Genomic DNA, 69,201 nt, shown 5'->3' with positions numbered 1-69,201 from the left:
TGCTTGGTGAGCTTTTGATTTTTGAAGGTGGGTTTTTCGTAACCAACATTATCGAAGACTATTGATGGTTCAGTTCTGTTGCTTAGCTGCTTTGGTGTATTAACATAACTCCGTTATTTTGTCGTCCTTGTGTATATGCATGCTGATCTATTCAAATGGTATATATTCTTGCACGCCGAACTTGAAAGAGTTGCTATTTCGATTATGTTCTTACCTAATAAAATGCGTCCGGGTTATTGCTTTACATTGCTTCTTATTCCAATGTTTTTAAGTAGAGTGGGATATATGTTGTGTTCGTGTGTATAGGATATGTTTCAGGTATTTAATCGGAGCGGGTCGTGGGTATAGGATATGTTTCAGGTATTTAATCGGAGCGGCATCATGGAGAGGAAGATTTGCCTAATAGCCAAGAAAAATGGTTTAGCCTTTATGATTGTATTCTCTCTACTGTTTTCTCTTTTCTGATTTCACTCTGTATTGCAAAGATTGTACTGTGGATTCTTATAGTGGAATGCCTTTATTATTGTTCCCGTGGATGTAGGTCATTTGGCCGAACCACGTAAATACCCTGGTCTCCTTTTCCTACTATTTCCCTACTACTGGACTAATTATTTTATGCGTTTCGGTGGCCGAGAGCTTTAAGTCAAATAGGAATCAAAATTGAACAGGCGATGATCGTAAATTCGTAATTGATTCCAGAAATGCACAATGCATTACCGAATTAATACTGGTCCAAAGTAAGAGAGAATCTTTATGGCATTAAAAGTGTGGCTAAAATACCGCATAAGGAGTAAGCCAGTCAAACTAATTAATTTCTACGAGTTGCATCATGTTCTTCGCTTCTATGAATATTTGCTTTAATCTTTTTCCCTTCGTGTGGTTCTCTATGGTTTCTGATTTCAAGATATCATTCAGGATGGAGAAGATTCGATATCTTTTTGCTGTGAATTACTATCTGATTCCTTTTATAGAACTGTATTCGGATATGTGGATTGTGGATTTACTTAGCTGCTGATTGAGATGCTTTCTTCTGGATTTCAATAAAACGAGGAGTTTGTTCTTCATGATGATCTTTGAACCTAATATAATTTTGAACCACTTGTGATCCTTTCTTTCAAATCAATAACTTTGAAAATTGTTATTAGGTTGCTCAGGGAAAAGAACGAACATATGAATGGGGTGTTATTCATTATTTGCTGGATTGGAATTATGATTTTCTCTGCTCAAGTATGGCGAGTTTTCTTGGATGGTCTGTTAGCTGGATTGAAGATCCTGGAAGTTTGGTTGAGCTTTTCTAATTTGATGATCTGTTCTGTTACAGTTCTGTGTTGGTTGAGCTTTTCTAATTTGATGATCTGGAACTGCTTTCTTGATTGTTCAGGCGAGATCTTGATTGGGAACGCTAGCTTTTTGTGGATTATTGGAGGATGAATTCTACTTCTTCCTAAATCCGAGAAAACTGAGAACTCTCTTTACACCCTGCTTTTTCTGAAACTTCTATTCTTGAACTATTGTTCTTATACATGGAGATTTAGCTACGCTTTTGGTTGTTGAACATGGCTTTTCTTTCACCGAACTGTTTTCCTGATTATTCAGGCGAGATGTAGAATGTGAACGTTTGGAGGATGGATTCTGCTTTTGCCCGGATCAGAAGAAACCGAGAACTTTTACCCTTGCTTTTTTTTTTTTCCCCCTGGAACTTCTTTTCTTCGACTGTTCTTATCATCATTATGTAGAGGGATTCAGCTTTGGTTTTGCTTGCTTTGCAGTGCATTTGGGAGGTTGAGATTTGTAGACCGGAGGTATTGGAAGAATTTACTGCTATAATCGACAGGGACGACTAGATATCTAATTCCTTAAAACAGAACAGATTCTTTACTTTTATCCGTTTCTTAAGATTCAATTATAAATTATAAATTATAAATCATGCATGTGAATTAAAATGTGTATTATATTCTATGCAGCATTGTCCACCTTGAAGCGTGGTTTTGAGTGCGACACATACGGAGGATAGAGAACAAGAACAGTTTTTTTTGACTTTCTTTTCCCTGCATTTTCTTTCCCAACCTACTGTGCTAGCATTGTGAATTAATTGTGGATGTGTTCCTATGCAGTGTTGTCTGATATTGTTACCCGCGGGTGTTGAGTGCATCCTGGTCGATATGTTTCTTGCACTTGCCTGGTTCATTTGTTTAAGTTTTGTTTTTTTTTTTTGTTTTTTTTAATTTAAATAATTGACTGTTTTGGTTCCTTGTTCTTTTCATAATTCTGTCTTTCCTGGAAATCGGTTTATGTTTCTCTTTTTTGCCTTAGGAGCCAATTGAAGGACATGGGATTGCACTTTGGCGATGTGTCCAAGATTCCGAAATTGATAATTCCCTCATAACATATGCATGAACTTTTTTAGTATTAAATAATAGTTTGATTACGTTGTTCTCTTGTTTATGTCATGCAATGCTTTAAATTGGTTGCAGAAATCTGGAATAATGGATAGAAGATATATGGCAGGAGGGCTCAAAATAATACAAGCATCATAATCTGATTAACTTCTCTTTTTCAACTATGTTGTGTTAATGGTCGTGCAAAATAAAATTAATTTGGTTCTCTTGCAGTGTTATCGTTTTGGTCGGGTAACATTGTGTAGCTGGTGACTTCTGTACCTGGAGTTTGGACGCACTGGATTTCTTGTCTCTCGTCTCTTGTTTTTTTTTAATTTTTTTTCGCTAGTTCATATGCATAAGTATGCAGATATCAATTGAATTTCATCTGTTCATTTGCAGTGTTGTCTTCCAGTCATACTTTTGGCAACGGCATTCATGTATAATGGTGACTTCTAACTGGCTTTAGTGTTCTCTGTGTCCAACGTCTTGCTCCTGTGCATTTCATTTCTTCGATGTTCTTCCATATTGCTTGGGCAGGAGTGTTCTTTGATCTGTTTTTCCTGTGAATTTCTATCTAGTTGTTTATAGAATTGTTCTCGGATTTGTGGATTTCGGATTTGGTTAGCTGCTGATCAAGATCTTTCTGAATTTGATAATTGTGGGAATATTTACAGTTTCACAGGGAAAAGAACTAGGCTATGAACATATGGACAGGGTGCTATTCTTGTTTGTTGGCTTGGAACTATGATTTTTCTCTCTTCAGGTGTAGCGAATTATGTGGATGGTGTTAGCTTCATTTAAGATCTTTTCTGGAAGTTTGGTTGAGCTTTTCTAATTTGATGATCTGGTTCAGTGATGGTTGTGTTGTTTGAACATGGCTTTTCTTTCATGCAGCTGTTCTGTTGATTGTTAATGCGACATTATCTGGATTATGAATGCCCGCTTTTTTGTTGGTGTTTGGAGGATGAATTCTACTTTTGCCCAGATCTGAAGAAACTGAGAACTCTCTGAATCCTTGCTTTTCCTGAAAATTCTCCTATTCTGTACTATTGTTATTCCTGGAGAGATTTAGGTTTGCTTGTTTTTGCTTGGCTTGCAGTGTATTTGGGAGATTGGGGAATTATAGATCAGAAGAATATTATGCAAGACAGGAGGATCATATATCTAATTCCATAAAAGCAATCTGATTCTCTTTACATTTTATTTCCTTGATCATTTAACTAAATATTATAAAGCATGCATTATGAATTAAAACGTAGTTTATATTCTATGCAGCATTGTAGCCGGGTTGTTGAGCACGATGCATACAGTGGATGGAATCTAGTTTCCTAAAACAGTTTTTCCAAACTCCTTTCCTTTTTGTTCATTCCAACCTACTGTGCTAGCAGCATTTGAAAGTCTTTGGTTTCCTGTGCAGTATTGTCCGATCATGGGTGTTGAGTGCATCCTGGTGATATGCTTTTGCATTTGTCTGGTTCATTTGTTTAATTTTTTTTTCTAATTTCAAATTTGCTACTTTGTGTTGTTTTCTTCGTTATTCTCTCCTGCTTGGAAATCGGTTTTTGTTTCTCTTTTCCTTAGGAACCAATTGAAGGGTATGGGATTGCACCAAGACTGTGTTCAATATTCTGAGATTGATATGTCCTTGTATTATTCTTTTTTCTTTCTGCCCCCTAAATATTATATAAATAACTTGATTATATAGTCATTTCACGTTGTTTATGACCTCCAATGCTTTTCATTGGTTGCAGAAATTTAAAGTTTTGGATTAGAAGATATGATTTGGAAAAGAAGCTTTGCAACAATAATAGAGGCTCATAATCTTGGATTAAACCCGTCTTCTCTATTGAATTTTTCTGCCATATTTATTTTCTAGTATTAATGGTTCATTCCAAGTTCAATTTGAACCTGTTTTCTTGCAGTGTTATGTTCGTTGAGTTGGTTGAGTAACATTGTCCGTCTAATCCGAGTTAGATGTGGAGTTGGTGACTTCTACTTGGAGTTTGAATGCCCTAGATCTTTTCTCTTGTCTCTTCTAATTTCTTCCCATGTATTTAGTATGAACATGACAATTCCTATTCCTTTGCAGTGTTTGTCTTCCAGTCAATACTTTTGACTACCATATTCTTATGGTGACTTCTAGCTCCGTATAGTAGTTTGTGTTTTGTTTTTCATGATTTTGACCGTTTGCTTTGAGAAACCTGTTGTTTCCTCATCCTACTTGTGGACAAACTTTCAAGATTGGAGAGTAAGCGTTTAATGAGCTCTTATTGGTCATCGTTTATCATATATGCCCACTTTATATTATATATACTCAATTTTGCTTTTTATCTCAGCAATATATTTGGCCGAGCACATAAAAGATTGGATTCAATAACGTGAATAGTATAGTTGTTTGAGCTTCCAGCAATCTCTGAGCTGAATCACACTGTGCATTGGGTTTGGGCGTTATTAGTTCTCAGTCTCACTAATAAGGATAAGAGGATTTGATTTTAGTTCAACATTTTTGGTGGTGTTTTCTCTTTGGATGAGGTATTGGAATTGAATCGTGAACATGCTTTCTGCAGTTAAATGAGAGTGTATTGGAGATTAATTTGGGGGGTTCAGGAGCAAGATCTTGTCTACTATAGTTTTCCCACCTCAACTTTGCCATTTGTTCTCACGACGTGTTTTGGTTTGGGGTTTGATCTGGTCTTCCATCAGTTTGACAAGCTATTTCTTTTGTTTATCTTCAGCTTTACGTGTTTACCATAATTTGGCACACTACCCATGATTGGAGAATTTTGCTTGAACGCTGCGAGGGGTCTGAATTATGTTGAAACTCTGTTGGATTGTTGTGCTGGCCTTAAAACTCTTCTTCCAGGTGAAGTATTGAAGGATTTTCTGTTATTAGCATTAGGTTTTAACTTGTCTTGATTTTACCTTACTACTAAGGAAAACTTATCTTGATTTCACTTTCTATTAGGGAAATTGCAACTATGATTTTGCTTTGTGTGTGCAAAACTGGAAACTTCTTTTCGGTTCATCTTTGTCACTCCATGTTGAGTACCATGTGTTTGGCAGCATCTGGAATTTGCAAGTCGACTTTGAAATATTGAAGGACCTCTTCTTGGATGGTTTAACTAGGATTTTGTACTTAAATGAGTGACTTCTGAATGGTTTTCAAATTTTTGTTGCATAGTTTTTTAAAGCTTTGTTTGGATTTTCAACTTATTATTGTCTTTTGTTCTATGTTTGGCTCTTCTATATTCCACAGGGATTTGTGTTTGAACTCGAGTATTGAAGGACCCAAGCATAACTGGTGACTGGTTTTTTCTGGATCTTCACCTTAATCTCTTCCCATTTTATATGATTCAGTGTCTTATGTTTGGCAGGAGCTGTGATTTGCAATTGGACTTTCTATGGGTTTTAAACCTTCAACCTAAACATCACTTTGGAGTACTGAAAGATTTAAGTATAATTGGGACTGGTTTTTAAAGCTGCTGCTGCTGCTTTGTTTGGATTCAAGTATAATTGGGACTGGTTTTTAAAAGCTGCTGCTGCTTTGTTTGGATTTTCAAAATTTTTCTCTTTCGTCTGGCAAGATAAGGAATTTGTAATTGGACTTTGGGTGTTAAGGACGCAAGTATAACTGATGAGTTAGAGCTGGTTATTAAATTTTTTTTGTTTGTGGATTTTCACCATGATGATCTCTTCCATTCTTCTACGATTCAGTGTCTTATGTTTGGCAGGATCTGGGGTTCAATCTGGAGTATTTCTTCTACGGTTCAGTGTCTTATGTTTGTGGATTTTCACCATGATGATCTCTTCCATTCTTTTACGGTCCAGTGTCTTATGTTTGGCAGGATCTGGGGTTCAATCTGGAGTATTTCTTCTACGGTTCAGTGTCTTATGTTTGGCAGGATCTGGGGTTCAATCTGGAGTATCGTAGGATTTAAAGTATAACCGGGACTGGTTTTTAAAGCTTCTACTTAATTTTTCTCTTCCGTATTTCTACGTTTGGCTTTCACATTCAGCAGGTTTAGGGATTCATAATTCAATTGGAATTTTCCTCTTCCGTTCTTATGCGTTTGGCTAATAGATTCAGCAGGTTTAGGTATTCAGCAGGTTTAGGTGTTGAAGGATCTAAGTGTAACTGGTTACTTCTAATTGGTTAAAATTCAGCAGGTTTAGGTATTCAGCAGGTTTAGGTGTTGAAGGATCTAAGTGTAACTGGTTACTTCTAATTGGTTAAAAACATTTAAAAGTTTTCACCTCTCTCTTTCGTTCTTCTATGGGTTCAGTGTGTCTTGTGATTATCTGGGATTTGCAGGAGTTGAATATAACTGGGCCGGGTTTTTAAAGCTTCTGTTTGGATCTATTTTAAAAGCTTTTTCTTTCTTTGGATTTTGAATGACTTTTCTCTTTTGCTCTTCTACATTTGGCTCTCATATATTCAGCAGGGTTCGGTAATTGGACTTTGGTCTTGAAGGACCTAAGTATAACTGGTGACTTCTAACTGGTCATTATATTTTTTCTGGTCATTATATTTTTTCTGTATTTTCACCCTAATCTAGTAATCTTCTCCATTCTTCTAGTTATATCTGGCAGGAGCCGGGATTTGCATTTGGATTTTAAATGTTGAACTCGACATCTCTTTCGACTTTCTATGGATAAATAATCAACTTACCATCTCACTTCAATACCACACACAACAAACAAAAGAACACACTACAACCACTCACGTCTATTCTACTGTTCTACATCTGTGGTTCCCTTTTCTGCTTGTTGTGGAGCGCCCCTCTTCGTCTGGATTACTGTTGCGTTTATTTTGAATGCAGGATCTTAAGGTGGTCGGAGTATCTGGTTAGACATGGTTATGTATTATGTGCTAATTATATGCTTGGTTATTTTGAATGCACTATTCAATTCTTTATGTGATTTGTCAAGTTAATTGAATTCTTTGTGAAAACACCTCTCAAATTTCGTAATGTAGGTTAGCACAGTAAGTAACTGAAGCTTGAGATGGAAATGATGCTTTTATCTATATTGATTTTCTTCCTTGGGGGGGCTCTATTGCCTCTTAACTTTGCATGGAATTTTGTTGTAGCCTCCTCTGGTGAATTGTGGTGAGGGAATGTTCTTGTTGCTAAGGATATGTTCTTGTTGCTAAGGATTTGGATATTACCGTGGTAGCAAAGGGTTCAGGAATTTTGTTATTACCGTGGTAGCAAAGGGTTCAGGAATTTTGTTATTTGTTTACTTCATGATGAATTATGAAGTTTTCTTTATCGAGGTTTACTATCATTTTGCGTGCAGTTTGCGAACCCGATTTTTGGCTGATCTCTATCTTGGGGCAGCAGAAGATCAGGCTGGCATTTCAGGAGTTGGTAGCTGTTTCTGAAATCTGAACTTATCTGATGCCTTCTGTATTTTTCTCTTGCTTGGGAGCATTGTGGACTAATTTCTATGCAGTTTGAGTTAGTACTCTGGCATGCGGAGAAAAGAGATGTTGAGGGAATGGTTGGGTTGATTGGTGATTCTACGACAGTTATGGTGGTTTTTTTTTCTCTGGAAGCAGGATAATCGGTTTTAATTCTTTGATTCTAGTCTCTTGTCTCGCATCTATATTATTTGATATCTGTGGTCTGGTGAAGATACTTTCCATGTGCAAATGTAGTGGTTGCTGTAGTAAGCTATGATTCAAGTGCATCCCTCATCTTCTCTAGCAGAAGTAAAAGCCTCGATGTTTTTTATGGTCTGCATTTTCTGTCGCCCGTGCTTTCACTTTTGACTTGGAAAGCCGTTTCATTTTGGATTTGTTTATAAAATGTGTTTTAGTGTCCCTTGTAAGTAGCTTTCCTTTTGGATTTGTTTATAAAATGTGTTTTAGTGTCCCTTGTAAGTAGCCCTTCTCTTTGTTTATTCTTAACTTCTGACACACTACAGAATGGTTGGTGCTATTGGTGGTTGTTACAAGTCAACTTGTATGTCTTTGAAGTAGTATGCTTGTGCAGTTATCTCTCGCAGCTTTGCAGTAAATTTTGTGTGTATCTACTTTTCCAGTGATTTTTTGGGATTTGAAATTTTATTTGGATTCTGGATGGCTGGTAGAGTCGAGATGCAGTTTGTTATGTGATCTTTAGGCCATTTTTATATGTTCTGGATGGTTTCTTTTGCGGGGTGTGTGCTGGTCGATGTGCATTGTTTGGTTTTGAATGGGGGTACTAGGAAGGTATTTCGGAGGCTCTGATCATGTGCTTAAAATAAAAGGCCGCAATGTACGTGTTGTGTTGGTTCCAACAGTATACGAGTGGTAGAATGGTTGTGTTGATGTTTATGCATTGTTGTTCAACTATTGTTTATAGAAGATTATTGATGGTTCAGTTCTGTTGCTTAGCTGCTTTGGTGTGTGTATTAACATAACTCCATTATTTTGTCGTCCTTGTGTATATGCAGGCTGATCTATTCAAATGGTACATATCCTTGCACGCGGAACTTGAAATCTGCTGTTTTGACCCAAGTTGCTATTTGGATTATGTTCTTACCTAATAAAATGCGCCCGGGGGGTTAGCTTTTACATTGCTTCTGATTCCAATGTTTTCGGGTCGGATATATGCCGTGTTCGTGTGTGTGTAGGATATGTTTCAGGTATTTAATTGGAGCGGCATCATGGACGGATATATGCCGTGTTCGTGTGTGTGTAGGATATGTTTCAGGTATTTAATTGGAGCGGCATCATGGAGGAACATTTGCCTATAGCCAAGAAAAATGGTTTAGCCGTTTTTTTCTTTACTGTTTCTTCTTTCCTGATTTCACTGTGTAAAATGGTTTAGCCGTTTTTTTCTTTACTGTTTCTTCTTTCCTGATTTCACTGTGTAAAATGGTTTAGCCGTTTTTTTCTTTACTGTTTCTTCTTTCCTGATTTCACCGTGTATTTCAAGATTGTACTGTGGATTCTTATAGTGGAATGCCTTTTATTATTGTTCCCGTGGATGTAGGTCATTTGACCGAACCACGTAAATGCCTTGGTCTCCTTGACTGGATTAACTATTTTATGAGTTTCGGTGTCTGAGAGCATCAAGTCAAATAGAAATAAAATTAAACAGGCGATGATCGTAAATTCGCACGGAGCACTACCAAAATAAGAATAATAATCCACTCGATTGCGTTCGCCAAATTCTGAAGAACTGGTAACTCAATTTGGCATTGTCATCCTACATAATCACTCCAAAAGCTCTGAACAAAAAAAAAAACGGTGGAAACACAAACGAATGAAGCATCCTACCAATACGTGCCCGTCATCCTACATAATCACTCCAAAAGCTCTGAACAAAAAAGAAGTGTACCAATACGTGCCCCTCTTTGGAGAAAAAAGGGCCAACAAAAGGCCTTCCCTCAACAACACATCGAGTGTCACCAATAAGCGAGAAACGAAGCATCCTAGCAATACTTACCCCTCTTTGGGGAGAAAACAGCCAACATACGGCCTTCCCTCAACGACACGAGTACCATCAATCCAACCAAGTATTATCAAATCAAAACAAATATAAATTTTTTTAAGTTTCCACTTTAAATGATCCACTAATTTATTGCAAATTTTCTGTGTTATATGTTCAACCACTAATTTATTGCAAATTTTCTGTGTTATATGTTCAACACAAAAAGAAAGAAGTTCCACATTTTGGGTTAATTTAGGTACCATCAAAATTTAAAATAAAGCATCAACATAACACTAATTTTTTTTAATTTAGTACATCAAATTTAAAATAAAGCATCAACATAACCACTAATTTGCAATAAATTAGTGGTTATGTTCAACACAAAAAGAAAGAAGTTCCACATTTTGGGTTAATTTAGGTACCATCAAAATTTAAAATAAAGCATCAACATAAAAACTTTAAGTTGCATCATGTTATTTTTATTGGATTTTGTTGTTATTTCTGAAATTTAACTCAAACAATTTAACTCCTAACTCCTTTTCAAAAATAAATTCTCACTGATTCCATGTCAAGAACAGTTGCATCCGCATTACATCTTACACCTATAAATTCACTTAATTACATCTTACACCTATAAAATTCAAAAAAAAAAAAGTGAAAATTAATGTGCAGTTGTTTTCGAAGTTAATTTAATAAATTAACATCTAACAATATTCAACCAAAAAAAAAGGCACATCATTAATATTATTTTCAAAAGATAACCAACCATTGTAGTCACATGTTTATGAATATACTTGTTCATATCCTGGCTCAATAATAAAGGCCCAGGTCCAAATAAAAGGCCTAATCCGAAGGATTAAGCCTAACTAAGCACCGACCTTCATATAAGAAGTCGGTGTCGACTACGACTTACTCTAAAGAAGTCGGACATGAGATTAGCTGGCAGATAAACACTCATTCAAATAAGTAACCGCCCCTAAAATCTCTCTAACCGCTTCATAAAGCCATATCTTAACCACCCTAAGATAATGGGACGGTTAACATCCTAAAGATATGGCACTACTCCAACGGTGGTTATTGGCTCACCATTATAAATACATTGACATCTCTTAGGTATCTCTAAGCCCAATACTCTCTAGACCTGCTCACACTCTTGCTAACTTAGGCATCGGAGTGTCTTTGCAGGTACCACCCCCTCTCCTCATATAAACAAGTCGGACGGAGTCCCTCGAGCTGCATGCTCATTCGGAAACCTCCTCCTTCACACGTTTGGGCCAGCCAACGCCATCTATTCTATTAATCTCCGGTTACCTACCGTAACATTGGCGCGTTGCCGGGGACCCGAGAGATCATCCATCGGTGGCGGACAGATCCCACGAAGAAGGTCATGTGGAAACTGATTCTGAGCAAGAGAATCTGGACACAGGCAATAACGATGTGGACCTCGCCCTCCACCAGGAAGTTGATAATCAGCATAGAGAAGGCACCTCCGGGGTAAAAAAATTCGAAGGTAAACTCCTCAGAAGGGCGCGAGTCAGAAAAAGGAGGATCATCCCACGTAACTGAACTCATGGGATTAGTCCACAGCCGCCTGGAACAGTTAGAACAAGAGCGGGAGCGCCAAAAGGAAACTGAAAAGAGCTTAAAAGAGGAGATGGAATGACGAAAAGAGTTAGAAAGAAAACTCTTAAAGTTGGAATCCTCCCTCAAAAATCGTAACTCCCGTGACGAACAAGAAGAGCCACCCTTAGGGGGGGAGGATCCCTTTAGCGAGGACATAATGAGGGCTAACGTTCCGAGGAACTTCAAAAGCCCTGATATGGACCTCTACGATGGAACTACGGATCCAAAGCATCATCTGAGCAACTTCAAAAGTCGGATGTACCTAGCTGATGCTTCCGACGCTACGCGATGCAAGGCCTTTCCGACCACTTTATCGAAAGCAGCGATGAAGTGGTTCGATAGCCTCCCCCCGAGGTCGGTTACTAGCTTTGAAGACCTCTCAAGAAAGTTTTTGATGAGGTTCTCAATCCAGAAAGACAAGGTGAAACATGCACCGAGCCTCCTGGGAATAAAACAGGAAGTCAGAGAATCTTTACGAGCCTATATGGAAAGGTTCAACAAAGCTTGTTTGGAGATCCAAGGCCTGCCCACAGAGGCAGTCATAATGGGGTTAGTCAATGGACTCAAAGAAGGTCCCTTCTCACAGTCCATATCTAAAAGACACCCCGTTTCTCTAAGTGATGTACAAGAAAGAGCTGAAAAGTACATCAATATGGAGGAAAATGCCAAATTGAGAGACCTGAGTTGGCGACCTGGACCCCCTCCCTCAACTAAAGAGAGGGAAAGGGAAGCCAAGAAAAAGGAAGAACTCGGTCTCGAGAGGCCAAGGAAATATCACTCTTATACTCCCCTGAAAGTTTCTATAGTGGATGTATACAGAGAGATTTGCAACACTGAAAGACTGCCACCCCCTAGACCCATTAAAAATAAAAAAGGGGGGAGCCGCAGCGATTACTGCGAGTACCACAAAATATATGGTCACTCTACAAACGACTGCTACGACCTCAAGAATGTGATAGAAAAGCTGGCTAGAGAAGGTCGGCTTGATAGATATCTCATAGAGAGGACGGACAGTCATGGAAAGAGAAAGCGAGATGATATGGATAGAAGAAACCCACCACCGCAAACTCCAGAGAGACATATCCATATGATCTCAGGAGGATTTGCGGGAGGGGGACTCACCAAATCCTCTCGCAAAAGACATCTCAAAAGAGTCTATCAGGTCGGGGAAGAGTCACCCGACCTTCCTACCATTTCATTCACAAAAGAAGATAGGCAAGGAATAATCCCTGGACACGATGATCCAGTGGTAATAACTATGATCCTAGCAAACGCCCATTTCCACAAAACCCTAGTAGACCAAGGAAGCTCGACGGACATTCTTTTCAAGCCGGCTTTCGACAAGCTAGGGTTAGATGAGAAAGAATTAAGAGCTTACCCCGACACCCTATATGGATTAGGGGACACGCCAATAAAACCACTAGGATTTTTACCCCTTCACACCACTTTTGGAAAAGGGGAAAAATCAAAGACTCTGAGTATAGACTTCATAGTCATTGATGTGGGGTCAGCTTATAATGCCTTAATCGGCAGAACTACCCTTAATCGGCTCGGAGCAGTGGTATCTACTCCCCACCTCTGCATGAAATTCCCGACCTCCGCGGGAATAGCAACGGTAAGGGGAGATCAAAAATTGGCGAGGAAATGCTACAATGAAAGCCTAAATCTGAGAGGAAAGAACAGAGAAGTTCACACAATAGAGCTCGGCGGCGCAAGGGCCAGAGAAGAGTTGCGACCACAACCGGGAGGAAAAACTGAGGAGATACAGGTCGGTAAAGAGGAAGGGAAAAAACACTCATATAGGAGCCGACCTAGAGGAAACTCTAAAACAAGGGTTGGCTAAACTCCTAAGAGACAATTCCGACCTCTTTGCCTGGAAGGCCTCTGACATGCCTGGGATTGACCCCGAGCTCATGTCCCACAAACTCTCGGTTTATCCAGGGTCCCGACCTGTACAACAAAGAAGACGCAAGCTCGGCTCAGAACGAGCCTTAGTAGTAGAAGTGCAAGTACAGGCGCTCCTGGAAGCCGGCTTTATCAGAGAAGTCAAGTACCCAACATGGCTAGCCAATGTAGTGCTAGTCAAAAAACAGAATGGCAAATGGAGAATGTGTGTCGACTATACCGACTTAAATAAGGCCTGTCCCAAGGACCCTTATCCCCTGCCAAGTATTGATACCCTAGTGGATTCTAGCTCGGGGTACCAATACTTATCGTTCATGGACGCCTACTCGGGATATAATCAAATCCCGATGTATGAACCATACCAGGAGAAAACATCATTCATCACACCCAGAGCTAATTTCTGCTATGTGGTCATGCCATTCGGATTGAAGAATGCAGGAGCCACATATCAAAGGTTGATGAATAAAGTGTTTTTCCCTCACCTGGGGAGCCTAATGGAAGTATACGTCGACGACATGCTAGTAAAAACCAAGAAGGAAGTCGACCTCGTGTCCGACCTCTCACAAGTCTTTGACACCATAAGGCTGCATGGGATGAGACTAAATCCCGCAAAGTGCGCCTTCGCGGTGGAGGCAGGGAAGTTTCTAGGATTTATGCTAACACAAAGAGGGATTGAAGCCAATCCCGATAAGTGTAGAGCCATCCTAGAAATGAAAAGTCTGACTTGTTTGAGAGAAGTCCAGCAGCTCAATGGCCGACTCGCAGCCCTCTCCAGATTTTTGGCAGGATCGGCGCTAAAATCCCTTCCACTATTCTCCTTATTAAGAAAGGGATGCCAATTCGAATGGACTCCGGAATGCGAGGAGGCGTTCCAAGAGTTCAAAAAGTTTTTAAGCCAACCTCCTATCCTAATCCGACCAGTACCAGGAAAAGACTTCGTTCTGTACTTATCCGTAGCAAACAGGGCTGTCTCGTCAGCCCTGATAAAAGAAGACGAGGTCGGACAACACCCAGTCTACTTCATCAGTAAGGTCCTACAAGGCCCTGAACTAAGGTACCACAAACTTGAAAAGTTTGCCTACTCCTTAGTAATAGCCTCACGAAGGCTACGACCTTACTTTCAAGCCCACACAATAAGAGTCCGTACGAACCAACCCATGAAGCAAATCCTCCAAAAGACGGATGTTGCAGGGAGAATGGTTCAATGGGCAATAGAGCTCTCCGAGTTCGATCTGAGATATGAAACTCGGACAGAAATTAAAGCCCAATGCCTCGCCGACTTCGTGGTAGAATACGCAGGGGATCAAGAGGAAAAGCCGACTATATGGGAACTCTATGTAGACGGATCCTCCAACAAAACGGGAAGCGGCGCAGGCATAATATTGGTAGATGAAAGAGGAACCCAGATAGAGGTTTTCTTAAAATTTGAATTTCCGGCTTCAAATAATCAGGCAGAATATGAAGCCTTGATCGCCGGACTAAAGTTGGCAGAAGAAGTCGGTGCTACAAAGGTGATGATGTACAGCGACTCACAGGTGGTGACCTCCCAAATAAGCGGAGAATATCAAGCAAAGGACCCTAATATGAAGAGGTACTTGGAAAAAACTTTGGAACACCTTGGGCGTTTTGTAGAAACCGAGGTCAAACACATAACTCGGGATCTAAATAGCAGAGCGGATGCCCTATCCAAGTTAGCAAGTACCAAACCAGGAGGGAACAACAGAAGCCTGATTCAAGAAACCCTCCAAGAGCCCTCGGTAGCAAAAATAGAAGATAAGCAAGAGGTACTTGAGGTAATCGGTCTAGACCTCGGATGGATGAACCCCCTAGTCGAATACATGAAATTCGACATCCTCCCTAAAGAGGAAAAAGAAGCTAAAAAGATCCGAAGGGAAGCACAACACTACACCTTGGTGAGAAATATCCTCTACAGAAGGGGGATATCGACACTATTATTAAAATGCGTACCGACCTCAAGAACCGCCGAGGTATTGGAGGAAGTACATAGTGGGATCTGCGGAAACCATCTCGGAGCAAGGTCACTCGCCAGGAAAGTAATCCGAGCAGGATTCTATTGGCCGACCTTGCAGAGAGATGCCACAGAATTTGTGAAAAAATGTCAACCATGTCAGATGCATGCAAATTTCCACGTAGCTCCACCAGAAGAGCTCATCAGTATCACTTCTCCATGGCCTTTTGCAAAATGGGGAATGGATTTGTTAGGTCCTTTTCCCCAAGCGCCAGGACAAGTCAAATACCTGATCGTGGGGATAGATTACTTCACAAAGTGAATAGAAGCAGAACCATTGGCCACCATCACCGCTCAAAGAAGTCACAGGTTCCTCTACAAAAATATCATCACAAGATATGGGATACCTTATTCCATTACTACAGACAATGGAACCCAATTCACCGACGCCACCTTCAGAAGCTTAGTAGCCAGTATGAAAATCAAACATCAGTTCACCTCGGTGGCACACCCACAAGCCAATGGGCAAGCCGAGGCAGCCAACAAAGTCATACTGGCAGGGCTAAAGAGGAGATTGCAAGAAGCCAAAGGAGCTTGGGCTGAAGAGCTTCCTCAAGTGCTATGGGCCTACAGGACAACCCCCCAATCTGCCACGGGAGAAACACATTTCCGACTAGTTTATGGCGTAGAAGCCATGATACCAATAGAAATCAATGAGCAAAGCCCAAGGGTAACTCTCCATGACGAGGTCGGAAACATACGGGGGCACAAATAGGAGCTCGACTTGCTCCCCGAAGTCCGAGAGGATACCCAGATAAGAGAAGCAGCATTGAAACAAAGGATGACTACAAGGTACAACAAAAAAGTCATCCGAAGAACATTTGCACCGGATGACTTGGTCTTAATCAGAAACGACATCGGAGTCAACAAATCAGGAGAAGGAAAGCCCGCCGCAAATTGGAAGGGACCATACAAAGTCAATGAAGTTTTAGGAAAAGGTTATTACAAAGTAACCGACCTGAACGGCACCGAGTTACCAAGGTCGTGGCATGCTTGTAATATGAAAAGGTACTACAGTTAAAAGCGAACTCTACTCCCTGATGTACTCTTTTCCCAACTTCATGATTTTTTTCCCAAAATTAAAGGGTTTTTTCTGGAGAAGGGTTTTTAACGAGGCATCATAGTAGAGGCTAAGGGAAAATAGGCTATTAAAACCCTTAGTAGCAAGAAGGTACCTACCCAATAAATAAAGATCTTTTTCATCTATAATATCTCTTATAAAATCCTTTTTATTTTTCCTAAGTCTTTCTACGAAACGCGCCGACTTAAGCTCGACAAAACGTAAAAATCCCATGAACCGACCTAGATGGTCGTCAGGATAAAATGACGAGGTACAAGTCGGTGTAAAGAGGTTATGTAAGTTGGTCGTAAAAACTCGGGAACAATCCGACTCATAAGTCGAAATGAGAACCCGAGTAGAAAAGCTCGGAAATACTCCGAGTAGAAGAAAAACGCATCGCAAAAATAACCTAAGTCATAAGAACTCGCTAAAACAAAGTCGAGTATAAGGGATAACAAAAAGAGATTGGAAAACCTAGAAAAAAGTTTAAAGGCTGCCTAAAAGTCCTTAAGCAAAAAGGCTCGGAAAAACAGACGAGCCAATGGAAAAGGTTTTCAGAAAAAGATCAAGGGGATTTTGGAAAAGTCAAAATTAGGAAAGCATACACACATAAGGTAACTTAAACCCTTATCCAAAAAAGGGTATTTATTGTGTTAAATTTAAAAAACCCTTATTTAAAAAGGGCATTTGCGAAAATATTTTGTTTACGGCCTTAAAAGGCCGAAAGAAATTGTTCAAGCATCACCAAACAACATATAAAGAGTTTAAAAAAAAGGGGGGACTCACAGGCCGAGCCCCCATATAGCCATAAAAAATCATTTCTGCAGAGGAGTAGACGGATCACCACTACCAGAATCAGGAGGAGCGCCACCAGGACAGGGAAGAGAAGCACTCACAGGAGATGAAGAGGAAGTCGGAGGAATAACTGAAGAACTCGGAATGTCCTTAGAACGAGGAGGAGACTCAATGATCCTCTGCCCCCGAGTCTTCAATTCGGACTCGGAAACAATCACGGGGACAGGAGGATCCACGATAGCACTATCAATGACAACTTTATCAGGATGTAAAGGAGAAAGATCCAAGTCGGGAGCGATAACTCTGACTTGCTCCAGGAAAATCCTCCAAGACTCCTCGGCACCATCAGCGATAGAGTCCTCCAACTCGGCGTACGCATTCTGAGAATTCAGTAAATCCTTCTTCACAGACACAAGATCTTGAAATAAACTCTGATAACTCTCATGTGCTGTCTTCCTCAAACTCGCCTCCATATTGCATTGGGCCCGCAGCTTGCTCTCCTTCTCCCGAAGGCTATCTCTCTCCGCCCTCAGTTTAGCCACCTCCTCCTTCAACTCCCTCTCATGGTCCTGGTAAGAAAGAAGCCTCCCCTCCAACTCCTCAACTTTCGAGGTTACCCCCAAAGAGCTGAGAGGAGTCTTCTCAAAGATATCCAAAAGCTTGTCACAAACACCCGCCGCCCTAAAACTCTCCTCAGCCAGAATGGTGAGGTGGTTTCGAACAGAAACATCATCCATACTTATATGAGGATAGATGTTCTTTCGGACGAATGCAAGAGCATCCGCCTTAACCCCACCATCAAAAGAAGAGCCAGACTCTGAAGTCTTGCGCTTCTTCTTCTCTGGCTCAGGAAGAAGTCGGGCGGAAGGGAGTGGCCGAGACAAGGTTGAAGAAGAAATCACAATGGGCTGAGAGGGAGTCCCCACGTTCTGAGGAGGAGGAGGAGGAGGAGGAGGAGGAGAGATGATTGCCCTGGCACCACCGGACCTGGCCCGGGACTTTGCCTTAGCCTCCTGAACTCTCTGGTAAGATTCCTGAGCATTCTTCCTTGCCATGTCTGCAAAAGAAACAATTAGCAAAAATTACAAGTCGGTAAACCTCGAGTCGGCAGAAACAAGTCGGAAATAGGAAATGTATTTACTACCTAGTTGCGACCGAACAAAGGTCGGCGTCCCCTGGAGGAATTTCCTAGTGTCCAGGTATGGGGCCCTCCCCCACGCCTCTCGGAAAAACCCCACAATGGCCGCCTCCACCTCATCCAGGTCATCTAGACCATACTTCTCACAAGGGGAGGCCTCCAACCAATAGAGGGGAAAGCGAGGGGAAGAATGCTCATCCAGGAAAAAAGGGTGGTGACCCTCTACGGCTTGCACTTTGAAAAAATAATTTTTGAAGTCATGAAAAGATTCGTCAAAAAGGGTGAAAATTCTCCGACCTTGTATGGCTCGGAAAGACACCCATTGTTGCTTGTTATTCAGCCCACTAAAGGGCTTAGTCATGTGAAAAAGAAAGAAGAAAATCCTCAAAGAGGTCGGAAAGTCCAAAGCGTGGCTAACAAACTGATAAATTTTCAGAAAACCCCAAGAATTGGGGTGAAGTTGGGTAGGGGCAACTCGACAGTGGTGCAAAACAGATATTTCAAAATCCGAAAAAGGAAGAAAAACACCCAAGCGGGTGATCATACATTCATACATAAAGAAAAAATGAGGGGCCGCCTCATTGGCCCTTCCAAAACAAATCCGGTCTTCCGGACCCGGGATTACCAACTCATATTTTGGCTCGTCCTCCTCCGAAGTACAAAGCCTGTGGTGAGTACGAAGATGAGTAATAAACTAAGCGTCGACGAAGGGTTCCTCCCCTAGGACCGTGACATCAACCCACTGAGAAAGAACATCTATGGAAGCCATTTTCTTTTTTCTTATGAAAGGTGACAGAAACCTACAAAAAGAAAAAAGAAATAAAAAAACACGGTCCCTAAAGGGAGGAGATACGAAACCAAAATCTACAGACCAACCTATCTACCCACAAAACAAAAGCATGCAAATACAAGGCATGTCATGAAAGAAGCAAAGCTAACCTTTATCCGAAAGTGAAGGTTGGAAGAAGCAGAAGTCTCCAAGCGCAAGAATGCAGCACGAACAAAGAAAGAAGAAGTTTGAAAGATTGCAGAAACGGAAAAATGAAAGAGAGGGAAAGTATTTATAAACATGCTAAGGGGCATAATGGTAAAAGCGGAGCAGTCATTAATAAGAGTGCACCGTTACCAAAGCCATCAATCCCTAAGTGCATCCCTAACGGACATGACGCTTGAATAGACGTAACTGTCAGAAACAAAAGGTCGCGAAAATCACGTCGGTTTAAAAACCCGTGTTTCCTCCAAGAAAGTCGGCTACGAACCCGAGTTAAATACTTGAACCCAAACCCTGAAGAGATCTTGGGCTCAAATAGAGGCACTGTTCATACCCTGGCCCAATAATAAAGGCCCAAGTCCAAATAAAAGGCCTAATCCAAAGGATTAAGCCTAGCTAAGCACCGACCTTCATATAAGAAGTCGGTGTCGACTACGACTTACTCTAAAGAAGTCGGACATGAGATTAGCTGGCAGATAAACACTCATTCAAATGAGTAACCGCCCCTAAAATCTCTCTAACCGCTTCATAAAGCCATATCTTAACCACCCTAAGATAATGGGACGGTTAACACCCTAAAGATATGGCACTACTCCAACGGTGGTTATTGACTCACCACTATAAATACACTGACATCCCTCAGGTATCTCTAAGGCCAATACTCTCTAGACCTGCTCACACTCTTGCTAACTTAGGCATCGGAGTGTCTTTGCAGGTACCACCCCCTCTCCTCGTACAAACAAGTCGGACGGAGTCCCCCGAGCTGCATGCTCATTCGGAAACCTCCTCCTTCACACGTTTGGGCCAGCCAACGCCATCTATTCTATTAATCTCCGATTACCTACCGTAACAATACTCTAGATAAGTTTGACTAAATTAACATCTAACAATATTCAATAACAATATTCAACCAAAAAAAAGCACATCATTAATATTATGTTCAAAAGATAACCAACCATTGCAGTCACATGTTTATGAATATACTCTACATAACCATCAACTCTTTTTTTCCTATCAACTCTTTTTTTCCTTTATGGTGGTGCTTCTTATAGTCTATTTCTTCACTCTTTTTATTGATTGGTCTCAACTTCTCATAAGAGGTCCAAGCATAAACATAAAACTCAAATTTTATGTTGTTGAAATTCTTTATTTTCAGAAAGTTTGAAGATTTTTAATTCTTCATAGAGAAAAAGTATGAGAACTAATAAATTTAGTGTACAATGTATACGATAGAAATAAAATTAAAATTAACATCAAATAATAAATAATTATTTTCAAAGAGCTTAAGATTTTTAATTCTTCATAGAAAATTAAAATTAACATCAAATAATAAATAAATAATTAATTTTTAATAATTATTAATTTAAAATTCAAAATAAATAAAAATTACTAATTTAAAATTCAAAATAAATAAGAATTTAAAAGAGATATGGAAACTAGCCTATATTTTCCTCTCTTGCCGGTGCTGCGCCACGAACATCAGCCGCCGACGTGTGCACCACGAACGCCCAACAGCATCGTTGCGCAGCTAGTCCCGCATCACACCAGTCGTGCAGCCCTTCCTCCGTGACGGCGGTTTCTCCCTCCCGACGTCTTTCTCACACTTCTTCTCGCCTTGCAAAGCGTGTCGTCGCAGTCTCCATCTCCTAGGACGAGATGAGCTGCCTTTGCACCGATCCGGCTCCCACATGCGCCGCACTCTCCGCTGGTACGACCTCGTCGCCCTCGTGTTGGCGGCATGGTTGGCGTCGCGTCTTTGTCACCACCGGTCGCGCCGCTCACCTCTCAAGTACAAAAGTGAAAGCCTTTTTTATGCAGATATTCATTATACTAGGTCGGGGATGGTTATTTTTATGCCGAATGCGGATTGTTATTTACGATCTGAATGTTTAATGTAGTAGATATGCAGATGGTTATTTTAATGAGTATTAAGATGATAAGTTTATTAGACTTGTTTGAAGTATACAGATTTAACATTTTTAGGGGTTATTTTAATGAGTATTAGGATGATTAGTTTATTAGACTTGTTTGAAGTATACAATTTAACATTTTGTTTGAAGTATACAGATTTAACATTTTTAGGGGTAATCAAATTTATTTATAACTGGATGGTTGTTTTAATTGGATGAGTCATGGCGATGTTGGAGCTAGAGGGGTGGTTACAGTGCTGTTGGGGTTGCTGAGGGGTCAGGCGCTACTAGAAATTGGTAACGGGTAGGAAATGATTTGAATTTGAAATTGGAGGTTAAAGTCTTTTGTTATTAGTGTTTTTTTGTTGCTATTCATGTATGCTTTCTTTAACTCGCAGCAATCATGATTGCTAAGGGAAAATAATTATCTTACTTGTCTATGAAATTTTGAAAATAGGAGTTCATGTCCGAAATCGAGTTCAAAATTTAGGAGTAAACTCCTGCGAGTTTGTGAGTTGTGCCTTAAAAATACTCGAATTCTCGAATTCTGACATGTTAATTGAGTGAACTAAGCGTTAAACTAGTTGAATAAATCTTAGACTTGATTGAACATTGACTATTTATGATCACATTTCGTGGCTTGAGTTTAGTGTTTGTTTGGATTCCATTATCTTGATAAAAAAGTAAAAATATTAAAAAATAAAAAACATCTTTTTTTAAGAAGCTGCCATTTATATTTTTTTAAAAGATCTTTTTTTTTAAAAAAGATATTTTCATGTAATAAATAAAGTTATATCCAAATATAATTGATAAATAAAAAGATCTTTTTACATGAGATATTCAAACATAAAATTACTTTTATTTTTCAATAAAATCTTAAAAAAAATAACTCGAAAAACAAACTCTTTATTATGTAAAGAATGAAGAGAATTAAGGATTTTATTGGAGAAAAATGTCAAGAGATAAATATATCAAATAGGTAGATACAAATATTAAGTACTTTCATACAATGGTGATAATTAAAAGTAGAAGAAAATAGATAGTGAAACTCAGAGTGGGAAAAAATAAAATAAAATAGATAGTGAAACTCAGAGTGGGAAAAAATAAAATAAAAAAGATTTTTCTAGAATTTATATAAGATACTATGTCAAATATTAAAATACAAGAAGGAAAAAATAAAATAAAAAAGATTTTTCAAGAATTTAGACAAGATACTATGTCAAATATTAAAATACAAGAAGGTATTTTTAACAAAATCACTACAGAACAAGCTGTTGATTTAAAGAGATCTCACTACTAGAAGAGATCAAAGAGATAGCGCGGGTTGTGGTTCTTGCATATTGAGGTTTTTTTGTAATTTTTTTTGCCAAAACCTAACTTCCTCCAACCTAATTTACATGAGTATGAAGATAAAAATTGAATATTTTGAATTATATTTATGTTATTTTGGAGACAATATTTATAATTATGTTTTAGATTATGCTTATTTTGCTTTTAAGAGAATATTTATATTTATATTTTGAATGAAAATTTGGTTTATAATTATATTTAATAGATATTTATAATTACAAAGACTTTAATGTTTGTGAATATAAAAAATATAATTTTTTATGCCATTAGAAATTATAAATTTATTAATATGGTTGTGAAATTATATATATTACGTAGTAGTTAATAGTAAAAAGAAAAAAGAGAAGCTTTGGCGGGTTTAGCCCGCCAGTCCACAATTAGATGGGGCGGACTAGGATTCTAGGACTGCTTTATTAGGCGGGGCGGACTTCCCCGCTTGTCACTCCTATCCTTGTCTCAAAACCATCTAGTATGGTTGGTTGGTAGCATTTACAAAATTATCTTAAGGATTCTTGTGAACAGGATGAGAAAGTGATGAGTGGATTGATCCGAGAGGTGCAATCGGCGTTTATTCCAGGATAGGCAAATTTTAGATGGGGGCGTTAATAAGTTGCGGAACTGTAGCATGGTTGAGGAAAGCTAAAAAGGAAGGTATAATTGTGAAGTTTGATTTCATTCACCGTTTTCTTTTCATTTTTGTGGCAGAGGTGTTAAATAAAATGTTGAAATAAGGCTAGAGATTTAAATTTGATCATAGGTCTGAAAGTGGAAAAAGATAGTATTAGGCTGATTCGTTTACAATTCACAGATGATGGTATCCTGTTCTGTCCTCTTAATTGAGAAATTTATCGAAAAATCCTGACGTGCTTTGGTAGAATGCATGGGCTTGTTCGTTTACAATATTATATAAACAACTATCAGATATTCAAATGAGCAATATTATTACACTAGCGGCTTATGGAAAGTAATATGAATTTAAGTTCAAACATATAATAATTCAAATTTTTTAACAATACAAACTCTAATAATATTGATACGGTTCAAAATTGGTTAGCATGTCGGTATTAGAGTAGTGATTTATTTTTGGAACGTAACCGTGGTAAGGAATAACCGAATAAGAATTCAACAAGTTTAAACCAGTAAATAGCAGTTAAAAATATTAGGTGATCACCGTTCAAGACATCATGCGTAAAAATGGTTAGATTATTTAACATTTTTAACTTATTTTTATCTATAATTTCATTAATTTGTGTCAATTTAATTATATGTAAATATAGCTATTTTTTTTCTTTTAATAAGAAGAGAAGAAGTCTTCCAAACATTAAAAAGATCCAAAACGACCAACCGTTTTTACTTTTCTAAAATTTTCTTTTTTTTTCTTTCTCTTTTTTTTCTTTCTCTTTTCACTGTGTCTGAACATTGAACGAAACAACACGCGCTTAGTTCTCTTTCTTTCTCTAGCACTTTACTATCTCCTCGTCGTAGTAGCTTCGAGATCGGAAAATGGCCAAACCGAGTGCCGACGATGGCGAGCTCCGGCGGGCATGCACGGCGGCGATTGAGGATCCCCACCAGAAGATCGTGATGGCGATCAGAGTAGCGAAATCCCACGGGATCTTGGGAAAATCTTCCAAGCTTGGCCGCCAGATGGCGAAGCCAAGGGTTCTTGCTCTCTCCAGTAATTAATTCTTCACTTCACTGTTAGATTTAACTATACAAACCTTGATTCAAAACACTTTGCCCTTTTTTTTCTCCCTTCAAAATTATTCATGTATGCTTTCTTCAACTTGCAGCAATCATGCTTGCTGCTCTGACTTTGGGGGGAAAATAATTATCTTACTTGTCTAAGATTTCGCTGTTCTTTTAAGCTTTCCAAATAGGAGTTCAGGTCCGAAATCGAGTTCAAAATTTAGGAGTAAACTCCTGCGAGTTTGCGAGTTGTGCCTTACTATTCATGTGTCGTTAGGCTCCACGAGCTTAGGTGAAATCTCGAATTTGATTACATTCAGAATATGTTGGAGTTTGGCTATTCTGGCTTGAGCTTCTTTGACCGTTAAAAAGATTCGAATTCTCAAATTCTGACATGTTACTTGAGTGGACTAAGCGGTGAACTAGTTGAATAAAACTTAGAGTTGATTGAACATTGACTATTTATGACCACATTTTGTGGCTTGGATTTAGTTCTGTAAGAATTAAGAGGATTGAGGATTTTATGTTGCGTTAGCTTAGTTTGTAAGTTTGCATAATGGTTTTGATGAAATGATATGATAGAACAAGTGATTGTGTATGTACATTTAGTTGTGTTGCTCCCGTTAGGGTTTGTTAGATTTCTATGTGTTGTTTGTGACAGCATGCTATTTCCTGCAGTGCAATCAAAAGGTCAGAGGACAACAGCATTTCTTCATGTTTTGAAGTATTCTACGGGAGGAGTTCTTGAGGTATTTGTTCTTCTGAAGCTGTTACAAATACATATATTCTCATGTTTCACTACCTATATTCCCGTATTAGGTTAGGTGTAGCCGTGTAGGTTATTTATTGTAGGTTATGAGATCATGATCACTACTTCAAGATGAAACATTAGGGAACAAAAATGTTGTAATTTTATCACTTTGGTGAAACTTGAAATCATTTCCAACACTATGGAGGAGTGATTATTCAACAATGTAAACAAGTGTAAAAACCATTGAACCTAAAAGTAAGTTGTTGGGGCACAAGGCACAATTATCTTATCCGTAAGAGTAAGAACTGCAAAGTTCAGTTTCGCAAAACTTATGTCTGACTCATTTTTGTGAAGAATATGTTCCCCGTAATGCTACAAGCCTGTTATGGAGGTTTTATTATATTTTACTACTGTCAATAAAAGTTTATGTACTTGCAGCCTGCTAAACTATACAAGCTGAAGTACCTCTCAAAAGTGGAAGTTTTGACAAATGACCCCAGTGGATGTACATTTACGCTGGTAAAATTTAAAATTTCCAAAATGGACCAGATCTTTATGTTCTAATTAGAAACATATTGTTCTTAGTTATGAGCATAAAAGCAACATCAGAGCAACCGTAATGAATGTATGTTTTTGTAGGGATTTGATAACCTCAGAAGCCAGAGCGTGGCTCCTCCTCAGTGGACAATGCGCAATATTGATGACAGGTACTACCTTTGAGGGAAATGAGGACTTAAACATGGATTATTTAGTGCTTGGGATCTGTTTTAGGAAATGGAAGTTTTCTCATTGGTTCTCTACTTTTCTTGTAGGAATCGCCTCCTTCTTCGCATCCTGAACACATGCAAAGATGTTTTGGGTCGCCTCCCTAAGGTTGTTGGTATAGATGTTGTTGAGATGGCTCTTTGGGCTAAGGTACATCTGATGATGATCTACTATCTAAATCAAAGTGCTTTCTTCACTCTATTCCATGAGTACTTTTTTGCTTCATTGGCTTGGTTACTGTATATTCTGTTTTACAATTCGTGTAGTGATTAATTGCAGTTAATTTTGCAAAATGTGAAATAGGAAAATACACCCACGGCTCCTGCTCAGAGTAAAGTTCGAGATGGTGTTCCTGTTGCTTCTGCTGTTTCTGAGACGGAATTGAAAGTCAATGTCGAAAAGGAACTTGTCTCCCAGGCAGAGGAAGAGGACATGGAGGCTCTTTTGGGAACGTAGGTGCTATTCTTCTTTGTCTTAAATGTTCAATTGAAGTTAAATATGATGTGTAAGATTATCGAAAAAGTGTTGGCCTCTGTTTTCGTGTCTTCTGACAAAAAATGTATGTTGTTGGACTTGGATCCATGTAATTCAATTTTATTAATTAAATTACATCTTTCACAATGGCAATGCAGTTATGTCATAGGTGTTGGTGAAGCTGAGGCATTTTCTGAAAGGTTGAAGAGAGAGCTTCAAGCTCTAGAAGCAGCAAACGTGCATGCCATTTTAGAAAGTGAACCTTTGATGGATGGGGTAATAATGTCATTTCAATATTTTATAGTAGCTTACTTCTCTGATCTACGAGTTCAAATGGCCAAACCTAGGTTGTCTAAACTATCACTTCAACTAGCAGTCTAGCAGTTTGACAGGCATCAAAGTGTACTTTATTATTAATAACAATTTGGATTCTTGACTTCTGTACAAAGTTTAGCCAGCTTCTCTGATTCCATGCCTGATTAAAAGATTCAAATTGTGCTGACATTCTAAGTTGGAACAAGATCTAATTATTGTCGCTTAATCTGTTAGAGCTGCTGTGATATGATAATTGATAAGTGATAACACTGATCAGAAAATGCAATTGATTGTCACAAATCCCCATGTTTCTGATTCATCATTTCCTCAATAATTATATTATGTTATATGAAGGGGCTCAATAATTATATTATGTTATATGAAGGGGTTCTACTTCATACTAATTTTTGCCTTGCAGGTGATGCAAGGACTTGAGTCAGCAACAAATTGTGTGGATGACATGGATGAATGGTTAAACATATTTAACGTGAAACTCCGGCACATGAGAGAGGACATTGAATCAGTAAGGGCTTGTACCCTGCAAGTTTCAAATAGTTTTCCTAACCTCAAGTTATTTTGTGATTGTAAAGTAGTGCTTGCTGAAGTCATGGTTCATTTGTTTAGTTTTCTTTGCCCCTTTGTTAATGCAAGGCGGCTTATGGTAAAAGTGATTCTACAACAAAAATCTTCTGTATAATTGGAAAAGCTGAAATTTAACCCTTCTGGAAGGTTACTCTCTTCAGCTTCTACAAAATTAAAAAATATAAATAATTTTTTTCCCTGCTTACAATAAAGTAAACATGCTAATGATTTTAGTTATTTTACCTTTAGTGTTGTATGAGTAGCTCATATTTATTTCTATCTTAAAAATCAGTTCCAAGGGTATTTACTAGATTATGTAGTGGCAATAAATTCCATTTCAGAAGTTCTTAAAAAGTACTGATATCTTTATTTTCTCTTAATAACTTATCTGATGTCCAGATAGAATCCCGCAATAACAAATTGGTAATGCAATCGGTGAACAACAAATCTCTTATTGAGGAGCTCGATAAGCTTCTTGAAGGATTGAATGTCCCTCCAGAGGTATGTCTTAAATAGGTGAACTATATTATACGTTAAGTCTGATGAACTTCGTTATCATGTGTTTATTTGTTGGATGCAGTATGCATCAAGTTTGACAGGAGGTTCATTTGATGAAGCTAGAATGCTTCAGAATGTAGAAGCATGTGAATGGTTGACTGGTGCCTTACGTGGTCTTGAAGCGCCTAATCTAGACCCTGCATATGCAAATATGAGAGCTGTAAGTCCTCTCTCTTACTTTTCTTTTGTTAAAATAAGTCTGTCATTGTTTAACCTTTTGGGAAACAGAATTATTGTGGAATATGAATGCTTGTTTGTTATTTTTCAGCAAGGTATTATGTGCAAACTTAGGCTTAGGTATACTTTTAGTACCTGTAAAATATAGGTCATTTTGATTTTTGTTTTTTAAACCCCGGTCCATCTAGATTTTGGTTCTTATAAATATTTTAAGAGTATGTTAAACCTTAAAAATATGAAACTTTGTTTTGTTTTTATTATAAATATTTTCTAAATCTTCTTTGACTTAACATTATCATTCAACACAAAATCCAAGTGATAAGGGCCGAAAATCTAATATTGAAAAAAGAGACCAAAACCAAAGTAACTCATATTTATAGGGATCAAAAACATATTTAAGGCGACAAACTTATGAAGGTAACAAATGTGTGATTTTTGTTCATTGCTGACTACCATTTTGATTGGAGAGAATTTCTATGAGAGCACTATGAATTTGGTATCCCAAAGCTTGTTTTGTAACAGACCTAAAAATCATCTACTTTGTGGTGGTTCATGCTACCTAACACAGGTTAAAGAGAAGCGTGCAGAACTTGAAAAATTAAAAACTACTTTTGTTAGGAGAGCATCAGAATTCTTGAGGAATTACTTTGCTAGTTTGGTGGATTTCATGATAAGTGATAAAAGCTACTTCTCTCAGGTATTTTTGTAAATTCCTTATAGAACCAAACTTTCGGCTTCTTCGGCAACTTTTGTTTTTAAAATCTCTGTCTGCTTTCTCAAAACAGCGAGGACAGTTGAAGAGGCCTGATCATGCGGATTTGCGGTACAAATGCAGGACATATGCACGTCTCTTGCAACACTTGAAGGTTAAATTGTGGACGACTTGTGATATTTTGTCAAATCGTATTTGCTGAGTCTTTTTTAATGCTTTCTCCCTGAAATATCTTTTTATGAACTTGCAGAGTCTTGACAAGAATTGCTTGGGTCCATTGAGAAAAGCTTATTGCAGTTCTCTAAATTTGCTTCTTCGCCGAGAGGTCTGTTATAAACCACATTGCTTTATGTTTCTTAATCCTGGCATTAACATTCTTGATATGGCTTGCTCTTTTATCGTTGTTTAACAAGTTAGCACTATGTATTATAGAAGGTACTACATTCCGTAAAAAGTAATTGTCCTGTTCTTAATATGCACATGGGTTAAGTAAAACATCAATACTAGAGTATGTTGAAAAAAAAAAATTAGTCATTGTTGTTTAGAGTTTATCAATAGATGGTTATTTGTGGAAAAAATAAAATCTGTTTAACGTGAGCACTTAGATTTAATATAATAATAAAGATGGAAAGGGAAACAAAAAGAAAAAAAAGAAAGGAAGGAAAAGAAAAAGAAAAGAAAAGGAAATGCCAAAGTCGGACCATTTTATGAGATCCCCTTAAGAGATTAAGTTTATCCATTTAAATATGAATTTATATTTAAACTGTTTTTTTATGCTTTGATATGCATATAGAGTCTGAAGTTCATGCATTCTTTTGCAGGCTCGTGAATTTGCAAATGAACTTCGTGCTAGTACTAAAGCATCTAGGAACCCCACGGTTTGGCTTGAAGGTTCTACAGGTTCTGGTCAGAATGTCAATGCCACTGACACTTCAACAGTCTCTGATGCTTACGCAAAGATGCTAACAATTTTTATCCCACTTCTGGTGGATGAGGTAATTGATATTCTTTCATTTTCAAAAAATAGTTTATAATCTTTCGACTCTATAGTTCTTCATTGTTCTTAAACTGCAGAGTTCATTTTTTGCACACTTCATGTGCTTTGAAGTTCCTACGCTTGTTCCTCCAGGAGGTGTTGTTAATGGTAATAAACCTGAATATGATGACGATGATGATTTAGGAATTATGGACATTGATGACAATGACAGTAAATCTGGTATGCGTTCTGGACTTTCTTAGCATAGCCTTCCTGTACTTTGTAGTTATATTTCATAAATTTTAGTTTGATTGTCCTCTTTCATTTTTCCCCAAAATTTGACATTTCTCTATTTTGTAGGTAAAAATTCTGCCGAGCTTGCAGCTTTAAACGAATCACTTCAGGATTTGCTTGATGGAATTCAAGTATGTGTCAAACATATTCTATATCACTTAGCATGTTTACTGTGCTTCTGATATTTGTGAGGCTTAAGGGATCTAGAATCACTCAATATTACATTATAATCATGTCGAAAGAAACACAAATAGTATTTTTCCCTTGTGATAATCATGATATATATTGATCTCTCAGTCTCTTAACAGTATTTTTATGATTTCAGGAAGACTTCTACGCGGTTGTAGATTGGGCATACAAGATTGATCCCTTGCGCTGCATATCAATGCATGGAATAACGGAACGATATCTTTCTGGTCAGAAAGCTGATGCAGCAGGATTTGTACGCCTTTTGCTTGGTGACCTAGAGGCTCGTATATCTATGCAGTTTGGCCGTGTATGTGACAAAATTCATGAAGACCAATTTTACCACATACATTTAGAATATTGATGTTCTGAAAAATAAAATCATTTTTTTGGAAATGTATTTTTGCAGTTTGTTGATGAAGCTTGCCATCAAATTGAAAGGAATGAACGCAATGTTCGCCAAGTTGGTGTCCTATCCTACATTCCCAGGTAAAATGGATTCTTGTATTTATCTTTATATGTATACGGATTAGGATTTTGTTGACTTTGGTGTGAGGATTTAGATTGTAAATATTTTTGGTGATCCTAAATTCTAGTTAGCATCTTTAATATTTTTTAAATATTGCATCTTATAATATTTAAACAAGTGTGAGCCAGGGGTGCATGTTTCCACTTGCATGAAAATCACGCATTAATATCAATATTAGTTGGTGACTAGTAAAACATACTTACCATAGTGTTGTACTCCATCAACCTAAGTTAAAACTAGTAGATTGACATGCACGAAATGGAAGTGTTGATCAATCCACATTTTTTACTTTTAGGTATAATCTAAAATTATTACTTATCTTCATTAAAAGAGTTGGAATTTAATTGAGTAAGCTTATTTCTCTTTTCGTCCACTTAATATCTCCCTTCATATTTTTTTTTTCTTTCTATTTTATCTCTTGACTTTCTCTAACTTGTGGATTAAAAGAAAAGGAAGAGAGAGAATTCGGACATCAAAAGGTTGGTATAATTCGATTGTGAGATTGGTTGAGATGTTTCTACTTTATCCTCACTACATGATATAATAGTTTTTGTCTAGGCAGCAGTCAGAAGTTTTAGCTGTCATTCTTAAGCTATTTACTGTAGTAGTGCATTTTCTATATATCTTAACTCCAAAATCTTTAATTATGATTGATATTAAGTGGTTTTTCATTGTGTTGTATAGATTTGCAACCCTGGCAACTCGGATGGAGCAGTATATTCAGGGACAGTCTAGGGATTTGGTAGACCAGGCATACACAAAATTTGTAAGTGATTTGCTAAAAACTTTGTATAGTTTTATGATGTCCGATTCAATTTTCTGCGAAAGTTCTAGTTAAGGATTACTTTCAAGCACCTGCTCTTCAAAGATGATTAGGTTAATTGCCCAGTTTTAAATGTTCACTTGGATTAAGAAAATAATTAAAAGTGTATTGAAGTTACAAGAAGTTAAAATTATCTGACTAAATTACCCATAATTATTTTTTCTACTTATTATCTCCCTTGCATTATATCCTTGTTTCACTTGATTGATTAGTGGTATACTTAGAGGAAAAAATATTTAGTTATCTAAATTTTCTAATTTCAGTTTTTGTCGGAACAATATTTCAAAAGTGGTTAATTATTTCCAATTGGAGGGAGTACCCCAAATAAAATTTATGGAAACCATACAATGAGTAACCTGTCTTGAAAATCCAGTGTAGCACATGTCCTAACCTTTGTTTGCATACAATGGTGGAAATGTTACTTTGACAGGTTAGCATAATGTTTGCGACTTTGGAAAAAATAGCACAAACAGATCCAAAGTATGCTGATATTTTTCTCTTAGAGAACTATGCCGCCTTTCAAAATAGGCAAGTTTTTCATTTCCCTGTGCCAAGAAGCAGCTTTGATACTTTGTTTTATTTTCAACTTGTTGATGATGTTGATTTTATTAAAGAAATCCAAATGCCACATTTCAAACATTGTTTGTTCATTTTATACAGTTTGTATGACCTTGCCAACATTGTGCCTACTTTGGCTAAGTTTTATCACCAGGCTAGTGAAGCCTATGAGCAAGCTTGTACGCGCCATATTAGCATGATAATCTATTATGTGAGTAACTTGTTATCTATTTTCTATCATTTTCTATACCATTGCTTGAGTTGATGATCCAACTCATTATTTCTCCTTTCTTCTTTTCCTTTGAATTAGCAATTCGAGCGCCTTTTTCAATTTCATCGGAGGATTGAGGACTTGATGTTCACAGTTGCACCTGAGGAGGTTAGTGTTTATAGTTCTTTTTTGTTAATCTTTCATAAACTACTGTAGTAAAGCAACTTCATCTGTCTTGAATTCTTGCATGTATTTTGCTCATCATGGAGTTTGCTCATATAACTGTAGAGTCACTAATCACTTTTTAAGTTTTCATTGAGCTTGCCCAAGTACATCTTGGTTACACACTCCATCCATGAATGTGCCCTTTAAGGTTGTAACTCGAGTTGATAAATTATTAAATTGGTTCAAATGCTGAAAAATTTTAGTTTATGTTGACTATATTTTTCCTTGCCTCTTTCCGTTATATTAGTTTTACTACAGTATACTTAACTGGGGTTATAGCTATAAGGATAAAACTGGAAAAAAATGTACTCTTCATAGATATTCACAACTGACAAATGATCTTAAGAGAAATTATTTTTTGCTGAAAAAACACTTATTCAAAGCACTATATTTGTGTATATTTGTCCGTACATCTTGGTTATATGGATTTAATAGTTAGCAGACTTTACACCGAAATCATGAACATTTGCCTTTTAAAATTCATAAAAATCTTATGTTCTTCTGTTAAAAAAATGGCAACAATTTCAGATTCCTTTCCAACTCGGGCTATCAAAGATGGATCTTCGAAAGATGCTAAAATCCAGTTTATCGGGGGTAAGGTGATTCTTATCTTCCATTTAAGCACCTCTCGGCTCGCATATACTTAACCTGTGAATCGTCTTTCCTGTTCTATTCAGGTTGACAAGTCCATTGCTGCAATGTACAAGAAATTGCAGAAGAACTTGACTTCAGAAGAACTATTACCCTCCTTATGGGATAAATGCAAGGTAATGGAGCAAATACTTATAGTAAGAAAAGACCTATTATATGTAGGAAACAGCCCAAATTATAATTGGCCAACAATGCCCAAATTAATGGAGTAAATATTTCAATACCAAATTTGAAACTGCTTTAGTTTGGATGGCACAATGTATAGCAAATTAGCAAGATCAGATAGAGTTAACTTTTTATGTTGTGTGTGTTTTTTTTACAATAACTTGTAATCAAATTCTCTCACAGAAACAAAATTAGTTAACTTTCACAACAGAAAAAGGAAATACCTTTATATACATGATAGTTCATAGAAAGCCTCAGGAAAGATTTTAGTACTAAGAACATCATGTATGCAAGTGAACAATTTTCTTACTACTTCCTCAAAATTATTGCAGAAGGAATTTGTTGACAAGTACGAAAGTTTTGCACAACTTGTGGCTAAGATTTACCCTAATGAGAATATCCCTTCGGTAACAGAGATGAGAGAACTTTTAGCCTCCATGTAAAGGTGTGTGTATGTATATATAACGCTATGTTGCCATCTTATGTTGAGTTGCAATGTGTCAGTTCAACTATTTTATTTAATTTTATTTATTCAATAAGTCATTATTTTTTGTAGTTCTAATTTATATTGAAGCAAGCATTTTAATGCATCATCAAGGGAATGGTATGAATGAATATCTTTGCTAAGTGGCCAACGTAATTACCATTCCTTAGCATCTAATGCTTCTTTAAACTAGCTTATTTTATGATATATGTTATTATGCTAAGAAAAATTTATTTCGTGCAATGCATCAGTTCAAGAAGCTAGTTAGAATTACTTATCATCTCTTAATATAATAAGTTTTTTCATATATGGTGAGCAAGCTATATCTTAATCCGAACATGGTAGATATCAGTTGTTGAGTTCTAGACATAATATGGCTTAATGCAACTTATTAAGTGAGAGTATGGATGAATATGAAATTATCCTAGTTTGTGTAATTCAACTCCTGCCAAATATCGAATCTTTATGTTTCTCCAAGATATGATGGATTAAATTCCTTGTCTATCTGTTTATAATTTTATATATATAACAACATTACCAATAATAATTCTAGTTTGACTTTTTCCTAGTTGCCCCGTTCCCACGTGAAGTCGCCACCGTTGTTAGATAATTTATTTTTATCAATATAATTCAAACATATATAGCGACGACTATAATAAATTTAATGTTGTTAACTAACTAAAAATATGCAAGCAAAAGTTGTTTTAGCAGACTCCAATACTCCTATAAGCTAAACTCGTTTTATTATTGTTATTTTCGTATAAATTAAATTATGTAGTTGATTACGTTGTTAGTACATGATTAATCATGTGATTATGTGACAAGTGGTGATTGACAGCACACATTTGCGTACATGATTAGATTTATGCTGCTCAAAGATTATATTCTTCCAAAGATTTGGTAGGTAAAAGCAATCCATTAGACTATGCACCCCCAAGAGAACTTTATTAAAAAAGTGTTAATTTTAAATATTTAAGTACTACGATCACTGTTAAACACCTTTATATTAGACTTCAATCATATTAGATCTATATTAAAATCAATACTACTATAAAATATATATTAAAAATAAATTAAATTATATATTTATTTATACATGAATACATTATAATTGATTTTAGTATGTCAATAATTTTAATTTGACAAAAGATTAAAAATAAAATAACTAGGCAACAGGTACTTTTAATTTTTTTTTTTTGGTGATCTTGTTTCTTTTATTAATAGACTTTTTAATCCTAAAAATTTTGATATTATACCATAAAATTACTTCTCTTAAGTTTAAACTTATAACAGAAGGAATATATTAATGTATACAAGAGTGGATTGGGAAAAAATATGGAAAATATTATGCCAATTTATGTTCCAAAAATTAACATTAATTTTTATATCTTGCTATAATCCATAATATATCTGATACAGATACGAGGTTGTTGGTCTTAAAAATCAATCAGATTACTAGCTCCGTTGGCTTACATTATTAAAATTTTTAGTATTATTTCGTTTGTTATGTAATTTATGTTATTACATGTTGATAGATAATATATATGTTCAAAAATTAATAATTAGGATATGAAAATTGAAACTGTCTGCGTCTCGATAGAGGAAATGGTATTGGAAACATAAAACTGTTGATGGAAGACATAATTTATTAGTGGGAGGCAATAATTGAAGGATAATTTGGGCACATTTGTTTCATGCCAAATAGGAATAGTATCAAATTAGCAATAACGAACGAAATATATTCATTTCCATACTTCGAAACTTTTTTAAATAAACTTCAGCATCATTATTTTATACATTTTGAGTGGTGGGAGTAAAATAGCACTGTTGTTAGTGGATGAATTTCTTCGGAGAAATCATTCATGCAACTTTCTCTCTCAAGGTACACTTGATTCTAATGCAACATCAAATTTAAAGATATAAACTGTAGGTAATTGAGGTGCCTTTTATACCATTTTTATTAATCCATTGTATCAAAATATATAATGCATGATTCACCTTGATTCCAAATTATTATATTATAGCACTTGCCACATATATAATTCAAACAAACTGATGACCGATATTATTTTTATTTTCTCTATTCCTCTCTTTTTTGTTTTGTTTTCCCCATATCACATCCATCGTTCTCAACAATTTGTTTCTGTATAAAAAAATGTATGAGATAGATAGTGGCGGGTATTTTTGGCCGGCAGTGAGAACTGAGTTTTATATTAGACCTTTTAAAGTTGAATGAAACTTGGAACGTAGCGAGAAAGTATGAGAACTAATTAAGAATGAGAATGTGTTGTTGTGTGTGCCTCATTTTGACTTTGACCTCTGAAAAAGCATCTGAGAATGGACGGAAAAGCAATCTTGGAGGCTAATTTTTTTTGGATATTACAGTAGGAAGAGTGTAATACATTAATTTGATGTAATGCATTGATACGAAAGTTTTCAATATCATAAAAAATCGTGACTTACGATTTTAGAAAGAGACAAAAATTGTGAAAATGAGATTAACGATTTTAAGTAAGACAATTTTTTTTTTTAGAATTTCTACAACCATGAAATCATTGATTGTTAATCTAAAGCTTTTTATATTGTTCCTCTTCACTCAAATCGTTGGTAACGACTTTAAACAACACTAACGATTTTTTTTAAACCGATTATGAGTCTCATAGTTAGGCATTACACACCCAAAATTTTATTAATACGTATTACACAACTGTAATGAGCATATAAAAAATAATTAGCATGAATTTATATATATTTATAAAGCTAGGAGTGAAATTTAAATCCAAAATCTTTAAATAAAGATAAAAAAAAATTATGTCATTTAAGTGATAGTTTGTTGGTATCTCAATCGTATTCTTTTAATTTAATTTGTAATTTCATTAGGTATGCCTAATAAGGGTCTAATAACTCATTCACTATTTATAATTTCTACAAAATTAATTTAAACATAAACTTTGTAGTTATCATTTCGTGTACCCTTTTGCAATTGAAGTTTGATAATAAGTTAAGAATTAATCCAAATTGGAGAGTGGAATTAATTCAACTATACCCACGAAGAGCATGAGGTTCAAAGTTCAAACCTAATTGGAGAGCTTCCACCTTCTTTCCTGTAGAGTCAACATGAGAGAATCTTTAGTTAAGGCTTTTACGTATTCTACATACTAGTACTATATTTTCAATAATTGTAGTGTTGTAATGTAATTACTAATTACTAACTAGAAATTAAACTAGACAAAAATACATAATGTGGATGATTATAATTAAAAAAAATAACGATTATACTATGTGTATATTAAAATTAGTTATTAAAATTAACTACCAGTATAAAATATATTATAAATACATATTGAAAATAAATTAAATTGCACGTATATTTATACATAAATATATTAATGACTGATTTAAATAGTTGATTTTAGTATATAAATAACATTTTAAAAAAAATAATAATAAGACTATTAGCCAATATGGTGGACCCAGCAAACCCGGTTGATGTCAAGGAAGTGATAGTTCTTTTAATTCTTCGATCTTTTGGTTCTTCTCCAAAGAAACTTGACAAAAATGTAGGCACATTCAAAGATTCAGAATCAGGTTGTGGCTTGAGATTTTCGACTTGATTAGTCCATTATCCATATATATATATATATATATATATATATATATATATATATATATATATATATATATATATATAGTATTCTCTAATCTCTGGTCTAACCACCGTGCATGCATGAAGAATAATTAATGGAGATAAAGATGAGATAATTGATCCCCTGTACTACTTGTAATTAATAAGGCTATTAATTAGTTTGTCTTAATAAACACATATTTTCCATTAATACATATACTAATTATTAGGTTACTAGCACACGCTTAACACTCGTGTTATGGATATTTGCTAAAACGAGTTTAATTTACTTATAAAGCATTCAAATGTGAACATGAGATTAGGATGGTTTTGGTCTCTATTCATATTTATTACAAGAAAAGAGAACTATTTTGACATGATTTTTCTTAACGGCCATAATTAAAGATAAAAATTAATATATATTTTTGATAAATATTATAAATGTCAAATTTTTTATGTTTTTTTATGAATAATTTAATTGTAAAAAATTACTCCTCAATTTTGATACTTATTTATTTTCAACTTATTCTATTATTCTTTTTTTTCGTTGAGCTCCGTTAATTTTAGCATCACACTACTCTCAATTTAGTATCATATTACTCATTCTTCATCTTTAATCTCAGTTTATTCTTCAGTTTCAAGATTTCATATCATTCTTTGTTAAAAATTTTTGTTGAGAATTTTTTATGGTCAATAACTGTCAAAATAAATAGTATTTTTTACGATTAATAAGTATCACAAAAAACATATTCTCAAATTTTTCTAATAAATTATTTTTGACGGCCAATATTTATCAAAATAAGATTTAAACTTTTTTTATAATTACTTATATGTTAAAAATATTATTTTTGACAAAACTTTTATTAACATATTTTCAAAGTTAAAATAGTATCAAAATTTATTTTTTTGATGAATTTTAATTTTTTTTGACACATAATAATCCTAAAAAATAGTCTATATTGTTGTAGTGATTATGGGAAAAAAATGAAAAAAATAATTAATTACTTTATTCGGAATTTGGATTAAATGTGGAATGCCTTAATAATAGAGGCTTAGATTTAATTATTTAACAATCATATGATATAGATTTCTATTTGATAAACATATATAATGTGAATATGTAACATTGATCTTTATTAGAGATAATGTATTGATGTTTTTTTTTTTTTAATACTCTCGATACATGATAGTACTAGATTTATAGGTTCTTAAGAGTGATTCGGATATATATTTTTTAGTCAATTTTATAGACTAATCTGAATATATTTATGATATTATGTAATTATTAATTATATATACGTATAATTATATGCTACATATACACAAAAAATTAATTATTAAATAGTTATTGATATAAATTATATTGTAAAGACGAAATATATATTAAAAATAAGTTAAACAATATATATTTAATTATTTATACATAAATATATAATTATTAATTTAATAATTAATTTTTTGTGTATAAATAATATTTTTTATATACATATGCCGGTATAAAAAATAGTATGCAACAAGATTACGATGTGAACATGTAAAAAAAATAATTTGTTTTGGCTTAATTAAGCTTTAAATATTATGTTAAGGCTCAACTATGGAAACAAAAAAAAAGGTATAGAAAGGGAGAAAAGAATTAATAATATACTGAGCTGATGATATCATGTTCATATATGATAACAAAATAAAAGATTCAATCACTCAGAGCTGGCTTCTAAGTCAGTTTAAAATTATTTTATTTTATATTAATTTTTTATTTTATGTTTTTTAATTATTACTTTAAAAATTAAGTAATTTTAGATATAATAAATATATATTTATAAATATTATATACATAAAATTATAAATATTAAGTTAAATAAAATAATTTTAAATTCTTATATCTTTAATATTACTAATATATAATATACTTCTAAATTATTTATAATACGGGAGTAAAAAAAAGCCTATTGGCTGCTTTTCATAGAGAATATTCTAATTTCTAACTAACTACACATTATATATTATCATCATTCTACTAAAAAATTAATTAAGAATAAAATCAACTCCAGCTAATTACTTAAAAAATAAGTTCGCTACAAAAAAAAAACTTTCATTTTTTTTTTGAATTTTAAAATTAAAAATTAAAAAAATTAACTTAATTCACTTATATTGTAGTTAGTGCCTAAACTTTTTCTTATTATAATAGCATTAGCAAAATAATCTATTATATTCCATCGGTTTTCAAGGCACTATAATTTATTTTTGTTGAGTGCATTATTATCTTATTTATCTATATGCTATGTGACCAAACTAGATTTATAACAAGTGGCACTACTAGTATAACCCTTTTCCAATATTTTGAACATAAAAATGCAAGTGACTCAAATGTGAAATAGTTTGAAGAGATGGAACCATTCTTATTTATCCTGTAACTACTAAATAGAGTAAAATCCAAATTAAACCAAACATGGGATAAATAGATACATATATATATATATATATATATATATATATATATATATATATATATATATATATATCTTCCATATTTTCAGACACATATGTAACACGGCATTGCCTATCTTGAAAGAATGAATGCCACATTCCAAAGATACAAAGGTTCTATCCCAATATGATAGAGACAATAGGCAACATCACCAAAAGTTTTTAGAGCACTACTTTCATTCCAAAAATAACCTTTCATAATGCGACTTGCACTAATACCATTATATTTTTATGACACGTTTCTTTTTTTATAAAAAGATGTTTTATAAACACAAAAATTAATTACTAAACTAGTCATTATATATTTTTAATAGAATAATTAATTATCAAAATAAATAAACTTTTTTATAATAGAATAATCAAATATATTCCTATCAAAATATTCAATATATATTTTTAATAGAATAATTAATTATCAAAATAAATAAACTTTTTTATAATAGAATAATCAAATATATTCCCATCAAAATAATCAAACTTTTTATGAATATCAAATGTTGTCCACTTATAAATCACTACTTTATCTTTGTTTTTTATTTGTATTTTTATTATAAATGTGAATTGAATTTGACTATATTATTTATAAATTTAATTAAATTATAAATGTGAATACAAAATTATTGTAAATTTTTATACAGATGACTAGTTTTTAGTATTTATGTAAATTGCAACATGATTTGAGTTACACCGATTTCATCAATCCAATAATGATTAGCATTAGAGGATAAAATCGACCTAGGAAATAATCTAATTATAATATGTCAAAATAACCTAATATCTAAATAAATAAAATAAAATAAATCCTGACATCATTAATCCAATATGATTATTAGAGGATAAGATCGAGTTTCATAATAAATGTAGGACAATAATTTCTTATCCATAAACAGTACAGTTTTATATTGAAATTTCATTGGATACTTTATCATCAGAAACAAATTTACTTAAAATAAATAAAATTATTTAAACAGTAAAACTCTCTCTTTTTAGTTTTAACATATTTGTATACCTAAATATTATAGTATACCCTAAACCAACTAAACTACTAGTTTGTTAGTGCAAAAAAATTATCATAACTCCTAGTGCTACATAATGTTCAATAGTCTCCCACTGCATATTAAAAATCTACCACTAAAGCTTATTTTTAAAATTTTTACTCTCAATTGTGGGAAAAAAATATGTATCCATTTAGAATTTTTCTAATAAAAATAAGAATATACATCCAACCAAATAAGAGCACTTTTTAATTTAGATGTGGGAGGAAAAATGATGTAAAATACAGATATCGAATTTATAGATATTTTATACAATTATGGTATCAGGAGTAAAAATCAGATCATTTAATTTGTGTTTAAAAAATTAAAAATTGATTTGTGTACTCTAAATTTTTTAATTTTTTAAATATAAATCGGAGGGTTCGATTATCTTCATCAAAATTTAAATTTTCTCTTCCACACTAATCGGACTGTCCGATTAGTAACCTTAATTTCTTTTTAAAAAAAATGCGGATGATCCAATTTTTTTATTCTTGTTTCAGAAAAAATTATTCCCACATCTATGTACACCTATATTTTTCACAATAAAACACAATATACACATGCTTCTCATATCTAAAAAATGAGCTAGTATTGATCACAAAATATAAAAGTTACTGATGCCTAAATTTTCTCAATATAAAAAGCCTTCTTATTATAATAAAACCTACATTTATAATCCATAAGGCAAACAAAATATTAGATGCTTTTTTGGGAGGCACAGTCCACGCACAACCAAATGAAATGATAGCAAAAGCTCAATTAATTAAAGCACAAGTTACACGATTCCTAAAGTCCAGCACTATTATATTTTGGGCAAAATGGAAGAGGCTATGCATTTTTTCTTCAAATGGTTATCCAAACAGCTCCCTCCCCTAAATTTCAATCATATAAAATCCCCACATAGCCATCTTCTTTTCTCAAGCGGTACCGGTTAGACCATTCCATCACCCACCTACCCTCCCATCTCTTATTTTGATTACTCTCCCAAATCCCAAACCTTCTTCCTGAACCTTGAATACAGTCCTAAGCTCCATAGTTCTAAGAAAAAAACATGACATCATCAACATTGCCATCTTCTCTATTCCTCCAACTAGATTTCCCATCAATAAGGGCGACAACTTCCAACAAGCTCTCACTTCCATCAACAAACTCAAACCGCTCTTCTTTCCATGTATTTCCAATCCGGGCTTCCGTGTCGGAGAGACCGACACCGTCAGTATCGGTTCCTCCAACACGCAAGCCCGGACAAACAAATTCTTTACCAAGTGAGCCAACCATCAACAACCTACCGATGAGGAAGATCCCGGGGGACCTTGGGATCCCAATAATCGGTCCTTTAAAAGACCGTCAGGATTACTTCTACAACCAAGGGCGTGACGAGTTTTTCAAATCAAGAATCCAAAAATATCAGTCAACCGTTTTCCGCGCCAACATGCCACCTGGACCGTTCATCTCAAACTCACCAAACGTCGTCGTTTTGCTCGACGCCAAGTCTTTTCCCACGCTTTTTGACGTCTCGAAAGTCGAAAAGCGTGACGTGTTCACGGGAACCTACATGCCGTCGACTGAACTCACCGGCGGTTACAGAGTCCTCGCTTACCTGGATCCTTCAGAAGCAAAACACGGCCTTCTGAAAAGGTTAATGTTTTTTCTCTTGAAATCGCGTCGTGAAAACGTGATTCCTGAGTTCCGTTCAAGCTACACGGAGTTCTTCGAGTCCTTGGAATCAGAGCTTTCTGAGAAAGGAAAAGCCGATTTTGCCCTCGCGAACGATCAAGCAGCTTTTAACTTCTTAGCGCGATCGCTCTTCGGTTCAAACCCCGGCGACACCGAACTCGGTACGGACGGGCCAGGAATCGTTCAGAAGTGGGTTCTGTTTCAACTCAGTCCGATTCTGCGACTCGGTTTGCCTCAGTTCATCGAAGATTCTGTTTTCCACAACTTCCGTCTTCCGCCGAAGTTAATCAAGAAGCAGTACCAGAGGCTCTACGATTTCTTCTACGAATCTTCGGGATTCATGCTGGATGAAGGTGAGAGATTGGGAATCTCGAGAGAGGAAGCGTGCCATAACCTAGTTTTTGCGACGTGCTTCAATTCGTTCGGAGGCATGAAGCTGTTCTTCCCAAACGTGATGAAGTGGATCGGGAGGGCGGGGGTGAAGTTGCACGCGCGGCTTGCAGCGGAGATTAGGGCGGCGGTGAAGGAGGCCGGTGGAGAGGTTACGATGGCGACTATGGAGAAGATGGAGCTAATGAAGTCGGTGGTGTACGAGGCGCTTAGGATTGATCCGCCTGTGCCGTTGCAGTATGGCAAAGCCAAACGGGACTTGGTCATTGAAAGCCATGAACATGCTTTTCAGGTAATTAATTCATTAATTAACTAGTAATTATTATCGCTAATTACTATCAAATTTAACAATCTATTCCTTTGATAGTAATAGTTTGTTTTGTAATAATAAAAAATGAGCAATGCTAGGAGGCCCGCAGTTTTTGTGATTGTTAGCCATCAACTAGCCATCAATGATGATTTGATGGTATGAGATTGGTGTGAGATTTCATCCAATGATTCACCTTTTTCTGCTGGTTACATGCTGGCCAAAATTCAACAAAACTGCTGGTCCCTAAACTTTTCCATAAAAAATTATATGAATAGATAAATATCTAATCATTAAAAAAAATAAATTTTATTTGATGCAGAGTACACTAGCTTTTTTTATTAGAATATTATAATTGTTTATTTGATTAATCTAATCATTAAAAAAAATTATTTGATGCAGAGTAGACTAGCTTTTTTTATTAGAATATTATAATTGTTTTTGTATAAAAAATTTGTTTAGTTAAAATTTTAATAAATTTTAATATGAATTGTTTTATTAAACTTTTTTCGTCAGTTAATTAAGGTTAGCAAAACTGCCATGAGCTGGTAAAAGATTCCATTACCTGTTAACAACTCAAAATAAATGTCTAGAATTAAAATGTTATTATGTATATATATATATATATTTGTATATAAATATATTTGTAGTTTAATTTATTTTAAATATGTATTTTATATTTTAATATAAAATTTATTTTATGTTAAAAAATTAAAATAAAAAATAATACGTAATATTTAATGAATGAGAGTACAAAAACACTTAAGAATTTGTCTTTTTTTTTTAATATAAAGTGGATACTTCTACAGCTAAAGTGGTGAGTTGTGTTTGTGTTTTTATCATTTAACTAATAAACTAACGGTTTATTGTTGACATGGGTTAGGTGAAAGCAGGGGAAATGCTATTTGGGTACCAACCATTTGCAACCAAAGATCCAAAGATTTTCGACAGAGCCGAGGAATTTGTTGGGGACAGGTTCATGGGAGAGGAAGGGGAGAAGTTGTTGAAGTATGTCATTTGGTCCAATGGTCCTGAAACCGAAAATCCCAGTGTTTCCAACAAGCAATGTGCTGGGAAGGATTTTGTTGTGCTTGTTTCAAGGCTTCTTGTTGTTGAACTCTTTCTTCGTTATGATTCCTTTGAGATTCAAGTTGGAACTTCACCTTTGGGCTCTAAGATTACCCTCACTTCTCTCAAGAGAGCTAGCTTCTAAATCTTCTAATAATTCAATTTTAATTCTTGTATTTATTAGAATTTTTATTTTTATTTTCATTTTGGTGTTAATCCTATATATATTCTTATGGTATATCAATGGCTAATTAAAGAGATGAAGATCTAAGCTATTTCTTGTATTGATTTTGTATAGTATTTTGATTTTATGTTATTGAATTTAGGGTCAATAAATCTAAAAGGTATGGTCCCCATGTTGGACTTTTAATATAGATATAGGGAATTAGATTAGTGTCATATTGGAACATAAAGTGGTGTAATAATAGAACCTTTGTGGGTCATCATGTAACCCACTCAAGTAGTGGGTATTACATGCTGCTGCAGTCATTGACAATGTGCTCTCTAATATTTATTGAGGCAATGCTTTTTTTATTATTAAACTCCTCACAAAAATATTTAATTTAATTATGTACGAATTATTTTAAAATTTTATAAATATTTGGGTGTCACTTCAATGATTTACTTAACAGGACAATAAGCAGTGAGAAAAGTAAGCAAACGTCACAAATATATGGAGGATATAGTGCCTTATTATGTAGTGCATTAGATGGATAGGGAAAGTTTGTTTGGATAAATTTAGGGAAGTGCTGGTGCTATTGTTTCTCCAAAGAGAAATATTTGATAACAAAAAATAGTTAAAAATAGTCAAAAATAGTCTAATAAATTTAAGGTTTTTATTTTTTTAATATTTTTTTTTTTTTTTTGTAAATATTATTTTTTAAAAGTCATATTAGTTATATTTGATAAAAATAATTAAAAATTACTTTTATAATTTAAAATATTATATTAAATATAAATATAAAAAATAAAATATTAATTAAGATACAAAGTTATATAAGAACTTTTAATTTAAAAAATATAAATAAATTGTAAATAATATCTCTATAAATGTTCTTAAAAGTACAAGCATTTACACTTTTGAATTTATCAAATACAAAATAGAGTATTTTTGTAATGTCTACAATTTTTTATTTTGTTTAAATTATCTAAACAATCCCATGAGTATTAAAACAGCTGATTCAATTTAGTAAGTTGTTAAAATTTCTTGACTTAATATTTTGAAAAGTGATCTTCCACAAAATAAACCGAATATACCCTTAATTATTTTCAATTTTGCATATGTTGTGAGACTATAGCACATGTGATATTCAATAACTTTCCCTTGTTAAAGCACCATGATGGAAAAAAAAAATTTAAAACCCGTTTTTCATTTCTTAAGTTGGTGACTTCTGTGGTGGCCATGTTTTGTGGTGGCTAAGTATGACTATAGTTGACTGACTAATAAAATTAGAATACATATATAAAAAACAATAACTAATGTATCCCTCCAAAGTAAACAGGTAGTCCAAGAAACATCACTGCAATGGTAGAATAGTAATTACAAATTACAGGTCTTAGAACGATTTTTTTTAATGAATTGAGCTTTGAGTGAAATGAACAATAAAAAAAATGGAACTAGAGTGAAATATTCTAAAAATGTAGTCAAAATAAAAGAAAATAGTAATTGGACATTCAGTAAATTAAATGGTTAGAATGTGGTTTAAAAAAAAAGAGTTGATACAAAATAAAGTAATAAGCATTGTATCATATTATACAGTCCAAAAATAACAGTAAACATTGTAATACCTAATGCTCAAAGGTTCCATGATAAACAACAATAAAATAGTAAAAATTATTAATTAAAATTAAAAAACTGCTACTAGTAATATTATACTTATACAATTGCAAATCTTTAACATTTTTTTAATAAAGTAAAATGCATAAATAACATTAGCATGTTAAATTTGGGATTATTTAAGTTAAGAAGCTATGTATTTGTGATTAATGGTATCAGAAGTAATAATATTCATGGTGTAGTCAAAATAATTTAGATCAAAAGGTTTGAGTATTTAGAGATTAGGGATTATAATAAATTAAATTTAAAAGTTGTTAAGTTAAGAATTTAAGATTTAAGATTTAAAAGGTATATATATGATTCACGTTTTCATATCTAAATTATTTAATTTTATTAGTAATAAAATTAATGTACATTTTTTTATTGTTCTCATAAATAACAATCTTTTTCTTTTATTTTAATTGTTCTCATAGCATATTTAAAATATAAGTAATATATTGTAGATAAAAAAAATGAATCATCTGTGTGGTTAGCGTTTACGATAATTAGCATAATTATACAAATTTTAGGGTTTATATTTAATTATAAAGATTAAAATTTATTTTGGGCAAACAAAAAAAATAGTTGCAAATATAGAGGATATGTAGTTCTTCTATTTATTAATTAAGTAATTTATAATTAATTAAATATCATTTGTAATAATATTAGTTTATGGTTTTCAATTTCTCACATAAAATTTAATTTCGTTACTTTTTTTAGTGTTTAGTATAAAATTCTTTGCTTACAAGTTACAATAATAATTTTTTAACGATTTTCATGGTTCTTAAAATATCTATGAAATATAAATAATGTATCGTAGATTAAAAAATAACGGGATCATTTTATAGTTAGCGATTATGATAATTAACTTAATCATTAGATTTTAAAATTTACCAACTAAGAGAGAATTTACTCTTTTTTTGTAAATGTTAAAGACTTATAATTATATAAACATAGTATAGATTTTCACACTTCACTATTTAAGATTTTGTTTTACAAATGTTATCAATGGTAACGACTTTCTTCATTTTAATTAATATTTTTATTTTAATATTATTACAAATGATAACAATTGTTTATAATAGATTCTTGAGCATTAGACATTACAATGTTTATTATTTTTATTTTCGTACTGCATACAATATTTACTACTTTATTTTGCATCATCTCTTTTTTTTTTTAACCAGTTCTAGGTATTTAATTTACTGAGTATTCAATTACTATATATTTCGTCTTACTTTGACACACATTTTTTGAAATATACTATTATAATTTTATTTTTTTGTTTGTTGTCCATTTCACTCAAAGCCCAATCCATAAAAAAAAATAGTTTTAGGACATGTGATTACTACTCTGCCATTGTGGTCATATTTCGATTCTTGAAATTAGTTATATCCTAGCCAACTTTTTCATACATGTATCTTAATCTTATTGGCCAATCAACTATAGATAACCTTAGCCACCACAAAACATAGTCACCAGAGAACTCACCTCTTAAGTTACACATTGGTCCCGGTTGATTGCAACTTGCGCCATTTTTTTTTTTTTTTGGTGCTTTTTCGATCGTTTATAATGTTGCAACTTGCAACATTGTTAAATGTTAATCATGAAAGTCTTGCCCCAAAAATTTAAAAGTCATGAAAGTACAATTACATAGAGAAGCTGACGATGATTACGATTAATTTCAATAATCGCTTTATTAGGTAGAAAATCTATTGGCGAAGATAAAGAATATTCGGTTAAAAATTATTATGTTTAGGATCTGATGAAGTTAGACTTTCAATTAAAGAGCTGACTTTCAACACGGCTATATATTTCAGAAGTTTGACTTTGAATTTTCAATAGGACCAATAAACTTTCTTCATTTTGTTTGACCAATTTTTGTTTCTCCGGAATTGAATGTTCAAGCGTACGGAAAGCTGTTCCATTAGAGGACAATGATATGTCACAAAAATTTATGGATGTCTTGCTGAGTAATAAATGTTGACTTTTAGAAATTGAATCAAATACGACCTTTTCTTATCTTGGTGGGTGGTACCAACCGAGAAGCTTATGTTCGTTGAAGCTGTTTAATTATTCATTTTTCATATTAGTTTTGTTAAGATGTTTCTATACAATAACAAGTTGAACCATACCATGTTTGAATGACGTATATTATGTTAGCATTTCATTCTTATGTAAAATGGCAAAATGTACCAAATAACAAGTTAAGATCAAGCTTTATCTATTAGCCATAGGTATCACGAATTCACGATCATGTTTGGTGTCTAGGTTCTATCTTTTTTTTTTTGGCCATGGATCTAGGGTCTGTCTAGGTTACATACAATCATATAAAAATTTTTGGTCTGGTCCTTGGGTTGATGTTTTTTTTACAGCCGTATGTTGAAACTTGGAAATCTTGATGTTCATTATTAAACCCAAATTTGTTGACCCAAAACAAATAAACTTAAATGTGAGTTCACCTAAAATAATGATAGTAAGCTTGGGAAACTAGTCTTACATAAACGTATCAAATCTGTGGGCCCATTATCTTGGAGAATCCAAATTGACCAAAAAACCCATCTCTGTCAGCTTCAGCCCTATTCTTAATGAGAACAGTACCCGGCCCAGAAAAACAGTGGAGAAAAATATACTTTATATACCCCCACTTAAAACTGAATTGATTTCTCCAAGAGTGGAGCCTCACGCTCTCCAGAAGTGGAGTTACACTGCTTCGATAAGCGAAACTCTTAGATCAAATTATAACTCAAGTACAGTTCAAATATAAGTCTGAAGACAATCACGAACAGCTAATAGAAACAGGGAAAGGAAAACAACCCAACAAGGCTACTCATGGAAGGGATAGAGAATGCAACCATGGAAGGGGATGTCCTAGACCTGGAAAAATCTCCAGTTCAACATGAAGACAACACAGGTCAAAAGCTAGTAGGCCGGGTGCTGACGGAGAAGGTGCTAAACACGGTCACAGTGCGCAAAACGATCCTCAATATGTGGGGAGATCCACAGGGGCTGGTGATCACCAATGCAGGATCAAACTCCTTCATCTTGAACTTCAAAAGTCAGGAGGAGGCCAGAAGAGTATATGAAGGTGGACCATGGAGAATAGAAGGGCATATGCTAAGTCTGCAATGGTGGAGTTCAAACCTGTCCATAGAAGAGGTAAACTACAATCAACTTCCTATTTGGGTCCAAATACATGGTTTACCTTATGATAAAATTAACATTAAAAATGCTGAGAAAATAGGAGCCATAGTAGGTAGAGTGATAAGTGCAGAAGATCCATTTGTTGAGGGAAACATGCTTAGAGCTTTTCTGAGGGTCAGAGTGGAGATAAATATTCAAGCACCATTGAAAACTGGATTTTGGTTTAAAAGGAATGATGGAAGCCATTCATGGGCTGAATTCAAATACGAAAAACTGTGTGATTATTGTTACAAGTGTGGGAGGATTGGACATGATAAAAGAGCATGTGAAGAGGAGCTATTGAGATCATTAGTAAATCCAGAAATACCTAGATATGGGCCTGAACTCACAACTCCAGGGCTGAGATCAATAGAGAATGAGGCTAGAAGAGCAGGGATAAGGAGGAGGAAGGAGGAACAGAACAACTGGGTGGAGGAGCTATGGGAGGCGCGTGAAAGAAGCTGGCAAGGTAGGGAATGGCTGAAAAGACAAGCACAGAAAGGCAGAGGGGAGTCAGACCTAAGAAGTGTGAGAAGCTCTCAAGCAAGTGCCTCTGCCAAATCTTGGGACAGATTAGCAAATCCACAAGAACAAATGGGGGAGAGACAAGTGGCAAGACAAGAAGGGCAAGATCAAGATAAAGGGGCTGATGTTTATGGAGTGAATGGTGAGAAGCACAGTAACATCTTTGGTTCAAAAGATGATGGGACAGCAAATCACAAAAAAGAAAAGAAGGAAGAGGCTACCCCACAAAACCAGCAGGCCAGTGAGTCAGTATCAATGGGAAACGTGAAGGAGGCCAAAGGAAAAGACAAGGCAGAATACAATGTGGAGGAGAGCAACAGGATTCCTAGGAAGCATAAAGAAAGAAGTGGGCCAAGCATAAGAAGAACATTCATTACAGAAAGAGGGGCATGGGCTTTCACTAACCAGGGGCCCAATAGAAATAGACAACAGGCTAGAAGTGGGTCAATTGAAGAAGAAAGGAACCTTACCATTAGAGAATTATTGAAGGAGTTCAACAAAAACATGGTGGAAGAAAAAAGGAAGAAAATCATAGAAGAAAGAGAAGAGGAGGCCCACCAGAGAAACAAGATGGACATAGATGGATTAATGAAACAATATAAAATAAATGAAAGAGAGTCAGAACAGAAAGGCAAGCAGATAGTCACTGAGAGCGAAGGAGGTTTCTATTACGTAGAACTAGCAGAAGAAGAAGAGGAAATAGAGCAGAAGAACAGCAAAGCAATTGTAGTAGCCAGGGAATACGAAACAGAACATGTTCAAAGAATGGAGAGAAAATTACAGCTTAAAAGAGGAAGAGAAGAGAACCCACTGGAGCAGACTGCAGGAGTTGGGATGGAAGAAGAGGAAACCACGCAGATGTTGAGGGCCAACAAGAAGAACAAATAGAGCAGAAAAGAAACAGAAGAAGGAGTTCATGAGGAAGGACCACAAATCAGACTTGACTTGGAAGACTCAATGGCTGAGGAGGCGGGCCTACACATGCCCCCAACTCAACCATGAGCATAATAAGCTGGAACTGCCGCGGGGTAGCGGCTCCCGCGACAGTTTCTGAACTGCACAGCATGTGCAAGCAACTGAAGCCCGCAATAGTGTTTCTAATGGAGACTAGAGCTAGAGAAAGTACTATTAAGAAGTTAAAAAGAAGATTACATTTTGAGCATGTATTTCACATAGAACCCCGGGGGCTGTCCGGAGGGCTATGCCTTTTGTGGAATGAAATATATAATATTAATATTTACTTCTGGAGTGATAACCATATAAAAACTCATATTGATGATAGAAAAGGAAGAATATGGGAGTGCAATTTTATATACGGAAACCCATGTTTTGAAAGGAGAAAAGAGCAATGGAGAGCTATCACAGAGAACAACATCAACAAAGGGGAACCACAATTATTCATTGGGGATTTCAATGACATTTTAAGCCAAGAAGAGAAAATAGGCCTACATCCAAAGCCACAAAGTCAGGTAAGAGAATTCAGGAAGTTTGTAGATATGAACTATCTTATGGACTTAGATATCAAAGGAGGAAGATTCACATGGTTCGGAAATCCGAGGAATGGATTTATCACAAGGGAGAGGATAGATAGGGCACTAGTTAATTGGGAATGGAGAGTCTTATATCAGCAGGCATCACTCAAAGCTTTGCCAGCTATTAGTTCAGATCATTGCCCATTAGTGCTGGTCATAAATCAGGTTCAAAAGGTAGAGAAGAGCTTCAAATTTGAGGCTTTTTGGACTGATCATGAGGAGTGCGAGAATATAGTGAGAAAGGGATGGGAAAAGGAAAACGTCCAAGGATGCGCCTGGAAAGGAATTACAACAAGAATGGAAAATTGCAAAGAGGAGCTTTTGAAGTGGAGCAGGAGGACAATAAAACGAGCAGACAAAGAAATTCAAAAGCTAAAGGAGGAGCTAAAGAAGCTACAGGATTCAGATTTAACACCAGATAAACAGGAGAAAACACAGCGGATAAAGGAGAATATAGCTACATTATGGAAACAGGAGGAAAAATATTGGGGGCAAAGAGCCAGGTTGAAGTGGCTAAAATGGGGAGACAAGAACACATCTTTTTTCCATGCCACAACCATTCAAAGAAGAGGAAGAAACCGAATCGAAAAGCTTAGAAATGAGGCGGGCTCATGGATAGAAGATAGGAAAGAAATTATGAAGCACATCGAGGAAAGATTTGACGCGCTGTTTACATCAAGCAAAAACAGGAATTGTAACCCGGTCATAAGAAATATTCCAGTAAGAGTCACAGAAAGCATGAATAAGGAGCTGATCTCAGAAGTCACAGAAGAGGAAATCCGGAAAGCAGTTTTTAGCATGGGCAGCCTCAAGGCTCCTGGACCAGATGGCCTGAATGGACTATTTTATCAAAAACATTGGGAGATAATCAAGAAGGAAGTATGTGCAGTAGTCAAGGAATTTTTTCGGAATGGGTTCTTGCCGGAAGAGATTAGCGAAACCATAGTAGTTTTAATTCCAAAGGTCAAGGATCCGGAAGATCTCAATCAATTAAGACCAATAAGTTGCTGCAACTTTATTTACAAAATCATAACTAGGATCATTGTGTTGAGGCTGAAAGGGCTCCTCCAGGAGATAGTGTCCCCAACCCAGAGTGCTTTTGTGGGAGGAAGACTTATACAGGATAATGTAGTTATTGTTCAAGAAGTTTATCATAGCCTGAACAAAAGAGGAAGAGAGGGATCACAAAATATGGCAATTAAGTTGGACATGAACAAGGCATATGACAGGCTTGAATGGGATTTCCTTGAAAAGGTGCTCATAAAACTCGGGTTCACTGAAAAATGGGTTGAGTTGGTAATGAAATGTGTAAGAAGTGCAAGCTATAGGGTAAAGGTTAATGGAGAGCTATCGAAGAGGATCAAGCCTCAGAGGGGCCTTAGACAAGGGGATCCATTATCCCCATACCTTTTCATTTTAGCAGCTGAGGTATTCACGATCCTAATGCAGGACGCAAAGGTGAAAGGCAATATAACAGGTCTTAAAATAGCCCCAACAGCTCCGGAAATTACTCACTTGTTGTTCGCAGACGATTGTATCATATTTGCGAAAGCGGATGAGGAGGAGATATATCAGATTATAACCGTGCTAAATGAATACACAGAAGCATCCGGACAAAGGATCAATATGAACAAGTCAGGCATTTCCTTTGGAAGCCAAGTATCGATACAAACGAGGGTAAATATAGAGGATATTTTAGGAATGAAAACATGGGACACGCCAGGAAAATACTTGGGGTTACCATCTATGTGGGGAAGATCTCAAAACAAGGCTCTAGCATGGATTGAAGAGAAGATCATGAATAAACTAGAAGGATGGAAGGAAAAGTTGCTGAATCAAGCAGGCAAAGAAACACTAATAAAGGCAGTAATTCAGGCAATGCCATCATATATCATGAATGTCATAAAGTTCCCTAAGAGTTTTTGCAGGAGGATTTGTGCTAAGGTAGCAAGATTCTGGTGGGCAGCATCGGGGAAGGAACGGGGCATCCATTGGAAGAAATGGGACAGCATTACTGAGAGTAAGAGAGATGGGGGGCTGGGGTTCAAGGACCTGGAAAAGCAAAATACTGCCTACCTTGCAAAACAAGCATGGAGAGCATTGAAGAACCCGAATGCAATCTGGGTACAAATACTGAAATCGATTTACTTTCCGGGCGGCAACTTTTGGACAGCGAAGGGTAAAAAGGGCGCCTCATGGGTCTGGAAAAGCATACTACATGGAAGAGAGCTACTAAGAGAAAACGCAAAATGGAGCATAGGAGACGGTTCCAAAGTCAGCATTTGGAAAGATAATTGGATTGCTGGAAGGAGCGGGCCTCTGAATATAAACAGCACAGATGATGCGAGGGTAAAGGATCTTATTGTAAGTGGGGAAGGGTGGAACAAAAGGAAGATTGAAAGCAAATTCTCCCAAGAAATCTGCAATGAGATCCTTAGCACCCCAGTTAGCGCAATAAACAGAGAGGATAACTTGTATTGGCCATGGAGGGAAGATGGAAACTACTCAATAAGAACTGGATATTATGCTGCAAGGAGAGTTGGGCAGGGAATAAAATTTGGAAATCCATCAACGAGTGAAGATAAAAGAGAGATATGGAAGGAGGTGTGGAGAATGGAAGTCCCGCAGAAGATTAGAATGTTTATATGGAAAGCATGTCATGATATATTACCAGTAGGCTCTAACTTATACAAAAGAAAAATGGCATCAGATCCAATCTGTCAAATATGTTTAAAAAGCTCAGAGATAGTAGAACATGCACTACTACTATGCGATTGGCCCAGGGCAACATGGTTCGGAGCGGAATGCCAATGGATCCCAACAAAAGAGACAGTTACCTCAATCGGTAATTGGATGGTCGAATGCATCAAGAAATTGAGAGCAGGTGGTGGAGGGGACCAGGAGAGGAGAATAAGCAAACTAGGATTTCTCATGTGGGAAATATGGAAAACGAGGAACAACAAGATATTTCAACAACAGCAGGTAAATCCTAGATGGACAATTTGCAGGGCAATAGCACTAGAGGCAACATACTGGAAACTAGCAGAGAAACAGCAGACACAGAAAATAGAAGTAAATAGGAGCAAAACTAACCTGCTGAATTGGAAACCTCCCCCTGAGAACTGGTTGAAAGCAAATGTTGACGCAGCCTTCAAGAAGGATACTTGAAGAGGTGCAATATCTGTGGTAATCAGAGATCATAAGGGGAGGATCATATTAGGCTTCTCAGGTAAAATTCAGGCCAAATCAAGTATTATTGCAGAAGCTCAGGCTATAAGACAAGCACTGATCATAGTAAACAATCTACAAATAGGCAGAACTCTAATAGAATCTGACAACTTAAAGCTAGTTCAAGCAATTAAATCTAACACAGCTTTAGGTGAGGCGTTGGCCATAATCCAAGACATTCATATTTTAATGGAAAGTCTACCTGAGAAGGGAATAACTTGGACCCCCAGGAACGGGAATAGGCTAGCGCATGCAGTGGCCAAAGCAGCAGAATCAGACACATTACAAGCAAATTGGAGCATCAAACCACCTGTAGACATACAAAGCATCATTACAAGAGAGGCTCAGATGTGAAACAGTAATTACAAAAGAACAAAAAGAAGATTGTGAGCAGGGAGATTGGAAGTGTTCGAACCAGGTAATGAGAGAGGAAGGTTAGGGGCTTATCCAGATCATCAAGGATCTGAGACAGAAGATCAGCTGCAATCCAAGACGATTCTAGTGGTGCTGCGGGATTCCGAATTCTGGGCAAGGGAGAAAGTGGGTCGGAAAGGGCTTTTCTTGCTCCAAACTCCTGTCGGGAAGAAGCTGGGACGGACCAATGCAAGACGGCGAGGGAAGGCAATGGTGGGAAGGCACGGGAACTGCTGAGGGTCAAGGTGGTGGGGGAACCCGTCGTCATCCTTAATGCGGTGGCGCCAGCATCATGCATAGATCGCCAGCTAGGAGCAGAAAAGATCCTCCATAAATTCATCTTGCGGCAGACAAAACAGGAAAGGCTCGAACCAAAATTCAAGGCAGGAAAGGCAGGTTTTATCCAGATCCTAAAGGATCTGAGACAGAAGATTGCATGCAACCCGAGGCGAGGCTGTTACAGAGTGGGAGCTGCAGGATCGAGAGGTAGAGGAGGACCAGGGCGGACTCAGCGGCGGCGACTTAGGAGGGCCACGGATGCCATGTCCAGGCGGAGGCTTCGAAGGGAATTTGGCGAGGGGTCCTCTCACTGCTCTGAATCTTAGGGGGTTGAATAGGTTCTATATAAATGCACAGCTTCAACTGGTACGAGAGCGCTGTCGAGAGATCAGGTTGCGACCACGGAGTCAAGACAGATTAACGGCGGCCAAGCTTTTGAAAGTCTTCAGCATACTCCTCCGGCGGCGATAGCAACCAGACAGGGGTCAGATGAGTTGCCGGCTAGCTGAAGAAGAAGAATCAGGGCGCAGCACAGGCTGATTCAAATCTCTCACTCTCGCGGCAGGGGTGACATACACCCTTGGATAACGGGTCGGTTCGGTGGCATGGATCTCTGTTCTGGATCCGGGCTTTTTGTTGGCCCGGGTCCCCGTCCAAAAAAAAAAAAATATATACCCCCACTTCATATCCGCTTTTTATTTTTAATATTAGAGAGTAGTGTATGTTAATCAATTTGAGTTGATGGTCAACTTATTTATTCGAGTGTCAAAGTTTGAATCTCATTTTGTATATGCAGCAATTCATTAATCAGCGACAATTCTTAAATAGAATTCAGATTTGTGGTATAGTTCTAGATTTAAAAGATACTATAAACAACTAAAAAAAAAGAAAAAAGTGTGTGTTTTGTTATGTTATGAAAGTAAAGAGTGTATCACAAAATTGTAAAGATTAATTAGAAAAAATTTAAGGTGAGATTTGGATACCAAAATCTAAGAATCAAGTTTATGTTTATGATATTTTTTTATTCAAAATAAAAAATTTTACTCTCCAATTTATGTACTTAAATTTTTTAACATTTTATATTGTACAAGTCTGATCTACCAATTTCATTCTCCTCCTCTCTTCTTAACAAATTTAACAGTTGAATTTACTTAATAACTTTTTTTTAAATAATTTCATATTAAAAAAAACACGAACCCTTCCTATAACAATGTAATACACACTAATTTAATAATTTCTTCCGTATCAAAGAAAATATATATATATATATATATATATATATATATATATATATATATATATATATATATATATATATATATATATATCAAGTCCAAATTAAAACAAAAAAAAACACTCCCCTTTATATTGGATGTTTAAGTTAGTTTGTTCTTAAGATTTATTTCATCTTAATTTTATCCTTACCAATAAAATTATGTTGAAGAAAAATAGTAATAATAACTAAAGAACTTAGACAACTATGGTTTGATTTAGGTTTTAACGTGCAATCTATATTAGAAGATGCCACAGTGATATAATAAGAAGCACTATTAAAATTAATTTTGTCACAAATTATTTATATTATTGGCTAATTTCTCTGATTAAGATATATATATCTATGTGTGCAAATTTTTACTTTTATCTTTTTTTTTGTGAAAAAAACTCAACTCGTCTTTCTTTTGTATATTACATTAGCTTAATTAACAGAAACTTTTTTTGTCAATAAATATAATAGAACGTTAAACTATAAAATATAATCTAATTAAAATAATATAAAATGATTAAAATCCCAACCACTATATTATTTTCAATTTTCGTTTTTTTATCTTTTCAAAGTAGTGAAAATCAGAAAAAAAAAAAACAAAAACAAAAACAAAAACAAAAAACGAAACCTTCCAACCAAGAAAATGCAATGTATGAGGAAAAAAAGACAAATCAAAGCTTCCATTTCAGTCACCATGCAGAGAGGCAGCTAGCGATGATAACTTGATAAGAATTCTTATTCAGACGTTTGATTAATTGCCGGTGGACACATAAATCAATATTTTACAATTTTGATGTGAGATATTTCAATAAAAAATTAGGAAGAAATTTATAAGTATTTTTTATTCATTATCCGGATCAGAAAATTATCGTTTCTCGGGTCATTATATATATGTATACGAACTACTACATACCATGCATGATTTCATCGATTATCCGGTATCAACATTATTTTTACTATAGTTTTGCACTGAAAGCTTATTTTCTAATATCTCCATAATTTTTTTTAAATGAATTTTTATTAAATTAGAAGTTGTTTATTTAAAATGTTTAAGATATATATGTTTCTATTATTTTTTTTCTAATGATATATATATTATAAAATTTAATTTTATCATGTAAAAATACTTTATCTAATATATATTGCCACACTCACTCATATCTTATTTTTATCTTTTTTTTTTATAATGTTATCGTAATTGCACACATACATATGATATGATATTCAATACTTTGGTGTGAGATCAATACAATATAATATAAATAATAGAAATATATGACACATAACCGAGATATACATAATAAATCTCTACATATGAAAGTATGCTTTCTCCACCGAAATGTTCTATTACTCAATATTCAATATAATTTTAGTATTCATGATGAGCAATGAGATAGAGATATATTGTAGCAACCGAAATATATAAAGCTTCTTTTTCTTTCTTTATTTTTTTTTTAACTGTTTTGAGGCAACCATAATGGAGTGAAAAGAAAGTTTTGATTTTTTTCCAAATGAGAAAAGAAATTAAACCCAAGTTTGATTATTGCGTGCTTGCTATGCCATTCTCCTTCTCCATTTAACATAGCTACGTACTTGAATAGGGATTCTTGTTACTCTTACCATTTTTAAATAGAGTAATATATTATACATTTAAATTTTTTCATGAATTTAGTCTAATTAAATTAAAATATTAAATAATATTAATTATATCTAATTTTTATTATATTAAATTAATTTAATTAATAAAAAATTTTAGATGTATAATATTATTCTTTTCGATAATGCTAACAATTTTCTTAATAAGTCAAGCATATCTATATCTTTTTACTAATTTAAGTTAGATATGGTCAAACATTAACATTCAAATTGTTACTCGTATACAGATATAGATAATTGTGATAAGCTACATTTCTAAAAATATCCTTATTCTAAATGATTAAGAATATTTGATAATTCAAAAATATTAGTTAAAAATTACTAAAATTTATTATTTTTTATTTTATTTAATATATTTTATATTATATAAGACAAGTTTTGATTGATTTTTTTTTATCTTCTTAGTATTACCGTCAAATGATAATATGATATAATTTATGTTTGGTTTGGTAAAATTTTTTGAAAAAGTATTTATATTTGTGTTTGATAAATTAAAAATTCATGTGTTTATATTTACATCTTTTAAGAGTTAGAAATGCTTTTAAACGTACCTAAAAAAATTTAAAATTAATTTGTGCTTATCAAAATTAAAAAAAAAAAACATATAATCTCATACATTAATTAACATTTAAATTTAACTATTACATTAATTTTTATTATAATATTTTTAATTTTTTGAAATTATTTTATTAAACACATTTATTATTACTTGTACTTATTAAAATTATTTTTAATTTAATTTATTAAATAGAGCTACTATAACTTTAAAAAATTATCTATTAAAAATTAACTTTTATAAAATACTTTAAAAAAATAAAAATTTTACCAAACTAATCATATTATTGTCTATTTTTCTTTTTTCCATCTTTGAATTTTTAATAGCTTGTATTTGAAGCAAAACTATAGGAGTAATATAATAGAAAGAAAGAACCACAAGAGTGCTCCATGTGAAGTTCTCATCATTAACGGAATGAAGTTATGTTGGAAATGGAAATGGATACAAGAACTAGAAACTCCAATATTTTTTAATGGCATATCTTGTTCATCTACAAAGAGAAAATGTAACTACTACAAGCTAGTGAAGTAACATTTGAGGAATGTATAATTCTCACCGCCCCTACCTTATATAGACCCAAACTCCATAATTCATTAACTTTCAATGAATAAAACCATGTTAGTACTTTCAAGAAGCTTCCTCTCGCCGAAAGGACACTCTTCTAGTCCTATATAGTGTTAGGTACCAGACAAATGACACAGCAAAATATAGAGATGAAAAATTAGAAATTTGTATAAAATATGGAAACAATTGAATAACTTTCTTTGAGAATTACTACTTCTCTCTCTCACAAGGAGACTACAATAACACTCTCTCTTGACAAAAGGAGAACACACTTCTCTCTATATATATAGAAGAAAACTACTCAAAGAAATATTATGTTATTCTCTTTGGATGACTTGATTGAAATGAATTAAAGAAAAACTCAATTTATAGGTGAGTCTCTTCAATATGAACCATCCGTCAATTAGAGGTATATAATTCTTCTCTTTTTCAACCACTAAAATTCTAAGGTTATAAATTAAGATTGTTTATTACCTCTCATTTTATTTAGTTATTATTTATTTATATATTTTCTAAAATTAGCTTTACTAATTTTCACAATCTCCCACTTAAAGCTAATTTTGATAAATTTTTAAAATTCATGTTGCTCATGTATTCCATAGGCCGTATGAGGATCTACACCATTCAAACTTTTCTGTGTTGATTGGTTTTGTCATGGCATCTGCTAGGTTATCTTTAGTGTGAATCTTCTGCATATCAACACTTCCTTCTTCTACTACTTTCCGAACAAAGTGATATTGTACTCCAATGTGTTTTGTTCTTGAATGAAAGGCAGGATTCCTTGCAATGTGCAAGGCACTCTGACTATCACAATACACAGAAATCTTCTGTTGTTTGTGCCCGAGTTCTTCTATCAACCTTTGGATCCAAATAGCTTCCTTGCATGCTTGTGTAGCTGCCATATATTTAGCTTCTGTAGTAGATAAAGCTACAACAGTCTGTAATTTAGATAGCCAGCTCACAGCTCCTCCTGCAAGTGTAAACACATAGCCTGTAGTAGATTTTCGTTTATCAAGATCACCTGCAAAGTCTGAGTCGACATATCCATTGACAATGAATTCTGATCCTCCAAACATAATGCAACATTTGAGGTTCCTTTGATGTATCTCAAGATCCTCTTAACAACATTCCAATGCTCTTTACCCGGATCTGCCATAAATCGACTTACCACCGCAACTGCTTGAGCAATATCTGGCCTTGTACAGATCATGGCATACATAAGGCTTCCCACCGCTGATGCATACGGTACTCGAGACATTTCCATCCTCTCTGCTTCACTACTAGGGCACATACTTGAGGATAATTTGAAATTCATAGGAAGTGGGGTTGAAATTGGCTTACATTCTTGCATATTGAAGCGTTGCAAGATTTTCTTCAAATAATTCTTTTGCGATAGCCAAATCTTCCTATCTTTTTTGTCTCGGTGAATTTGCATCCCTAAAATCTTGTTTGCTGGTCCCAAGTCTTTCATATCAAACTCCCTAGCCAACTGTGCCTTCAATTCTTGGATTTGATCTTTGTTGGGACCTACCACCAACATGTCATCCACATACAACAGTAGAATGATGAAATCATTATCACCAGACCTCTTGTAATAAGTACAATGATCTGAACTAAGTCTGTTGTATCCAAGGCTAATAATGAAAGAATCAAATCTCTTGTACCAACACCTTGGCGCCTGCTTTAGACCGTACAGAGATTTAGTTAACCTGCAAACCAAGTTTTCTTTTCCTTGTTCTTCAAAACCTTCTGGTTGGAGCATATATATCTCTTCTTCAAGTTCTCCATGAAGAAAAGCAGTCTTTACATCTAATTGCTCTAGATGTAAATCAAATGCAGCACACATAGCCAAAACTACTCTAATAGTAGTTAGTCTCACCACCGGAGAAAATATTTCATTGAAGTCAATACCTTCTTTCTGAGCATATCCCTTGACAACCAATCTTGCACGATATCGTTCCACCTGATCATTACTATCTCGTTTGATCTTGTAAACCCATTTGTTACCAATGGCTTTCCGACCTGCTGGAAGTTCAACAAGTTTCCAGGTATGGTTCATATGTAATGCCTCAATTTCTTCTTGCATTGCTGTCATCCACATAGAAGCGTCTGGATTGCGCATAGCCTCCATAAAAGTTGTTGGCTCTCCATCTTCTGTCAAAAGACAATATGCATCATGGTTTGTCAAAACATAATTTGAGTGCCATGATGGTGTTCTTCTTTGTCGAGTGGATCGACGAACTTCTATGTCATTAGCCTCTGCTTCTTGTTCTTCGTGCTGTGGTTCTGCTTCAGAAAGATCACCTTCTCTGCATTTTTCATCTATTTGAACAGTGGTTATCTCTTTAATAGTGCTGTCATTTTCTTGTTCTTTTTGCAATTCATCTTCTGCAAATATCACATCTCTACTGACAACTACCTTGCGGGCAGTGGGATCCCACAGGCGATACCCCTTAACTCCGTCAGTATAACCCAAGAATATACATTTTCTAGACTTTGGGTCCAGCTTTGTTCTTTCCTGGGAATTGTACATTACGTACACAGGACAACCAAATATATGTAAAGAAGAATAATTAGGTGGCTTACCTTGCCACATCTCCATTGGTGTCTTCAACCCAATTGTGGTTGATGGTGACCGATTTATCACATAACAGGCGGTTTTAACAGCTTCTGCCCAAAAAGACTTGGCTAAACCTGCAGTTTGCAACATAGCTCGTGCTCTTTCTAGGAGAGTCCTATTCATTCGCTCTGCTACACCATTTTGCTGAGGCGTATATGCAACTGTGAATTGTCGTTGAATACCTGCTTGCTTGCAAAATGTTAGAAAATCACCATCAACATATTCTCCTCCATTTCCTTAAACACTTGATCTTCTTTCCAGATTCAAGTTCTAACTTTGCTTTGAACTCTTTGAACATCGCAAACACGTCTGACTTTTTCTTGATCGGGTACACCCATAGCCTCCTAGAGTAATCATCAATAAATGATACAAGATATTTTGCTCCTCCTAGGGACATCTCCGGTGATTCCCACACATCAGAATGAATCAACTCCAATATGTGCTTGCTCCGAGCAGTTGATCTACCAAACGTCAATCTATGTTGTTTGCTTGTAACGCAGTGCTTACAAAATGGTAAGTTTACCGATTTGAGCCCGGGAATGAGATTACGTTCTACAAGAATCTTCAAGCCTCGTTCTGACATGTGGCCTAGTTTGCAATGCCATATCATCGTCATTTCTTCTTGGCTTGTTGAAGCAACTGATGCCTCTGCTTCTTGCAAAGTATCTCCCACAAGCATATATAGATTTGCTGCAATCTTTTCTGCTTTTATTACCACAAGAGCTCCTTTAACAACTTTCAAGATCCCACCTTCAATATGGGTCTTGCAGCCAAGTTCATCCAGTTGCCCAATCGACAACAAGTTCTTCTTCAAGCCCTTCACATGTCTTACCCCTTGAAGTGAACGAATAGAACCATCAAACATTTTTATTTTGACAGTACCTATTCCAACAATTTCTAAGGCATGATCGTTTCCCATAAACACAGATCCTTCTAAGACAGGTTCATATGTACAAAACCAATCACGATGAGGAGTCATGTGCCATGTTGCTCCTGAATCAACAATCCAAACATCAGTTAGCTGTTTGCTGCCTTTAGAACCAATTGTTGCTTCGCCATACAGGATTTCTCCATCATCAGAGGTACTCGCAACACATCCTTGAGAACTTGATCCTTCTGTAACCTTCTCTATACTCTTCTTATTCCAACAATCTTTCTTGAAGTGCCCTCTCTGACCACAATTGTAGCATTTGATCTGCTTCTTACTTTGTGACTTTGGTCTACTTTGACTCCCACTGGAACCACGCTCCATTGATCTTCCTCTTGTCATCAACAAAGCCTCTGCTTGTTTTGAGCTTTCTAATCTATCTTCCTTATTCTTGCGCCTAGATTCTTCTTCAAGAACCGCAGCAGCCATGTCATCAAAAGAAAGATAATCAGTCAAAACATTATTAGTTAAGTTAATGATAAGCTGATCATATGAATCTGGTAGACTTTGAAGTAAGAGCTCTGCACGTTCGTTTTCCGCTATGGTATATTCCAACGATGAGAGTTGGGAAAATAGCGTATTTAGATTGTTGATGTGATCCGTTGCCGATGTGGATTCACTCATTCGAAGAGTATAAAGTCTTCTCTTCAAGAATATCTTGTTGTGAAGTGACTTGACTTCATATAATTTGGTGAGAGCATCCCAAATTTTCTTTGCTGTCTTTTTCTCTGCTACACTTGATAAAACTGAATCAGCTAGTGCCAAGTGTAAGTTTGCAACAGCATTGTTGTCCATCTCCTTCCATTTTTCATCTGTAATTCCAGTGGGTCTACCTTCAATTGCTGTCACGCAATTGTCTTTTCTCATAATGGCTTTTATCTTCAATTTCCATAAGGAAAAATTACTCCCACTGAATTTCGGAATTTCATACTTTGCTGCCATTTTTTTTAGACGGTAACTCGCAGCGAAGAAAAAAAAAATATATTAATCAGCAACCTTTGGCTCTGATACCACTGTTAGGTACCAGACAAATGACACAGCAAAATATAGAGATGAAAAATTAGAAATTTGTATAAAATATGGAAACAATTGAATAACTTTCTTTGAGAATTACTACTTCTCTCTCTCACAAGGAGACTACAATAACACTCTCTCTTGACAAAAGGAGAACACACTTCTCTCTATATATATAGAAGAAAACTACTCAAAGAAATATTATGTTATTCTCTTTGGATGACTTGATTGAAATGAATTAAAGAAAAACTCAATTTATAGGTGAGTCTCTTCAATATGAACCATCCGTCAATTAGAGGTATATAATTCTTCTCTTTTTCGACCACTAAAATTCTAAGGTTATAAATTAAGATTGTTTATTACCTCTCATTTTATTTAGTTATTATTTATTTATATATTTTCTAAAATTAGCTTTACTAATTTTCACATATAGCAAAGAATTTTTCTGTATTAAAATAATTTTATATAAACAACAAATTATATATTATTGTATTAATAAAAATAATTTTTTATTTATTAATTAAAAAATTATTTAAACATATTAATCTGAGTTGATGATTATATAATTTTTTTACGATATATTAAAATTAAATTCTTTAATTATTATAAGATATGGAATCAAGTTAAATAAGATCTAATTTATTTCACATCAAATATTGACGTGCCTTTTTTTTTTCTCAACCAATCATAAGGAAACAGTTGGTAAAAATGTAAAGAGTTAGAATATAGAATCCAACTCAACACCCATCTCCGGAAGTTTGTATATATGACTATATGTAGTAACGCAATAATGATAATGCATTTGTTCTCAAATAATGTGTGAAACTGTTTATGTGGCTGGGAGAGAGCATGCAACTAGAGAAAAGTAACTAATTTAAACGTTAACGTTTCTAATTAAGCATAAAAATATTTAAAATGTGTTTTTTTTAAGATATTTTTTAATAATTAAAATTTTATATACGTAATCGATTAAATCGTATTATTTTTATTATAATTAGATTGGACAAATCGATTTGACAAAAAATTGATGAACCAAATTTTAAACTAATCTAAAATATTTTTTTTATAAAAAATATTATAATATAAAAAATATTCTTATTATATATATATATATATATATATATATATATATAATAAGAGTATTTTAATTTATTATTTTTTATAATGAGAATATTGTAGTTATTTTTTATAAAAAAATATTAATTTAAACTAATTCAAAGTTTAATTTATTAAATTTTAGTCAAATTAATTTGTTTGATTTAACTTTAATAAAAATAACACAATTTAATTAATTATATATTAAATTTTAATTATTAAAAAATATTTTTTTTAAAATATTTTAAACGTTTTTATATAAGTGACTCTCTTCTAATTAATATATGACTTAAGCTTAAAACAAAGATAAGATTGCATGAGAATTTAGATAGTTTACTACTTTACTTAGAAGAGAAACCCTATGACGCTAGACTAGCTTAGTAATGGTCTCTTCTCTTCAATTGTTTAAGCAAATAAAACTTTAGAAAAAGGTGTGTGTTATTACTTTGTAGTATTTATAGTTTAGAGTTCAAAAAGCTAATAAGATATATTATCTTTGCTTTTGTTGCATTGTATTTTTAATGAATTAGCATCATATCTAAAAAGTTGAGCAGTAACCGGTTTGTATGAACCATCTTTTTTATATCTATAACTTGTTATGGTTAAATAAATATAATTTCTTAATAAGTTGCTTGTCCTAAATTTATGAAAGTCGGATATGTAACACAAATCATAAATCTCAACTCAAAAATTTATTCACAAACTCGATTGAAAATTTAAACTTATAAATTATTAATTAAGAGCTACTACATACAGTTGACTTAAGATCACCACCATACTCTTGCATAATCATTAGCAAGAAAAAGATCTAGGTAGCCCTTGCTGGACCAATCAAACACTGAAACATATTATTATCTTTTTGTTAATCACATGTCAGAAAATAACATGACAAACAATAAACATTTTCCACTTGTAAACACATTATTATATTGGAAGTTAGAAAGAAACATTACTCACCTATCCAAAAATAGAAAACACAAACTATTCCCACACATTATTGCCACTTCCCTATATTTTACCCAATAAACCCGAATATCAAGGAATTTAAAATTATTAATATTTCTTGTTATTTCAACCCATTTTTAAATATTAAATTCTCATACGTGGCAGCACACTATTGAGCAATTCATATGCACCGTGTATATATAGAGATGTATTTATACCTTCTACTCTCTTCCCTCTGCTTTCATTAGTAGTGCAATTTGCATATTCCTTCATTTTCCCTGCAAATTCTCTTCGCCAACCAACCATTCAAATTCTCCATTCCTCAATTGTTTTTCCGCAGATTGAATTTTTCGGTGCTAGTTCAAACCATTGACAACAAACTTTGTGCTTGTCCTATAGAGTGGTGAATGAGGAACAACAATATATAGTTCCATAACAAAGTAGAAATATCAACAAAATTTAAATGGCTATGAGAGGGGATGGGGAAGAAGCCACCGGTGTCTCGCGTCCCCCGGCGGGAATGCACTCGGAACGGACGCCCTCGGCCGACTTCTTATCGGACAATGAGCTCTCCATGCAATCCAACACCGCCGCCTCCCCCATGAGCCCTTACTATGATCCTGGCCGCCTCAGCGGCGAGGGATCCCCATTGATGGTACATGTGTTCGTATTTTCTATTTGGAAAAAAAATCTATATATAATTTATTTTAAATTATTTCATAAAAAAAACTTTTAAACAAAATTCTATCACTTAATTTCATCTAACATTGACATAATTTTGATTAAGGAATCTTCTTTTTCTTTTGATCTATATAGCACATCTCTAAAAAATCATGACAACGTCAAATGATTAAGTGTTTTTAATAAAAATATAATAATTTATATTATATTCTTTGATCAGTTTAATCTTTTGGAATGAGTGATTTTATGACAGTATTCAATTATCTACTGTTCTTTTTGGCGATAGATGTCACCATGGAACCAAACCGCAAATTCGCGATTTTCAAAGGAATTATGCTCCCAAGGCGGCGAAAGCACCGCACAAAGTGCTCTCCTGGGCTCCCTGGTCCGGGAGGAGGGACACATATACTCCTTGGCTGCCACCGGTAACCTCCTTTACACTGGCTCCGAGAGCAAGAACATCCGTGTGTGGAAGAACCTCCAAGAATTCTGTGGCTTCAAATCAAACAGTGGTTTGGTTAAGGCCATCATAATATCTGGACATAAAATCTTCACTGGTCACCAAGATGGTAAAATTCGTGTTTGGAAGGTTAACCCTAAGGCACCAAATGTTCACAAACGCGCAGGAACGTTGCCAACTTTGAAAGATATACTCAAGAGTTCTCTCAAACCAAGTAACTACATTGAAGTTCGGAAAAATCGTTCAGCACTTTGGATTAAGCATTCTGATGCTGTTTCCGCCTTAAGCCTTTCTCATTGTAAAACATTGCTCTATTCAGCTTCATGGGATAGAAGCATAAAGGTAATGTCTTATTTTCCACTTATTATTTTATTTTAAATAAAAATTTATGTCAAATTTTCTTCCAATAAAATTAATAATTAAAAATTATTATTTAATAATAATTTTTAATTATTAAGTGTCATTATTTTATTGGTTGTGTGTGACCCATGCAATAACAAAAATAACAGGTGTGGCGCATCTCCGATAAGAGGTGCATGGAATCCATCCCGGCTCACCAAGACACGGTGAATTCCGTGGTGTGCGGCGTTGATGGCCTCGTCTTCTCCGGCTCTGCCGATGGAACCGTTAAGATGTGGAAGCGGGAAACTCCCTCCTCCCGCTCCACCAAGTGCACCAAACACACCAATGCACAAACCCTGCTCAAGCAAGAATCCGCCGTCACCGCCCTCACCCTCGATGCCTCCTTCTCTACCCTCTACTGTGGCTCCTCCGACGGTCTCGTCAACTTCTGGGACAGTAACAACAACTTCGCCCATGGCGGCGTCCTTAAAGGCCACAAACTAGCCGTCCTTTGCCTCGCCGCTGCCGGAACCTTAGTTTTCAGCGGATCCGCCGACAAGACAATCTGCGTGTGGAAGAAGGAGGGAACGATCCACACGTGCGTGTCGATGTTGACGGGGCACGAGGGTCCAGTGAAGTGTCTGGCGGTGGAGGAAGACAAGGAGGCGAAGGCGCGTGGTGGTGAGAGGCGGTGGGTGTTGTACAGTGGGAGCTTGGATAAGTCTGTAAAGGTCTGGAGCGTTGCCGATGTTGGAGGTGGTGATAATCAGGAGCAGCAGCGCCACCACCGTATGTTTTCTGATTCAGATTCAATACCATTTGCTGAATCTGTTAGTAGCTACTCTTCTTCGTGCCGGAGCAATAACAGAAAATAACTGAAACAAACTGCTCTGGCCTCTGGGTGTATGAACGCTGGTGAATCAGTTAGACTAGTGTGTATAACTGTATATTGTTTTGTGATGTGCCTTGAAAGGCCCGGCCCGGCCCATATTTTGATGCCCCCATCTCATCTCTTTGAATTACTCTCTCACTATTATGTATTATATCAGACATAATATTATAAAGGAAGACACCAAAAAAAAATTATATATATATATAAGAGAGGGGATGTTGAGATGAAAAAGCATTTCATTCACCATAATAATTAACTATGTTGAGGAGAAGACCACAAATAACAAGTGTCACGGACATTACGTGAGAAGAATTCTTTGACAATTGACTTTTTCCTTATACATTTATACCAATAAGTGAAAGTTTGCTTCTGTGAATGTTTTTAGGTATCTAGTCGATTTAAGGTGAAATTGATAACTGAGAGTGATTAGATGATTTGATTGATTTGACTAAATTTTTATCTAATAACTTTCAGCTATCAACTTCACGTGAATTCGACGGCATCTGAGTTTTCACCATGTTTCTATGTGATCAATGTGATAGCCTACGAGAATGACTTATTGTAACTTTATGTGGAGTGTGAGAACTCAAACCACTTAAATGGCCACTTCTATTACCAACTGAATTGAAGTCTAAACCAATAGGACGAACTGCATCACCCCCTTCCAGTACTCTCAGGATCTACAAGTATATATAAGAAGCATTTTCAGTCCATAATTTGCAAGAAACTAAAAACATGTTTAAGCCTTCTGCATACCTTAGACATTGGAGGTCTGGCATCAGGATCCAGACGTAGACACAATGAAGCAGCTCTTGCCATGGCTTGTAATTCAAAGTTAAATTCCAATGACGTCTCAAACCCCAAGTATGGGTTAAGAGACCGAACGTTTTG

General features: G+C 35.0%; 5 protein-coding genes across 13 annotated transcripts in view; 4 read left to right on the top strand and 1 right to left on the bottom strand.

The window, feature by feature from the left end:
* Positions 1-9,384, top strand: part of LOC112697909 (uncharacterized) — a 17,246-nt gene extending 7,862 nt beyond the window's left edge. For 4 of the 9 annotated variants that reach the window (XM_072219440.1, XM_072219436.1, XM_072219441.1 and 1 more), the window contains 5 exons: positions 1-1,278; positions 1,382-5,244; positions 5,347-5,513; positions 5,638-5,682; positions 5,756-9,384. The exon at positions 1-1,278 is cut by the window's left edge and continues 1,007 nt beyond it. In XM_072219440.1, coding sequence (XP_072075541.1) covers positions 5,194-5,244; positions 5,347-5,513; positions 5,638-5,682; positions 5,756-5,858 — 366 coding nt within the window. In that variant the 5' untranslated portion in view covers positions 1-1,278; positions 1,382-5,193 and the 3' untranslated portion in view covers positions 5,859-9,384. Of the gene's footprint in view, positions 5,245-5,346; positions 5,514-5,637; positions 5,683-5,755 lie in introns of all 9 variants that reach the window. The other 5 variants (XR_011873578.1, XM_072219438.1, XM_072219443.1 and 2 more) reach the window with 5 other exon arrangements.
* A 14,539-nt stretch (positions 9,385-23,923) lies between these two features.
* On the top strand, positions 23,924-33,871 carry LOC112697908 (exocyst complex component SEC3A). Its single transcript, XM_025751281.3, has 25 exons — positions 23,924-24,281; positions 24,971-25,041; positions 25,482-25,562; positions 25,683-25,750; positions 25,856-25,958; positions 26,112-26,260; positions 26,441-26,558; positions 27,016-27,120; positions 27,579-27,680; positions 27,760-27,897; positions 28,483-28,611; positions 28,700-28,780; positions 28,877-28,951; positions 29,448-29,621; positions 29,701-29,842; positions 29,963-30,027; positions 30,222-30,392; positions 30,492-30,571; positions 31,296-31,377; positions 31,865-31,962; positions 32,095-32,203; positions 32,303-32,371; positions 32,957-33,022; positions 33,106-33,195; positions 33,577-33,871. The coding sequence occupies exons 1-25, from the start codon at positions 24,107-24,109 to the stop codon at positions 33,685-33,687; spliced, it is 2,652 nt and encodes an 883-aa protein (XP_025607066.1). The 5' UTR covers positions 23,924-24,106; the 3' UTR covers positions 33,688-33,871.
* A 7,579-nt stretch (positions 33,872-41,450) lies between these two features.
* Positions 41,451-44,600, top strand: LOC112697907 (allene oxide synthase 1, chloroplastic-like). Its single transcript, XM_025751280.3, has 2 exons — positions 41,451-43,233; positions 44,132-44,600. The coding sequence occupies exons 1-2, from the start codon at positions 41,926-41,928 to the stop codon at positions 44,459-44,461; spliced, it is 1,638 nt and encodes a 545-aa protein (XP_025607065.1). The 5' UTR covers positions 41,451-41,925; the 3' UTR covers positions 44,462-44,600.
* A 21,577-nt stretch (positions 44,601-66,177) lies between these two features.
* On the top strand, positions 66,178-68,517 carry LOC112697906 (protein JINGUBANG-like). The gene is made up of 3 exons (XM_025751278.3): positions 66,178-66,590; positions 66,903-67,418; positions 67,586-68,517. The coding sequence occupies exons 1-3, from the start codon at positions 66,399-66,401 to the stop codon at positions 68,291-68,293; spliced, it is 1,416 nt and encodes a 471-aa protein (XP_025607063.1). The 5' UTR covers positions 66,178-66,398; the 3' UTR covers positions 68,294-68,517.
* Positions 68,518-68,528: 11 nt separating this feature from the next.
* LOC112697905 (inactive protein kinase SELMODRAFT_444075-like) overlaps positions 68,529-69,201 on the bottom strand; it is a 6,049-nt gene continuing 5,376 nt past the window's right edge. Inside the window, exons 7-8 of the mRNA XM_025751277.3 lie at positions 69,067-69,201; positions 68,529-68,990 (exon numbers count right to left, since the gene is read on the bottom strand). The exon at positions 69,067-69,201 is cut by the window's right edge and continues 187 nt beyond it. Of these exons, the coding sequence (XP_025607062.1) occupies positions 68,841-68,990; positions 69,067-69,201 (285 nt within the window). The 3' untranslated portion in view covers positions 68,529-68,840. The remainder of the gene's footprint in view (positions 68,991-69,066) is intronic.

This window comes from Arachis hypogaea, chromosome 16 (genome assembly GCF_003086295.3).
Source record: "Arachis hypogaea cultivar Tifrunner chromosome 16, arahy.Tifrunner.gnm2.J5K5, whole genome shotgun sequence".
NCBI classification, from domain to species: Eukaryota; Viridiplantae; Streptophyta; class Magnoliopsida; order Fabales; family Fabaceae; genus Arachis; species Arachis hypogaea.
Note: the sequence above shows the minus strand (reverse complement) of the source record. Positions and strands in the feature narration are given on the sequence as shown.

What these genes read in the sequence shown, in the direction of transcription:
- LOC112697908 (XM_025751281.3), top strand. Translation starts at nt 24,107, where the DNA reads ATGGCCAAACCGAGTGCCGACGATGGCGAGCTCCGGCGGGCATGCACG. An exon ending in CATATGCAAATATGAGAGCT is followed by an intron (nt 27,898 to 28,482) that starts GTAAGTCCTCTC and finishes TACCTAACACAG; the next exon opens with GTTAAAGAGAAGCGTGCAGA. An exon ending in TATGCCGCCTTTCAAAATAG is followed by an intron (nt 31,963 to 32,094) that starts GCAAGTTTTTCA and finishes CATTTTATACAG; the next exon opens with TTTGTATGACCTTGCCAACA.
- LOC112697907 (XM_025751280.3), top strand. Translation starts at nt 41,926, where the DNA reads ATGACATCATCAACATTGCCATCTTCTCTATTCCTCCAACTAGATTTC. An exon ending in GCCATGAACATGCTTTTCAG is followed by an intron (nt 43,234 to 44,131) that starts GTAATTAATTCA and finishes GACATGGGTTAG; the next exon opens with GTGAAAGCAGGGGAAATGCT.
- LOC112697906 (XM_025751278.3), top strand. Translation starts at nt 66,399, where the DNA reads ATGGCTATGAGAGGGGATGGGGAAGAAGCCACCGGTGTCTCGCGTCCC. An exon ending in GCGAGGGATCCCCATTGATG is followed by an intron (nt 66,591 to 66,902) that starts GTACATGTGTTC and finishes TTTTGGCGATAG; the next exon opens with ATGTCACCATGGAACCAAAC. An exon ending in CATGGGATAGAAGCATAAAG is followed by an intron (nt 67,419 to 67,585) that starts GTAATGTCTTAT and finishes CAAAAATAACAG; the next exon opens with GTGTGGCGCATCTCCGATAA.